The 72,089-nt window shown below is 36.8% G+C and overlaps 1 protein-coding gene and 1 long non-coding RNA gene across 3 annotated transcripts; both read left to right on the top strand.

Moving 5' to 3' along the window:
• The first annotated feature begins 6,684 nt into the window (after nucleotides 1–6,684).
• Nucleotides 6,685–7,310, top strand: LOC115430149 (uncharacterized). Its single transcript, XR_003936885.1, has 2 exons — nucleotides 6,685–7,042; nucleotides 7,095–7,310. It is a non-coding gene; the product is annotated as an uncharacterized LOC115430149 (long non-coding RNA).
• A 9,112-nt stretch (nucleotides 7,311–16,422) lies between these two features.
• On the top strand, nucleotides 16,423–54,235 carry LOC115430148 (microtubule organization protein AKNA-like). Of its 2 annotated transcripts, none has more exons than XM_030150047.1 (21): nucleotides 16,423–16,758; nucleotides 17,449–18,136; nucleotides 21,213–21,519; nucleotides 24,945–25,019; nucleotides 28,436–28,580; nucleotides 28,680–28,801; nucleotides 28,879–28,938; nucleotides 33,167–33,285; nucleotides 33,368–33,518; nucleotides 36,984–37,147; nucleotides 39,245–39,409; nucleotides 40,431–40,644; nucleotides 42,962–43,065; nucleotides 43,211–43,437; nucleotides 44,120–44,267; nucleotides 44,724–44,855; nucleotides 46,532–46,659; nucleotides 46,899–47,048; nucleotides 50,771–50,857; nucleotides 52,488–52,569; nucleotides 53,737–54,235. In XM_030150047.1, exons 1-21 carry the CDS (start codon nucleotides 16,449–16,451, stop codon nucleotides 54,026–54,028), a joined length of 3,870 nt encoding a protein of 1,289 aa, XP_030005907.1. In that variant the 5' UTR covers nucleotides 16,423–16,448; the 3' UTR covers nucleotides 54,029–54,235. The 2 variants fall into 2 exon arrangements, with proteins under 2 accessions (XP_030005907.1, XP_030005906.1); XM_030150046.1 differs by having other exon boundaries at nucleotides 46,532–46,662.
• The last annotated feature ends 17,854 nt before the right edge of the window (nucleotides 54,236–72,089 follow it).

The raw sequence follows: 72,089 nt of genomic DNA, 5'->3' as shown, positions 1-72,089 counted from the left end.
AAAAGACAACAGCCCAAAAAGTATCCACATAAGAAAAAAAAGACAACAGCCCAAAAAGTATCCACTATAAGAAAAAAAGACAACAGCCCAAAAAGTATCCACATAAGAAAAAAAGACAACAGCCCAAAAAGTATCCACTATAAGGAAAAAAGACAACAGCCCAAAAAGTATCCACATAAGAAAAAAAAGACAACAGCCCAAAAAGTATCCACTATAAGAAAAAAAGACAACAGCCCAAAAAGTATCCACATAAGAAAAAAAAGACAACAGCCCAAAAAGTATCCACTATAAGAAAAAAAGACAACAGCCCAAAAAGTATCCACATAAGAAAAAAAAGACAACAGCCCAAAAAGTATCCACTATAAGGAAAAAAGACAACAGCCCAAAAAGTATCCACATAAGAAAAAAAAGACAACAGCCCAAAAAGTATCCACTATAAGAAAAAAAGACAACAGCCTAAAAAGTATCCACTATAAGAAAAAAAGACAACAGCCTAAAAAGTATCCACATAAGAAAAAAAAGACAACAGCCCAAAAAGTATCCACTATAAGAAAAAAAGACAACAGCCTAAAAAGTATCCACTATAAGAAAAAAAGACAACAGCCTAAAAAGTATCCACATAAGAAAAAAAAGACAACAGCCCAAAAAGTATCCACTATAAGAAAAAAAAGACAACAGCCCAAAAAGTATCCACATAAGAAAAAAAAGACAACAGCCCAAAAAGTATCCACTATAAGAAAAAAGAGAACAGCCCAAAAAATTGTCCACTGTAAGAAAAAAAAGACAACAGCCCAAAAAATTATCCACTATAAGAAAAAAAGACAACAGCCCAAAAGTATCCACTATAAGAAAAAAAGACAACAGCCCAAAAAGTATCCACATAAGGAAAAAAAAGACAACAGCCCAAAAATTATCCACTATAAGAAAAAAGAGAACAGCCCAAAAAATTGTCCACTGTAAGAAAAAAAAGACAACAGCCCAGAAAATTATCCACTATAAGAAAAAAAGACAACAGCCTAAAAAGTATCCACATAAGAAAAAAAAGACAACAGCCCAAAAAGTATCCACTATAAGAAAAAAAAAGAGAACAGCCCAAAAATTATCCACTATAAGAAAAAAAAGACAACAGCCCAAAAAATTATCCACTATAAGAAAAAAAGACAACAGCCCAAAAAATTGTCCACTGTAAGAAAAAAAAAGACAACAGCCCAAAAAACTATCCACTATAAGAAAAAAAAGAGAACAGCCCAAAAAATTATCCACTATAAGAAAAAAAGACAACAGCCCAAAAAATTTTCCACTATAAGAAAAAAAGACAACAAGACAACAGCCCAAAAAATTATCCACTATAAGAAAAAAAGACAACAGCCCAAAAAATTTTCCACTATAAGAAAAAAAGACAACAGCCCAAAAAATTTTCCACTGTAAGAAAAAAAGACAACAGCCCAAAAAATTATCCACTGTAAGAAAAAAAAGACAACAGCCCAAAAAATTATCCACTATAAGAAAAAAATAAAATGGCCGAAAAAATTATCCACTGTAAGAAAAAAAGAGAACAGCCCAAAAAATTATCCACTATAAGAAAAAAAAAGACAACAGCCCAAAAAATTATCCACTATAAGAAAAAAAGAGAACAGTACAAGAAATTATCTACCATAAGAAAAAAAGAGAACAGTCCAAAAAATTATCCACTATAAGAAAAAAAAAGACAACAGCCCAAAAAATTATCCACTATAAGAAAAAAAGAGAACAGTACAAGAAATTATCTACTATAAGAAAAAAAGAGAACAGTCCAAAAAATTATCCACTATAAGAAAAAAAAAGACAACAGCCCAAAAAATTATCCACTATAAGAATAAAAGAGAACAGTACAAGAAATTATCTACTATAAGAAAAAAGAGAACAGTCCAAAAAATTATCCACTATAAGAAAAAAAGAGAACAGTACAAGAAATTATCTACTATAAGAAAAAAAGAGAACAGTCCAAAAATTATCCACTATAAGAAAAAAAAAGACAACAGCCCAAAAAATTATCCACTATAAGAAAAAAGAGAACAGTACAAGAAATTATCCACTATAAGAAAAAAAAAGAGAACAGCCCAAAAAATTATCCACTATAAGAAAAAAAGAGAACAGTACAAGAAAGTATCCACTATAAGAAAAAAAAGAGAACAGCCCAAAAAATTATCTACTGTAAGAAAAAAAGAGAACAGCCCAAAAAATTATCCACTATGAGAAAAAAAAACAAACATCATCCACCTTTTCAGTTAAGGGGGCGCTGTTTACCCTAAAGGTCTCTTGCTTTAAAATTAAGGCCACCACAAAAAAAAAAAAAAAAAGCATAGGCTGAAAAATTTTAAGGCCTTCTTCAGCTAATGTGGCTAATGCTAACGAAGTAACCCACCGGAAGTGGAGGTCGGTGCGCTAAAAATAAATTTATTCTAAAAATATATAGTGGATAATTTTTCAGGCTGTTCTCTTCTTTTTCTTATAGTGGATAATTTTTTGGGCTGTTGTCTTTTTTTCTTATAGTGGATAATTTTTGGGCTGCTCTCCTTTTTTTTCTTATAGTGGATAATTTTTTGGGCTGTTGCACCTCTGGGCCACCGTAGTTTTACTGGTGAATCAATGTTGTAGAAGATGACGGTGTTTCCACGGTAACTACGGAGCCTCTGAACGTCCAAATATGGTCATATCTGATGACCATGAAAAGATGAAGAACTGTATTTTACACCAGTTATCGACATGTATTGATAGGATTAGTGGATCTAATCTGGACTGGATTAGTTTAATAAAGTGTAATACCACTGACGGCCACTAGGTGCTGCTTCCATTTTCCTTATAAACACTGAGTCTGGAGTCCTTTTGGTCTCTGGTCTTTGGTGGTTTTTATTTCCAGCCTCTTCTGCGTGATCTGGTCCATCTTTAATTGTTCCTCCATTAATTAGATCTCAGGACAAATGGTTCGTCATATCGGGCTTTGATTGACAGGTGTGATTGACAGCTCAGTCGTCTGCTGAGACGAACTGAGATGAGTTTCTTTTTATTTAACAGAACATATTTTCCCCCAGACGCAGCTACAAAAAGGATCTAAAATGACTTTGTAACAATGATTGATGAAGTTTATTGTTTTATCAAGTAACGTTTAGCTCTGACCCCTCGCACTCCTGAAGCTCCACCCATTTTGTCCAAATATGGGCACTTCTGGGTCCAAAAAGCCAACATGGGGATAGTCAAAATGCAAATGACTGGCTTCAGTTCGTCTATGATTAGTACCACAACTGGAAATGTAAGGCATTCCAACCACAGACTGTATTCAACTGTTTTTATCTGATTAATTTGACATTTTGAAGACTGATGGTTTTCACAGAAGTGCAACAAAAAGGGGAAAGTTGAACTTTCTTCTTTATTTTCCATGTTATTCAGCTGATGTGAACAGAATTACTTGTTTGGATGATTAACCCATAAAGACCCAGGCAGCGACACGGTGGTGCAGTGGTTAGCACTCGTGCCTCACAGCAAGAAGGTCCTGGGTTCGATTCCAACACCAGTCGACGGGGGGTGGGACCTTTCTGTGTGGAGTTTGCATGTTCTCCCCGTGTCTGCGTGGGTTCTCTCCGGGTACTCCGGCTTCCTCCCACCATCCAAAGACATGCACTAATCTAAATTAAATTAATTAATTAAATCTAAATTAATCTAAATTGCCCATAGGTGTGAATGTGAGAGTGATTGTCTCTATATGTTCAGCCCTGCGATGAACTGGCGAAATGTCCAGGGTGTACCCCGCCTTCGCCCCTATGTAGCTGGGATAGGCTCCAAGCGACCCCCGTGACCCTAGTGAGGATAAAGCGGGTTCAGATAATGAATGAATGAAAGACCCAGGCAGCTCCCAAAGTAATGTTTCTGTCTATTTAACCTATTTATCACCATTTATTATAATTTTATCCTCTGTGTTTTTCTTTTTTTTTTCAGTGTAAATCTGGTATTTTCCTATATTTAACGTACTGATTATGTTGATTTTCTTAAAAGCTCAGATTAAAGTTGAAGGTTATTCCATCAGAAACAGAGAAAACTGAAGAAAGTGAACTTCTCACCAAATCTCTCATTAACTGAACATAACCCCAGTGTGTCCATCCACTGTCACTGATCCAACTCCATGGGTTTGACTGGAGAATCAATGTTGGAGAAGATGACGGTAGTTGCTTTTCCATTGGACATCTGTGCAAAACTTTACCCATATTTACTAAATGTGGAAAAAACAGAAATGTGTAATGTCGGTTTTTCCATTAAATCACAAATGCAATGATTTCTTTATTTATTATCACGAGTTTACACGAGAAGTCATTCCAGAAACATGGTGACGAACGTAAATATGGTGTTGAATTACAGATGTATTCATTATTATTACACTGGTCAACAACAAATTTATTGTTGAAGTTTTTTGAGCTGATTTAGGATCATTTTGGTGCTGAATCCAAAAATCCCATTCATTTTGCTCAATCAGGTCAACTTTCTGAACTATGCTACATATTGGCTTTTTAACATTTTTCTTACATTTATGGGCATTTTCACATCATATGATACAAAATTCTTTCGTATTTCTTGCAATAAACGACTTCTCACATATGGATCGGTTTCCTGAGAATCTGGGATCAATGAGTGATGAGCAGGGAGAGAGATTCCATCAGGACATAAAAGAGATGGAGGCCAGGTGTCAGGGACGCTGGGACGCAGTCATGATGGCCGATTACTGCTGGACTCTGAAGACAGACATCCCCGCTGCTGAGCATTTGAGGGGTTCGAAGAAACCAAAGTTCATGCCTTGAATTTTGCACAATGACAATTTAATGTTCAATTTACATGTACTTAACTTTATCAATATCTATTATTCAATTTACAGGAATTAAAGTATGTAACACTTAATAAATACATCCTGTTAGAAAATGATTTTTTTTCTCTTAAAACCTATTTTGGGTGAGAACTATATAAAAAATCAACTGATAAAGTCACAAAAATGTAATCAATTTTGTGAGAAGATCAAATTTTTCAAAATTAAATTAGCAAAAAAACCTGACCTGATTGAGAAAAACAGATGTCATTTTTGGATTTAGCGGTGCAAAATGGTCCTAATTCAGTTGAAAAAACCTAAACAACTTGCAAAAAACATTTTTTTTGTAACCCAGTGTAATATATTACCCCTCCATCTCCTACTAAATTTAAAAATGATTGGGTTTCCTGGTGTGTCCACATGTACTGCGATGTTTCTTTTAAAACTCTTCTTCGCTTGATGTATCATCCGTCAGCATCCTTTTTTTTTTTTTTAATTCACCTGACTCTAGTTACATAAAAAGTTCTTTCCATTGCAGTTTTGCGTAATATACTATTTGCGCTACGCCCAAAAAAACAGCAAAAACTTTGAATCAAAAACTGAGTTTTGGCGAAATGATCATTTTTCCATTACATTTACATTTATGCATTTGGCAGACGCTTTTTTCCAAAGCGACTTACAGGAGAAAACCAATCAAATCAATCAAATTTTATTTATATAGCGCCAGATCACAGCAGAAATTATCTCATGACACTTTTACATATAGAGTTGGTCAAAAACCATTAGGTACATTTTTATGCTCAAGTTACATTCATGCAATTTGAGGGTCAATGGAAAAGCGACTAGTGTTTCCACGGTAACTACGGAGCCTCTGAACGTCCAAATGGGTCACATCTGATGACTGTGAAAAGATGAAGAACTGTATTTTATATCATTTATTTACATGTATTGATAGGATTAGTGGATCAGCAGGTATGAAACTGTTTACTGCTGTTTGGGTCTTTATGTGTTAATGCGCAGGTGTCAAACATGCGGCCTACGGGCCAAAAGTGGCCCGCCAAAGGGTCCGGTCCGGTCCGGTCCAGCCTGTGGGAAGAATTTGTGAAATACAAAAATCACACTTAGATTTTAACAATCATTTTAGTTTGATTATAAATAATGACAACTCCAGGTTTTTCTCTTTATAACTGTAAACATTTTTATGGAATTTTACTGTATTTACACTAAAACAAACGATCATTTCTCAAAAAAAGAATAACCTGAACAAATATAAACATTTACGTTTCTGCATTTGGCAGATACTTTTTTCCAAAGCGACTTACAGGGGAAAACCAATCAAATCACTCAATCAATCAAATTTTATTTATATAGCACCAGATCACAACAAAAAAAGTTATCTCATGACACTTTATATATAGAGTTGGTCAAAACCAGACTCTAAGCCAGTTTACAGAAACCCAACAGAATAAACAACCTGAGCTGTCTTAAGAAGTGCAGCTTTAGTGATATTCTGCCTGTTCTTAAATATTTTGTGTATTTGTGGATCCACTATGATCTGTGAGTTGTAATGCACACGTGTAAATGATAAACTGACACATAATATTGTTAAAATTGCACTTATTTTTCTGAAGAAATGTCAGTTTGTTCATGTTATTCACATTGTTTTAAAGGATCGTTTGTAGATGTAAACATTGTCATCATGTAATTTTACTTTTTTCACCCTAAAACACAGAGAAAAGTTTGGAGTTGACATTATTTATATATTCTTATGTTATTATTTTACTGGTTCGGCGTACTGCAGACCAAATGTGGCTGAATGTGGAACTGAACTAGAATGAGTCTGACAGCCCTGTGTTAATGCAGTTCACGCCAAAGTTCCCTTGAGCAAAGCTTTCCCGCTGCCGGTTCCTCAGGTGAAATGTAGAGAAACGTGTCAGAAACAGTGATAAACCAGGCACGGATGTGAAGGCTCTGGGTTTGGGACGGTCTGGCGTCCTTAACGTCTCGTTGACACGTGTCGATGGCGCCTGGGCCTTCGCTCTGACCTCAGATTAAACGGCCGTCGAGGCGGAGACGGAGGGAAGCGACGGCGGCCGCTGACAGACTCATTAATCAGACGCCAGACGAGCGCAGGCCTTGAATCAGACATGAAACACCACGACTCCGACTCCGGCTCGTCCACAGTCCAACCCTGAACCCTCAGACCCCCCAGAGGTCACAAACCCCCACCTGTGACTCCAACCCTGAACCCTCAGACCCCCCAGAGGTCACAAACCCCCACCTGTGACTCCACACACGGCGTTCATCCACTCACTGATCCCACATCCGCCTTTATGAGCTGCACCAAATCCGTTTCCTCCCATTTTCCGTCACTCAGTCCTTCCGGATGCCTGCTGCTTTAACCAGGAGTGTTGTACAATAACATGCTATTTATACAGAAAGTGTGTTTAATTTTTCAATAAAGATGACCGCACAAAAACTACAAAACTGACTGATTTATTTGTCTTGAAAACTCTTCGTGTGTTTTAAAAAAAATATTGAAGAATTCTAGTTTGTTTTTTTTTGATGGAAAGGTTAATAAAGCCAATAAAAAAATTAGCATTCTCTAAAGATGCAAATATTGTTCCTGTGATGTGTATTTTTCAGTACTGCACTGTAAGTTCATCTGCAGGGATGAAAGTGAGAAAACCATCCACAGGCATCGTTCTACAGAGGAAAGGTTAAATAAATAAATACATTTTAAAAAATATTGAAAATGACTTGTTTTTTAGTGCAGGAGTTTAAGAGAGTGACCACACAAAAACTACAAAACTGATTTATTTGTCTTGAAAACTCCTCAGGTGTGTTTTAAGAAAAATATTGAAGAATTCTAGTTTGTTTTTTGATGGAAAGGTCAATAAACTGAAATCTGTTCTATTTTTAGTAAAAGAAAAAAAATAAGATTCTCTGAAGATGCAGATATTGTTCCTGTAATGTCTATTTTTCAGTACTGCACTGTAAGTTTATCTGCAGGGATGAAAGTGAGAAAACCATCCACAGGCATCGTTCTACAGAGGAAAGGTAAAAAAAAAAAAAAAAAAAATACAGTGAAAAAATATTGAAAATGACTTGTTTTTTAGTGCAGGAGTTTAAGAGAATGACCACACAAAAACTACAAAACTGATTTATTTGTCTTGAAAACTCCTCAGATGTGTTTTAAGAAAAATATTGAAGAATTCCAGTTTGTGTTTTTTTAATGGAAAGGTCAATAAGGTCAATAAACAGAAGTCTGTTCTACTTTCAGTAAAAGAAAAAAAAAAGAATTAAAGATGCAGATATTGTTCCTGTAATGTGTATTTTTTCAGTACTGCACTGTAAGTTCATCTGCAGGGATGAAAGTGAGAAAACCATCCACAGGCATCGTTCTACAGAGGAAAGGTTTAAAAAAAAAAAAAAAAAAAAAAAATATATATATATATATATATGTATATATGTGTGTGTGTGTGTGTGTGTATAATGAAAGAATATTAAAAATGATTTATTTTTTAGTTCAGGAGTTTAAGAGAGTTTATACAGAGATTTTGCATATCCTCCATCAACAAGTGTCTTTTTTTAAAATTATTTATTTATTGATGTTTTCTTCTAAACTTGTCTTCTGTGAATTCACAGTTTCTTGTGGATTTAATCCAGAAAATAATTTAATGTCAAAGCAAATTAAAATGACCTCAAGGCAAACACTTTCAACAGTACTTTCTTCAACATGAAATGTGTTAGGGAGGCAGGTGAAAACTGTAAAAAAAATAATAATAATAAAAGATGAAGATGAGAAGCCTCTACTTGCAGATGGCTGTACAGTTTTACAGAAAAGTTATAAAAGTGCGCCCTCTTGTGGCCATTTAAACGAAGAACATCCACCAACTTTACTCTAAACGTCAATCAAGATTACGTCCCACCTTTAAAAAGAAAAGTAACCAATCAGCAGTCAGAGTTCTGTCGTTTGTGTTTTGCCTTTCCCAGTATTTTTCCCTGAGCTTTGACTGTAAGGTGAAACGACCGCGAATAAAACCAAGCAAATTCATCTCTTTTGTACAGTTTGCGCTTGTTGTAGTGTAACACCAGGGTAGGACGCTATTTAGGAACGAACTGCTTGTTTTTATATGTCTTTTAGAGAGTTTAAGACAACCTGAAAGGCTAAAATCGGGTCAAATAAATTCCCAAACGTTTCGCCTCGAGTAACTGCCAGCGAAATCAGTGGCACACTCCTAAACACTGATAATTAGCCCGGTAATTAGCACAAACGACGGCTGCTGGAGAGGAAATTAGCCAGTTTGGCACATCTGAAATCAAGGTACACACATTACGTAAGGTGAAATGTGCTTTTTGCTGTTGTTAGCTTTATTTTTCTGGCCGTTTGTGCATTTTAAGTGATGGGTACCAACTTTTCTAACTGGCACCGTGTGTGTTTTTAGCTAACTTTAGCTAACACTACAGTTCAGTCCAACGGTAGCTCTGCTCAGGCTCATAAAGGGGAAATAAAAGTCCCTGTTTAGCATTTTAGTGAAAGTCTAGGCTTTAAAGTGGTTCTGGGAGCCTTAATAAGCTGTGTGTCGTGTGGTTTGTTGTGTTGTGCCATGGTGACACAGGGTGCGTCTGCTCTCTCTGAGTTTTGCGGTTGTCAAGGCAACGGACTGAAACCTGCTGCAGAGATTTGGAGGAAATAAATGAACGTCTCAGCAACATCAGGTAAATTTTCAGTCATATACTTAAATCAAAGTGTTGTTTAAGTTAGAGTCATACTCCATACATGTGCATGTGTGTGCATGTTGAACAAATGCAGATCTGCTCCAGTTGAAGGTTAGACTGGTTAGACTTGGTCCCACTTGGTTGTTGTTGTTGTCGTTGTTGTTGAACAAGTTTGTCCTCAGTTTATCTGGAGTTGAACCTACAGCAGTCTGTCCTCAATGCAGATATGGGACTCAAGCATATTTATACTACAGTTTAAAGCTGTGATTGAACAGATTTAACTGCTTGCAAAACTGTATTAACCCTTTAATGCATGAATTATGAAAACCTTAGTCAAGATTTTTTTCCTGTGTTTTTATTCCTCTAGGCATGAAAAAAACATTGAGATTGATTTTTTTTTTAACCCTTTCATGCACAAATTATGAGAACCTTAATTAAGATTTTTTTCCTGAGTGTTTTCATTTTTCTTTAAACATGAAAAAAACAATGTGATTGAAAAATGTCTTATGAAAAATAAATAATGTTTTAAAAAATACAGAAAAAATAGTAATAATAGTAATAATTTTTTTAAAAAAGTTATTAACCTATTTTTCATGAAGTTGCAAAAATATCCACTCAGCTGGACACCATGCGTTTAATTTTTGAAGCGAAGAAACATGTATTTACTGATAAATTGCGTGAAAACTATAACTATTACGCTCAGGGGAGATCAACACAATGTTGCCAATTCATCTCAGAAAAGATATGCAGTGTCTTAAAATTTTAATCAAGATATGTGCAAAAAAACAACATAACAAACTCCATGAATATACAAGAGAACAGCTGTAGAATAGCTATCCACTGTAGTGACCAGTATGCATGAAAGGGTTAATTAACCTATTTTTCATGGAGTTACAAAAATGTCCACTCATTTGGACACCATGTGTTTAACCCATTCATGCATGAATTATGAGACCCTTAATCCAGATTTTTTTCCTGAGTGTTTTTATTCCTCTTTAGGCATGAAGAAAACATGCCTAAAGAATTTTTTTTAATGAACCTATTTTTCAGGGAGTGTCAAAAATGTCCACTCAGCTGGACACCACACGTTTAATTTTTGAAGCAAAGAAACATGTATTTACTGATATACTGTGTGAAAACAATGAAATAAAAACATTTTTAATGCTTATTATAAGTAATTAATTTCTCAGACAGGGGTAGTTGTTCGTTTACATGCTTTACTAGTTTGTCTGATAAATTAATTACCTACAATAATTATATGTGGAAGACAGTATGAACCTTCACCAGACATTTTTAATGCAACTGATCTGAAGTTTTGTCACATTTTAACATGCTAATACCAGTCATTACTCACTTCATGGAGATAATATTGAGTTGGTTCGATAACATTTAAGTTTATTCAAGCTGACATGTTTGATATTATTCAGTTTTATGTGTCAGTTACCGAGCATCAAAAAGCCACGATACAAGCTTAAGAGTTCACAGTATACATTTAAATTATTTCAAATGTTGCCTCTACGTGTATAAACATTGCACTTGAATATTTATGGATGGATAATTAATTTGTAATGTGTTGCTTGGGGCCCACGGCACAGAAATTATTTACATGAAATCAGAGCACACAGGAAAATATTAAAGGGTTTTCATTCAGTTTCTGGGGCTTAAGTGCATGTATTTCTGTAGAGGTGGAGCATTTAAGCTTGTGTTCAGTTTCCCATTTTGCCAGATGATTACAGTGAATTTTAAAAGTCAAATTAGTGAAAGCCTGATGGATGGATGGATCCTCCTTTAAGAAAATCTGACATTTTTAATAAGAAATATATAATGTCATATAATTTTGGAACATTAATATTGCATAAATCTGATAAACCCAGGTCAGATACTCAGTGACAAACATTCAAGAAGCTAAACAACAAATGTATGAAATAAATTCAGCCACGAGATCTTGGAGACGTCATTCTGGTTTGTTCTGACGTTCTCCACATGGATTTTACTGAAATACTCAAATGAAGAAGCATCTACACCATGTGTTAGTCGAAGTTCTGACTAAAAGTTTGTGTAAAATACTGAATATTTCCAGGTTAGATCTCTGCTGAAGGGCTCCGTGTGCAGATTAATCAGCTCACACACGCGGAGCTTCAGTTTGTCGTGGCGTACGCTGCTCCTCTGCGCGTCCTCATCCCTCCTTCTGCTTCCTAAGAAGATAATCTGCCGTATCTCGGGTCAGTCTGTCATTTCAAAGGCCCGCTGCAGCCTCAGGTGCAGCCTCTGCTCAGCGTCGGGCTCTTGTGGTGTTCCTGGGCGCCGATCAGGCTGTGAATCAAAGGCAAGGCGAGTTTATTTGTATCGCACATTTCAGCAACAAGGCAATTCAAGGTGCTTCACACAGGACATTGAAATACAACGACAAGGGAAAAAGAAACACGTTTAAAACATTATAAAAGAAACATGTTAAAGGTGATTAAAAACAGCAAGTAAGAAAACAACACATCAAACCCAAAAATATAAAAACACACACATATTAAAGTAGGAGTTGCAGCGCAGAGCAAAGGATCTGTTGGCAGAAGTTACCGTTTCCTACCGTTTCCTTAAACCTCCACCTGTTCACGCCACAGTCAGCTGACAGTCATGTGATCAGGCATGTTGTGTGCGTGTGTGAGCAGCTCAGCTCGCTTTCTGTCCCGAACAAACGCTTATGATGATGATGATGATGATAGCCTGTAAACAATATGCGACCCCCTGTAAGGAGTTTAGAGCAGCTTAATCCCCCCACCCCCATCTGCTGCTGAGGTAAATCCTCCATCCCCCCCAGGACTGAAGGGGCGCGTCGACCACACGGCAACAGGTGAACCTTTTTCTAATTTATTCAACAAACCTGCTCTCGATTTAAAAAAAAAAAAAAAAAAAAAAAAAAAAAAAAAAAAAGACTGTAGTTTCAGCTTCGGGTTTATCATCGTGTCACATAGAATTAAAAGTGGAGATAAAAACACAAACCTTAACTCTTTAAGGAGCAGCTCATGTGACAGTCGTATAAACAGAACAGTTAAAGGGCTTTTTGGTACAGTTTGAAGATGCACTTTTATTCTGCTTCATCATAAACAGGTTCAGTCAACTTCTTTTTTAACCTTTTTTTTAATAATAGATGTTTTTCCTGAGAGTTGCAGCTATTTTTGATAAGTGATTGACAAGTTTTTTGGCTTTTTTTGGTTTTTTGTCTGATGTATTTTCCTGTATTTTCTTGTTGTATCTGAAGAAAAGAGAATAAGAAGTGTGTGTGTGTGTATATATATATATATATATATATATATATATATATATATATATATATATGCTCATTTCAACCCTGAAAAACAAGAAAGTTAAAGGTAGAATAATACTTCTGTACTGTAAATGTAAATTAATTCAATATTATTTTGTAAAATTCAGCAGGAGGGGAACATGCAGATGCTGAAAATGGAAATTAATATTGTAGGTGAATTTCTGGACAAAATGAGCAGTTAATATTTTAAACATCAAATCAGTTATGAAGATAATAAAGAAAATAACAGAGAAGGGAAATGACGTGGTTTCATGGATAATGGTGACTATTGATTCTGCGTACATGGTCTGTGCTTGATCAGTTCCTTTATTGATTTCTAATCAGTTTTATTAGCGCAGTTTATAAACTCAGAGGAATAGAGGAGAGGATGCAGAGGATAGGGTTAAATGGAGGAAGATGACTGGCTGCGGTGACCCCTGAAGGGAAGAGCCGAAACGAAAAGAAGAAAAAAACTCACAGGAATCAGATTCTGATGATCCAATACTTTGGACCCAACTCTCAATTCTCATTCCTAGAAAATAATAAAAGAATTAGTCATGAAAATAAACTTTACTCGCAGCCTTAGTTGTGCATTTATAACCTTGATTATATAACATTTGATCTCATGTTAAAGGCTTTCTGACTCACTCTGTATTTGGATCCAATCTGATAAATGTGAAGAATGAACAGCAGGAAAAACAAAAGTTTCAGGGAAAAAACAGCTTCTATAAACCAGACTGTTCATAGTTAGTTTTGACCTCCTTTTGTGTTTAACATGTCTTTAACCCTTTTGTTCAGACAATATGAGATTTATGGCATTAATTTTCTGGTGTTTTTATACCAGGTTTCATTCAACACGTCAGATGTTTCTAATTGGGGTCACACTAAGTGGTGACTTTAACCTTTACAACACATTTAGTTCAGTTGTTTTTGTGTCTTTTAAGGCTGTGCACATATTTGCTGTATTTTCTTGTTGTAGCTGAAGAAAAGAGAATGAGAAATAAATATGTATGATCATCCAGATAAAGGTGGCCTAAGACTTTTTTGTGCAGCACTGTGTTGAACTAGAAAAGCATTCAAAGACCGCAGACCTCCACCAAGTCAGATAAGCCCCCCGCACACACACACCCCACCAAAATTTAATCATTTGTTCCTTGTGCAAGTATCAATATTTACTGCAATTTTCATCAAAATTCATCCATAACATTTTGTGTTATCTTGCTAACAGACAAACAAACAGACAAATCTCCATGAAAACATAACCTCCTTGGCGGAGGTAATAAAGTAAGTGTCGTACTATTCAAAAGTCCACATCAACAAATGAATGAAAAAACAGGTAAAAAAAAAAAAAAAGAGAGAAATAAATATTAAAGCAAAAGAAGATTAAAAACCATAAATACCTAGTCATAAACTCTGATTACTTGCCACTCATTCTAAAGAAAATATCGGTTCTGCAATATATCGCAATATTTCATTTCACAATACTGTATCGATATTAAAAAGTACTGTATCGATATTTTTAGGTATTTGTTCAAATGCAGACTTTGTGAAGGTCTGTTTTTGTTTTTTTGTTTTTCTTTTTAAATAATGTTAGTTCCTTTGTTGGGATTGAACTCAAGTACTGTTCTGATGTTAGCTCTGAACTAATAGAACATGAACATTTGAACAGGATCTGAAACTAATGTCTGTAAAACAGAATTTCAGTTTGAACACAGGAACATTTTGTGATAGAACATTAGATCCTGTTGGGATCAATAAAAATGTGTTTAGTATTTGTACATATTTCTGGTGTAATTCAATTTTTCAAGGAAATAATTATTTTTTAAAAAGAAACAAACCAAAAATTGCCTTTTTAACAGTATCGTGATATATCGTGATGCTAGTATTGTGATTTGTATCGTATCGCCAGATTCTTGCCGATACACAGGCCTCGTTGTAATTTCCTGTATTTTCTTGTTGTATCTGAAGAAAAGAAGAGAATGAGAAATACATCTGTATGCTCAGCTAATTTCAACCCTGAAAAACAACAAAGTTAAAAGTCGAATACTACTTCTGTTCTGTAAATGTCCATTAAGTCGATGTTGTTTTGTAAAATTCAGCAGAAACAAAACATACAGATGCCGAAAACACAAACACTCAAAGAAAAAAACAAAACAAAACCAAAAAAATGCTGACAGTCTCAGATTTGTTTTAAAAGTTGTGTATGTGTGGAGTTGAACTTTTCCACCAGCAGTAACTGTCACTTTGAGGTCAGCGTCTTAAAATACAGTGAGACCACGTCCTAATTACAGCTGGAGCTGGGCCGTCTCCTTTTAAGCTGCCGCTGCTGCTGTTGTGTGTCGTTGCGTGTGTTGTTGTTGTTGTTTCGTTTGTCTGCTGCTGCTGCCGTAGCGGTGGACGTGTCCTCCTCGCTGCCTGCGGTCCGCTTCACACGCTGCCAGGGTTTTATCGTGTCGTCCAGACTCGCTGCTCATTTGTGTTTGAAAAGGATGTGACTGTTTTTTGACACTGGGCCGTGTTTGTTTGTCCTTTTAAAAGTCTGTGGATCCGTGTGAGTCTGATAAAACCACACCGCAGCGCTAAGAATCCGATCTGGGATATGGATGGAAGAAGCACTTTGTTAATGAGTCTGGCTTTGGTCTTCTACCTTCTGTTGACACTTGGGCTGTGTATCAGCAAGAATCTGCCAATACGATACAAATCACAATACTAGGATCACGACATGAGATATCAGGATATATCAAGATACTGTTAAAAGGTGATTTTTTTCTTTTGTTTCTTTGTTTTAAATGATTATTTCCTTGAAGAATTAAATTACACCAGAAATATGTACAAATACTAAACACATTTTTATTTATTTATTTATCTATTCTATTCTATTCTATTAAAAAAAAAAAAAAAACATTTGCCTCTTTCAGACAGTAAAAAGGGCTTTTAGGTTGCATGAATTATCCATTATTTATCCAAATAGCCTTATCAATTTCAAAAAAACTACATTTATGACCTGCAATATCACGATAGTACTTTCATAGTAAATAAACAACAGAACAAAATACCCATGTGAATATAGAAATAAAAGACCCTGAAAATCCAAAAACAAAAATTAACCTCTGCCATGTCCGCATTTGAATGAATACCTAAAAATATCGATACAGTATCAGGAAGTGAAATATTGTGATATATTGCAATACCGGTATTTTCTTACACCCCTGGTCATGATAATAAAAAATAAGACAGTAATAATTTGGATGACATGTCCCTGTTTTCCAGATAATCCTAATAACATTTTAACAGGATTTGAAGATTATGAACTTTTGTTGTAGTTTATTGGTAAACAGAGTAAATAGAAAGTTCACATCCTGCGGCTTTACTAAATGTAATCTATTTACCTTTTAGTACAGGTCAGTTTAATAAGGCATCGGTGCCGTTCACTAACTGCATCTGCTTCGTACTCTAACATACAGATATAAACGTATTGGTGATATTTGAGGTTTTTGTCGAGCGTTAAACCAGCTGTTTGTTTTCTAGTCTAAAAGCTCAGAGGGAACATGTATCCGGTCCTCGTCCCCGGCTGACACGGTCACACCGGACACCGACTGAATGGAGTCTGTGAAGAAGACCACAGCGGGGGTGGTGTTCTGGACCCCGGCGCCGACCTGCGCCTCCCCCGCCAGCTCCGTGGAGTCGGAGGGCCTGTGGGACGACGATGAGGAGGAGCAGGCGGAGACGGACGACGACTTTTCCCAGCAGGTGGATGACAGCGGCATCATCGGACTGGAGGAGGCGCTGGGGAGGGTGGGACTAGAGGGCGCCTACGGGCCTCTGACGCCACGGGGGGCGGAGCCTAAACGGTGGGAGAGAGAACCAGAACCAGAGTCACCAGGAGAGGATGAACACAACACGTCAAACCGTGAGTCTGGGTTTTAACCCTTAGGGGTCTGAGCCTATTTTGGCCGTTTTCAGTACTTTTGATTTTACCTTTATACACTATATAAACAAATGTTTACTATACACATGCTTGGTATCTGTTTTTTTCAGCACAACTTAATCTATCTCATCTGCCTATTATTTTTTCAGTTCAACCTACTATAAAAACATAAAAGGCCAAAAAACACACAAAAAATATAAAATCTGATTTGAGAAATGTTTATAATTTCTTGCATAAATAACACACAGATGCTTAATGAACCTTTTCAAAGACTTTAAAAGTGAATATTGGTTCCAAATGTTGGTATATAAAATTAAAATTGTAGTAAATTAAAACTATACTCAAATATTTGACATAAAAGCAGATCTTTAATAGGGTTTTTTTTCCCCTAAAAGTGCGGTAATCAAACACGGTTATCATGATAATTAGAATCTAAACGGTAATACTAACCGTCTGCAATTTTACCGCGGTTTATCATTGTACCGGTAATCGTTACATCCCTTCATGGAACCCAAAGTTCTTAAATATAGACCCAGTCAGATAAAACACATAAAAGTATGAGTTTTTTTTTATCCATCTCAGCCTCAGAACAGCATGAAAAACACAGAACTGTACAGCAAATACACACATAAACTGAAACTTATCAGTGGTTTGGATTCTCTGTCGTTGCAGTTGAGGAGATAAACAGCGGTTTCCGAGTAGTGAGTCAGAGGGAGGAGTATCTGGACGTGAGAGAGCAAGAGGAGGATGAAGACGAAGAGCAGAAGACTGAAAGAAACGGGATGAAAAATGAATCCTGTAGTGATTTCAGAACTACATATACACCTGAGAGCTTCATAACCCGAGGAGCCATCAGCGAGTCGATTCGTCGCCCGTCGTTGGTCCAGACTCCGTTGGGACGTCACCGGCCTGAATCCCCCCCTGCCCCGCCCACCAGAGCCCCCCTAACCCCCCACCTTCTCCACTTCACCACCAAGGAACTGGCAGCCGCTCCGGGCATCGAAGCCGAGACGCTCCCAGACGTCAGCCTCGGGGAAAGCCTCCTAGAATCCCCCAGCGTCTCTACGAGCCTCAAGTCCAGTCCACGGTGTCCACGGGGCCCGGAGTCCAGAACCTCAGCTCGGACCGCGGCCAATCATCCCGGCGCAAAGAGTAAGATCCCCACAAAGGTATCGGCAAAAAGCGATCCGTCACCGAGCAGGAAGAGGCAGCTGTTCCCTTCAGACACACATCTAAAGAGTCCAGGTGGGACCAAAACCGGGACCGGGTCTGTGAAAACCAGCGGTCAGAACCAGATCCCACAACAGGAGCAGAGGACCACCAGAGCAAAGACCAAAGCTGTTAAAGTCGCTCAGACCAGGTAAAATCCACCTGATCCTGAACCTTTACAGTCTTCTATTTGACACAGACCAGGATCATCTGAGACCTGAACACACACACTTTATTAACACCTTAATTATCTTTAATAATTAAGATTTTTGTCCATCCCATTTCTCAGACTCAGTTCACCTGATTCAGTTCAAATTTCACACACATGTTCTGCTCCCCCAGGACAGGTGCGGCCCACAGTTGGATGGCTGAACTTCAATATCTTGAATTTTTTTACACATTTAAAAAGATTGAAAGTTAAGGCTCGTAATGAATCCCTGGGCCGGCGGGGTATCAGAGAGAAGGAGGGGCAAATACTTCCACCAGGGTGGGGCTATTAGGAAGGTCTGCTTACTTTTTCACTTGTTTCTATTCAGGTTTTAATGTTTGAAGGTTTTTCAAAATCTCCAGTAGTTATGTGTGTGTGTCATGTACTTTATTAATGTTGATATCAGTGGTTTCCAGCCTTTTTTGGTTCGTGACCCCATTTTAACGTCACAAATTTCTGGCGACCCTAGACATTCAAAATGAAGATTTTTTTTTTTTTTTTTTTTTTTTTTTTTTTTGCTAAAACTAATTGGTTCTTGATCATGTAATAGTTTGCTATACTATGTTGTATGTAAACGTTAATTTTAGAGGACCTTTAGTCGATATAATGTATCTTATTATGGATGGGGGCAGAAAAGCCAGGTGTAGATTACTGCACAAAGAGAGAATTTTATCAGTCCAGCTGTGATTTACAAGGAGGACAATTAATACTGAACAAACAAGAACTGAAACTATGAATTATGAAAGAGCTGCAGCATCTGAAACTGACCACAATGAACATTTGACAGATAAACAGAACCCCAGTGCTGCATTTTCAGACTCACAGTTTGTCTTTTATGTGTTGGGATTGTCTCTGTCAACTCACCATATATTTTTTATTAGCAAGTTTTTATTTTATTTTTATCAATTACTAGAAATTTCAGGCGACCCCATGTGGGGTCCTGACCCCAAGGTTGAAAAACACTGGTTTATAGTCTTCGGATCTCATGCATTGTTTTTCATGATCAGATTCCTCAAACAGCCCAGTCAGAGTGTATTTACAACTCGTTCTCTGTTCATTTGAATTGGATGTACAAATTCATAAACCCGATAAACCTCTTTAGGGCCTGTAAATATCAGTTTTTTCTGGAACAGGAAATTAAAATCCAATGGTTTTACTCAAATGTTAAACTTAAAGTTCGGAAGGAGGGGCAAAGTTTAAGACGTGACTTAATTAAGTTTCAGCGGTGGGGTCCTCAGATCAGAAAAGCACAGGAGCTTAGCAGTTTAAAGGGGTCATATTTTGCTTTTTTAAATAGAATTATGCGTTTTCAAACATTTGTGGTCTCCATAAACTGTAAATGCTCTGCTTGGGCCTGAATTCTTCATTCATTCAACTCCACAGGTCCATCTTCAACCCTATTTCTAAGTAATGACGCCAGAAAGGTGGTTTTGGAGCGCTGGCCCTTTAAATGCACATGAGCCACTTCAGGCCCCGCCCCCTCCAGGTTGTTGACCGTGCTGCTCTGTCCCGTTTCTCCGTACTCTGAGAAATGTGTATCGGAAGTCTGGACCTTACATGTGCAAATGTCGTGACGTAACTAGTTATAGACGCAACAAATTAAGCAGGAATTCAAACAGGTTGTAGAAATCCACTCGATTTTTGCCCGAATGAATCTAAAGATAGTTTTGCAGCAGCTGGAGGGTTCAAATTCAAACTATATGATCTATTAGGGTCCAAATACACAAAGAAATGAACCAAAGACTAATAAACGTGGGTTTAGGTAAATATGAACCCTTTAATTAACCCTGTGGGCTGAAAAAAGAGGTCTTCGTGATCTGACTGTGTGCATCACGTGTTCTACGGGGGTTCACTGTGGAACTGTTTTGTGTTGACGGAACAGAAGTGAAGATGGACAATCACACACAATGACTGATCCAATAGTCGACAACATGAACATCACATCGAACACTGAGGAAAAACAATTTGCAAACATGTTCTCGCTGATTTCATAAAGTTCTTTTTCCTTATCATTATCATTCTTTTGCTCATGTTATCATTAGCGGTGTGTGTTGGCAAGAATGTGGCGATACGATACAAATCACGACACTAGGATCATGATGCGATATATCACAATATATTATAGTGATCCACATGATGACTAGGGTTGTGTATTGGCAAGAATCTGGCAATAGAATACAAATCACAATATCACAATCACAAATCACTAGATACTGTTAAAAGGCATTTTTTTTGTTTTGTTTCTTTTTTTTTAGTGGTTATTTCCTTGAAGAATTGAATTCCACCAGAAATCTACACAAATAATAAACACATTTTTATTTGATCCTAACAGGATCTAATGTTATATCACAAAATGTTCCTGTGTTCAAACTGGAATTCTGTTTTACAGACATTACAGTTTAAGATCCTGTTCAAATGTTCATATTCTGGTAGTTCAGAACTGACATCAGAACAGTATTTTAGTTCAATCCCAACAAAGGAACTAACATTATTTAATAAAACAGTGTTAAATAAGAATAAATAAAATATAAGAAAAAAAAAACAAAAACCAAAAATGAACCTCCACAATATCTGCATTTGAATAAATACCTAAAAATATCGATACAATACTTTTTAATATCGATACAGTATTGTGAAATGAAATATTGCGATATACTGCAGAACCGATATTTTCTTACACCCCTAGTTATCATATGTTTGGTCTTTAGCATTTTCTGGAGTAAATATTTCTTTTCCGTCAGAGCTGATTTGTCCAGTTTTCCCTGGACTCATGCTCTACATTGTTGAATCAGTGCTCTTTCACTGTTGAGTTTCATGGTGTCATCTTGTTAATAGCTTTTCTATATAGACACAGAATGTACAGTATAAACATAGAAACAAATAATAAACAAAGCACAGAAAATCCTCATTCATACAGTTGAATGAGTGATGGACTGTTGTGCAAAAAATGGTGACACATTCCGACCGACCTCAGCGATTCCCAGTCCTTCTGTTTTATTCTCTTCTGTTGTACTTTCAGGGAGGGGCCTCTGAGTTTCCACACCCCTGACTTCTCCAAGGTGGAGCCCAGAGTGCGATTCCCCAAAGCCGGTTACAAACCCCCGAAGAGCCAGCGTCCCGTCAAGAGGAAGTCCCTCTCGCCCGAGCCCCCCTTCATGTTCAAATCCCCCGCTGACATCGTCAAGGAGGTCCTGCTGAGCCCCTCCGACGGACCCCCAGATCCCCCGGATTCCAAGGGACCCCCGATCGCCTGCGAACCCACCTCCGTCGTACCTCAGGAGTTCAGATGCAAAGAGCACGCCATGACGCTGCTGGACGAGCTGCAGGTTCGGATCACACACAGATGAGGCTTGAACAGGCACAGAAACACTCAGACATGATTGGATGAAGTTTTTACACGGTCGTCACCTATTAATTCACTATTTTCCTTTGGGTCAGGTTATCGAAGTTCCACACCACCCTCCTCAATGAGCGGAAAGCAAGGTTATTATTGTTAACGAAAACTAATGAAATGACGAAAACTAGAATTGAAAAAACATTTTCATTAACTGAAATAAATAAAAACTAGAATTAAAAGAAAAAAACGATAACTAACTGAAACTGTATTGTGTGTTTACAAAACTAACTAAAACAGATAAAAATTCTGGCTAAAATTCCCTTCGTTTTCGTCTTTGTCAATGTTGGATTGATACGAAAGTGATTTATTTCGCTCTAGCAATTTTATCTAGCGGCACCATACGACACTTGACGGTCTGTCACTTGTGTTCACTTGTGGTTTCCAGTCGTCTTCTGGTCCCCACTCTACCTGGAAACATGGAGACTAAAGTTGGGAGAAAGCAGCAGAGTCCTGTCTGGGATTTATTTGAATACGACAACAGAGAAGAAGAGAAAAGAGACCACTAAACTAAAACTAAGCATTTAGAAAAAAAACAAAAACTAATAAAAACTATCAGAACTGCTCTAAAAATGAATTAAAACTAATTGAATTAGAGAAAAAAAGTCAAAACTAAATAAAACTAAACTATAATGAAAAATCCAAAACTATTAGAACCTTGGTGGAAAGCCCATTCAATTCAGTTTAACTCGGTTTTATATGTAGAGCCCTATATCACAACAAGGTTACCTCACAGGGCTTTACAGAATTAGTTGGATATGGAAACAAACAACAGTCAAATAAACAGCAGATGAAGGAAATGGATTAATGTCCCGGGCATCCCCCCGTCTTTAGACTCTCCTTCTTGGCAAAGAAAAAGTCCAGCAACCCAGTGGGAAAAGGGAAACCTCGGGGAGAACCACAGTGAAGGACAGAAAGTCCACATTTCCACAGATTCTAACAGGGTTCTCACAGGGTCTTAAAGGGCTCATATTTGTCTAAACCCACTTTTCTTAGTCTGTGGTTCATTTATTTGTGTATTTGGACCCTAATAGTTCATACAGTTTGAATTTGAACCCTCCAGCTGCTGCAAAACTTTCTTTATATTCAATTTGGCAAAAATCCAGTGGATTCCTACAACGTGTTTTAATTCCTGCTTAATTTGTTATGTTTTATAACTAGTTACATCACGACATTTGCACATATAAGGTCAAAACTTCCGACAAACATTTCTCCAGTACGACATACTGTAATTCTTTATCAGCAGCAGCAGTTGTAGTCCAGACTGAAAATCTGTCCAAACTTGGAGCCCATTACCTAAAATGTTCAGTTGTCGGTTGAACGGGACAGAGCAGCACAGCCAACAACCTGGAGGGGGCGGGGCCTGAAGTGGCTCATGTGCATTTAAAGGGCCAGCGCTCCAAACCACCTTTCTGGTGACATTACTCAGAAATATTATCTATATTATAATATTATATTAAAAATATAAACTCAGAAATAGGGTTGAAGATGGACCTGTGGAGTTGAATGAAGGAAGAATTCAGACCCAAGTAGAGCATTTACAGTTTATGGAGACCACAGGGAAATGTGGGAAAATGAAGAATTCTATTTAAAAAAATCAAAATATCACTCCTTTAAAAGTCTTGAATATACAAATCTGCATTTAATACCTTAAAAAGTCTTTAAAATGATAGGTGGTAGGTGTTAAGTTCTGTTGCCATAAACTTGTTGGCTGTATTGTGTTTAAATATGTCTGTTAAACATCCGAGCTGCAAAGAAAGGAACGTTAGCCTCTTCAGTTCCATCCATTCCAATCCCACACTCTATATTGAAATTTAGGAACCAATTATCACCAACTTTACAGAACATTCAGCCCAACACATTAGCAGCCCAAGGTTCTAATAGTTTTGGATTTTTCATTGTAGTTTAGTTTCATTTAGTTTTGACTTTTTTTTTCTCTAGTTCAGTTAGTTTTAATTAGTTTTTAGAGCAGGTTTGATAGTTTTTATTAGTTTTTGTTACTTCTAAATGCTTAGTTTTAGTATTAATTTTAGTTTAGTGGTCTCTTTTCTCTTCTTCTCTGTCGTCGTATTCAAATAAATCCCAGACAGGACTGCTGCTTTCTCCCAACTTTAGTCTCCATGTTTCCAGGTAGAGTGGGGACCAGAAGACGACTGGAAACCACAAGTGAACACAAGTGACGGACCCTTAAACATCATACGGTGCTGCTAGCTAAAATTTCTTGAGGGAAATAAATCGATTTCGTATCAATCCGACACTGACAAAGACAAAAACGAAGGGAATTTCATCTATACTTTTTATTCGTTTTAGTTAGTTTTGTAAGCACAAAATACAGTTTCAGTTAGTTATCGTTTTTTTCTTTTAATTATAGTTTTTATTTATTTAAGTTAAAGAAAACGTTTTTACAATTCTAGTTTTCGTTATTTCGTTAGTTTTCGTTAGTGATAATAACCTTAGTGCAGCCGTTAGTTGCACATGTCGCTTGAGAAAGCTGACTTTGGGAACTTAAGGGACAGTTCACAAGTGAAAAGAAACCATGGGGAAGTGCAAATTTAATAATGTCTGGTTGTGGAAAAGCTCATTCTGCACCTGGTTGACATGAGTGTAGGGGAACGGCTGTGAAATGAGCAGTAAATTCTGTTCTAAGTCCTAAAAGTTTCTTAAAAAGGTCTTAAATATAACTTCAGAAACTTGTAGGAACCCTGTTCTAAGCAACAGTGTTTTACAGTGATGAGTGATGGGATGTCATTCTGCTGATGTTTCTTACTGTTCTAATGCTGCCTTCAGGTGCTGTCGGGAAGAATTCGAAATTACGTGTGCATTGTGTTCAAGTGCTTTTGTTGTCATAGCGAAATGAAAAATGGCTGACACACAATTTATTATGACCTTCTTCTTGGGTAAAACCATTTTGGATGTGTTAATTTACTGATACAGCATTTTTTTTTTTTTGTAATTTTTTATTTATTTATTTTTGCAAATTGTGTACGCTATAAATGTACAAAATCATCAGCTAGTAGCAGCAGAACGTTAATAAAAGCATTGTTTATCATTTGCGATGAATCCCTCATTGCTCTCCGTCAGGTTGAAAAGGTCAAAGGTTATTTTCATCTCGGCAGCTTGTGGATTCAAAACTGTTTCCCAGTTCTCCAGTGGAAAATACAACACGAGGGGGCGTTCATGTGCAATTTTCCTGTTCGTACCTAGTATTTACCGAAAATTCCCATAGCACATGAAGGCACCATAAGAAGTAGATCTCAGCGTCATTAAATCTGCTCAGACTCGTCCTTCGTTTCTTCCCTCTGTGCCAGACTTTTTTCACTGTGTTTCGTCTCACTTCCTTCTCTGCTCTCGCCGTAGGAGGACAACTACAGACTGAAGATTAAATGTGCTGAGGCGGCCAACACCATTGATCAACTACGTCTGGAGGCAAAGGTACTCCATCTCATCAGGCTCCAATTTGTCACTATTTAAAGTTGTGCCAGGCTTCGAAAACACTCCATACTGTCGGTCTCCCACACATTTATCATACGCTCAGCTTTTAGTCACCACATCATCGTCTTATTATGAAACTTCAGAATGATCTGTATGGTTCATTTTCTCAGCTTTACTCATTTAATTTCCTGCTTGGCCACTGGCATATTTTGGATTCCCCAAACATATTAAACACTTGTGACAAAGACACGCAGTGGAAATAGATGAAAAATAAACTTATCTGTAATTAAACTGGGCAGTAAACTTCACTTATTGTATATAACTATTAATCAAAAAAATACACTACACACTCTCTCTCTCTCTCTCTCTCTCTCTCTATATATATATATATATATATATATATATATATATATATATATATGTATAATCATATAAAATCATTTAAAATGACGTTGAATGTATTTAAGTAGACCAGTTCCTTCAGTTCAATCTCCCTCTGTAGGTTGTTCCAGGCAGTGGAACCAGAACATTTAAAAGGTTTCTTTCCCGTTCAGTTCTGACTTTTGCAACATGCAGATATAACAGATCCTGGACCAGAGGCTGTAATTATTAACACTCAGTGTGTTTCAGAAAACATATAAATTAATACTAATCATAAGAGACTGCATCAGCTTCATCGATCAGATTTCAGCTCAAATATAAAGATGAGTTGGTTTTTATAAGATAATAAAACACTAGTGCACTGACCTGAAGGGACCCACAGGTTCTAGATCCTCTGATCCACTTCATTCTTTTACTTTCTTTACTTTCTTGGTAAATTCCTCTGGCATTTTCAGTTGAATAACCTCTCAGCTGGCATGTCTGTTTCTGCACATGAAGTTTGACACCATGGTAACCTGACCCTATTGTTGATCTGTTGCTAGGTAACCCACTTCAATGATGATTGTATGATCCTGGGCATAGCAACATGGTTGGCCATTGGGAGGTGATTGTATTCCAGAGTTACTAATGTCTCCCAAAATATCGTTGCTATCAACTTGCCATTTTCGTTAGTCTCTTCCTTGACCAAAAATACAAAAGTTTGACAAACTGCAGCAGTCAGCTCTGTACGGATTTAGTGTGATGCCCGAGATACACACACACAGAGTCCACCACTTCCCTTTTATAATATAGATGTTTGATTGGTCAGTTGGACACTTTGCAGAGAGTTTATAGACCATAAAACAAGCAGATGAAAATAATCAAATCGTCTAAAGCACAATATGAAATATTTGTTATAGTAATTGTCAGAAGTGGACATAAAATCCAGAAATGACTGAAAAAGCAGAAAGAGGATGAGAGGAAGGTTAGACAAACGATGTGAAGTGGCTCCTTAAATCACCAGTAATGGGTCTGTTCATCTGCACAATCAGCACCAATTAGAATCAGCTGATTAGACTGAACGGACCTGGATGTAACGGCAGACCTCCGTCTACTGAAACACCGTCTGCCTCCTGCACACGAATCAGAGGCAGAGCAGAGGTTTAAAGGGTACCAGAAGTGAATGTTCATTTGTAGCTATTTTCAAAGATAGTCTCATTTTAATCTAAACACTGTAAATATTTACTATTCTTCTCGTTTACTGTTTGAGTTTTCATTCATTGTAAGCGTCGGTCTTTAGATGCTGTGTTTCTGCTCAGGTCACTGTGATTTACTGTTCATCGGGTTGTTGAGGAAAGCAATCATTCACTCCCTGTGTGTGTGTGTATGTGTGTGTGTGTGCGTGTGTGTGTGTGTGTGTGTGTGTGTGTGTGTGGTTTAATCCCTGTATGACACACACTTCATTTTGATGAGGTATGTTTGAGCTCGGGTTTGTTCTGTCTTCACTATTTATGAGGAGAGTGAAAGCCTACTCTTAAACACTAGATGGGGATGTTGTTGCACCAGAACATTTATCATCAAACTCTTCCTCTGATACATGAACATATCTGAGATGATTTGATTAATAATTAGGAAAGCACTCGGAGAGCGCAGACCTCTGCCATGGCAGATCAGTCACACCCCCCAAAATTTCACCACCAAAATTTAATCATGTGTTCCTTGTGCCAGTATCAACATTTCCTCAAAATTTCATCCAAATCTGTCCATAACTTTTTCAGTTATCTTGCTAACAGACAGACAGACAGACAGACAAACCTCTGGTGAAAACCTAACCTCTTTGGCGGACGTAACTAGTTATAAACCGCAGAGAAGCATCATGGGAAATGCTGTCAACCATCAGACGACACTGAGCAGAAGCATCCATGTATACTCAAGGAAAAAAGAAACGCACCATTTTCATTTCTTCGATTTTTTTTCAGAAATATGACAGTTATTGCAAAATTACAAACTACAGTGAGTTCAGTACTATTCTGAGTCCAAATTAAATGATTGTTTTCCTGGTTCCAGTTGATTGATTTTGATTAGCAATAAGAACTGTATTTGTGTATTCCTCACCCATGTCTGCTCAGGAGTGAAACTCACAGATGAATTGGACCTCTCCTCACTTGTGCACAACCATTCCCTATAAAAGACACCAACATGGAGCAGAAACACATTTGTCCACAATGACACCACTACTGCAGCTGGACAGAGATGGGGCCACTGGCATGTTTCAGCTGGACGGAGCAGACAGGCCGTAGCCAGGCTGTTTGGACTCCACCACTCTACCGTTGGACGCCTTGCTGAGCGTTACCACACCACCGGCTCCTCCAACCACCGTCCCAGCTCTGGTCAACCGCCTGTTACAACCGCTGCACAGAACCGTGTCAATCGGCTGGCACACATAATAATAATAATAATAATAGTAATAATAATAATAATTTATTTGTAAAGCGCTTTCAATCAAAGTGCTGTACCGATATAAAATCAATCACAATAAAACATAAAAACTAAAAACATTAACCGTAAAAACAAATCAAGACATATAACACAGAGTGAACAAGTGGGTCTTTGAGCTTCCGTGACAGGTTTCGGCCCGATGTGGCCCCATCTCTCTCTGGTTGCAGTAGTGGTGTCATTGTGGACAAATGTGTTCTTGCTCCATTTTGGTGTCTTTTTATAGGGAATGGTTGTGCACAAGTGAGGAGAGGTCCAATTCATCTGTGAGTTTGACTCCTGAGCAGACATGGGTGAGGAATACACAAATACAGTTCTGATTGCTAATCAAAATCCATCAACTGGAACCAGGAAAACAATCATTTCATTTGGACTCAGAATAGAACTGAACTCACTGTAGTTTGTAATTTTGCAGTAACTGTCATATTTCTGAAAAAATCGAGGAAATGAAAATGGTGCGTTTCTTTTTCCCTTAGTGTATCAAACCTCTCCATAATCCAACAGTATTTGTGCACCTGCTGGGCCTGTCTTTGACCGGGTCTCCCTGGTGTCTCCTCCAGGTGAACCTGTACTCGGACCCTCCGAGGCCGGGCCCGTCTGTGCGTTCTGGACTGAACCCGCAGCCGCTGAAGCTCATGACGCTGGAGTTTCCTCAGGCTCAGAGATCGGACGTCACCTCGGCCTCCGCTCCTTCAGACACACACAGTACAGTCACTGAAACACCCACCACACATCTGCCTTCAAAGAAACGCCACTCAAGTATTAAGATGAAAACATCCTGGTCTCATTGTGTCAAATAAACAGGAAGTCCCGCTGCCCGTGGTTCTCCTGCCGCCTCCGTCTCCTCCACCACAGGCCTGAACCCGTCGACGGGGAGGCGGATCACTGAGCTCCTCAGCCGACAGTCCGACGGCTTCCTCCAGCAGGTAAAAGCTCTGCCCCACCAGAGCAGAAATATGGGACGTTATGTAGAGACGTTAAGATGTTCATGTTCTTCACTCAGCTGCAGGGCTTCGATGAGCTCCGAAAGAGTGGAAAACTGCAACCACAGGAGCAGATGAAGGTAAAAACAGAACCAACAGTTAACCCACCGGTGTCCCACCCACAGAGGCCTGTCCAAAACGCCAAAAGAACAGAACCTGTGCAGTGCCGGAGTAAAGTCAGAATATTTTAACATTTTTTTTGTATTTATCAACTTGAGCCACAAAACAAAAATACCAAATGCTCAATAACTGATATTTTAACCCAGGGCTGTCAAACTCCTGTTAGTTCAGGGGCCACATAAAGCCCAATATGACCTGCAGTGGCCGGATCATTAAAATAATAACATAATAGTACATAAATAATATCAATTCCAAACTTAGTATGTCTAATTTCTATGTTTTAGAGTGAAAAAAGTAAAATTATATTATTAAAATTTTTACATCTACAAACTATCCTTTAAAAAAATGTGGAAAAACATGAAAAAACCATGACCAAAATGAAATTTATGAAGAAAAAAAGTGTAATTTTAACAATTTATGCCATTATTTGGCCTCAGCTTCTCATTTTTACATGTTCATTGCAACGCACAGATCAGTGGATCTACAAATACACAAAACATTTAATAACAGAATATTGGTACAATTACTCTTAAATCTCTTAAGACACTTCAGGTTGTTCATATTTGTTCACGTTTTTCATTTTTTGTAAAAAGCTAGTCTGTAAATGTTAACATTTTTGTGTAATTTTACTTTTTTTACACTGAAACAAAGAGAAAAATATGTGGTTTTCATTATTTATAGTTTATTATGATAGTATTTTACTGGTCTGACCCACTTAAGATGGAATTGAACTAAATTTATTTTAACATCCTTGATTGTTCATATCTTCAGTGTAATTTTTTTATTTCAGTAATTCATCCCACAGGCCGGATTGGACCCTTTAGCGGGCTGGTTTTGGCCCCCGAGCCGCATGTTTGACACCCCTGTTTTGACCCTTTGAATGCCATGTTTGTAAAGTAAATAAACCATATTTTTGATATAAAACTTTTTTTTTTTATACACTACTGTTCTTCCTTGGCCCATGCTGCACCCCTCCAACCAAAGAACCAGAAAATCAGCGAAGTAGTTCTTGTGAAAATCTGCACAAACAAACAGTCCTGAAAAAATAATCTTCAGCAAAACCTGAAAGACAAAACTCTGGAAAAATTCATCCCATGTAACTCTGCTTAGTCTTTGCTTTTTACTGAGGCTCAAGGAAACGGAGAGAAGCATTTTACACTTTTTATAAACTCTGATCATCAGTGTTCTCTAATTTATGATAACTCTACAATATGACACTTTAGTAAAACATGAAAGTGTTGGTTTAATCCTCCAGTATTCCACCCAGAGGTCCTTCTAACCACCAAAAGTGTATAATCTGCACAGTGGTAGCGTCCAGATGTTTTTCATATAGTTAGTTTTTAACTTTTTTTTTCTATTTCATCAACTTGAGCCATAAACAAAAATACCAAATACTTGATAACTGTCATTTTTTTTTACACCTTCAATGCCATGTTTGTAAAAAAAACAACATATTTTTAAATTTAAAAAAACACAAAACTTATTTCTTTTTTTCAATATACTTCATAAAAACTGGATTACTTGATATTTGCAGCCTGTCACTGGTCAGTGATTTACACCAACATTGGTTAATATGCATTTTTTGTGCTAGGTCAAATGTTAAATGCTAAAATGTGTCGATGCACATTTTGTACTCACTTGGGAGAAGGGTGTTATTGTAGGAATTTTCTATTGTTTATAATGTGCTAATTTTAGTGGCTGTGACCTAAAACAAACTGTGAAAAACAATATGACCCTTTACAGTCGTGGAAAAAATTATTAGACCACCCCTTGTTTTCTTCAATTTCTTGTTCATTTTAATGCCTGGTCCAACTAAAGGTCCATTTGTTTGGACTAATATAATGACACCAACAAAAGTATCTCATAGTAGTTTAATGTCAGAGCTGATATCTATCCATTTAACATGTTTTCTTGATAAAAACCAAAATCACTTCAGTTCTTCCATCAGTATCTATGTTACTGTACTGACAAAAACAGTGCTTTTATTCATTCCATGTTTTCTTTTCTGTCTGTTTTAGTCACATGACACATACAGGAGTTAGGACTGGATTGCATAACCACTGTTTTTGATGACTTTTTTTGTAATTATCTTTTTTTATTATTTTTTTCAGTCAGCATCATCTTAGCATTTGACATTGTGTACATGACTTCTATGTACGTAAAAAAAAAAAAAAAAAAAAATAGATAAAATAAAACAGACTCAAACAGGGGAGCATTGACAGAAATAGTAAAAATATACAAAGCAACCCAAAATATAGTTAAAGGGAAATAACAGGTGTATTTCACATTCCATTCTTTTCCCCTGTATAAGATGAACACTGAACATTTAAAGTGTGTAGCATGAGCCAAGGGTTTACATGGATCTATATGCACGTTACTCTTATCAAGTATAATCGGCTCTTAATAGTGTTATAAAATCAACCCAGTTTTTCCAATACTTGGTGAATTTGTCTGAATCCAGTCTGACTGAGAAAATCCACTTCTCCATCCTATAGACGTCATGTATAACCTCTGTCCAGTCCTCCATTTTTGGTGCATCCTTTTTTAGCCACTTCCTAGTGACGGTTTGTTTTTGATGACTTTTGATGGTCTAATAATTTTTTCCGCGGCTGTTTAACATGAGGTGCCAAGTGTGCAGGATATGCTCACCCAGATACCAGAGGGTTAAGCCTGTAACTACAGAGTAAAACAAGTGTTCAGAGAACGCAAACCTCCGCCAAGCACCCCGAACAGTGTGCAATTTAACACTGATAAATGTAAATGTCCACAGAGTCCACATCCCACAGTGGATGTGGGCAATTTTGGGCCAGATACAAGATATTGTTCTAAGCTACGGGTGGATCAAACTGGAGGCTAATCGGAGTTGTTTTGAATTTTTTATGAATTTTGGAAAATTGCTCAATGATGACAGATGGAAAATTGTAGATTTTGTGACCTTGAACTTTGGCCTACTTGGTCCAAAATGTAATGGGTTGGTCCCAGGGCCTAGGCCTATCTGTGGGGAAGATTTGGGAAAGATGGGTGGAAGAGTTTTCCCGTAAAGTTGCTAAAAAACTGTGATTTGGATCGTATTAAATGGTAGTTGAATGTGACTTTAAATTTTGCTCTACAATGTCAGGTGAATATCATACATCATGAACCAAAATGGAGAAGACAAAAAGTAATGTTGCAGGTTGTTTTGCTTGAAGAATCTTCTATTTTCGCAGATGCATCCTCCTTTGTACTGAACAGTCAGTGTCGGGTCAGGTTCATGTGTGCTGAACTCAGAGAAAAGGTCAGAAAAAGATCTTGTCTTGCAGCTTTGTGGTAAAAGCGAGCTGAGTTCATCTTGATTATGAACTTAGGGACTTTCTGTGGTCAAGAATTGCTCAAGTGTTAGAACTAGACATACTTACAGAAACTCTTTGTGGTTTAACTCTGCAGTGTTAGCTAAATCATTGGTGCAAATGTCAAACCAAGGTGTGATTAACTCAGGTGAACTTTCTAATGTGTTTTTTGTTAGAATTAGCTAATGTGGAGTTATTGACGTAAGCTGTGACATGTTTTACCCAGCAACAAGTGTTCGACCAATCATTGAGATTATGAACCAAATATGGAAGTCTTCCAAGTGACTGAAGACTATAAAATGTGATGACGAGATGAGACAAGGGGGAGACGAATAGTGTGTTTGATGCTAGACTAAATGATCACTGACTTCTTTCCTTTTTTTGACCTTTTCCCTGTTTTTGCCTGAAGCAATAAACCAAACTATTATTTTAACTTTTTAAAACCTCAGACCTTCTCTTTGGTGAGTTCTTCCATTTCTCCTGGTTTGGTCCTTCCATCCGAAACATAACTGGTGAGTTAATTTAAATTACGCGACCCCCCTCTGGGGCAGCCCGGATTTAACCGGACAGCCGTTTTTACGGAAGTATTGGAGTAAGGTGGAGAAACACCGGCGGTCATGTGTTCCGCATGGGCACGCAGTTTAAGTCAGAGCAAAGCGGAAAGAGTACCCGGTGTATAAAATATAAAGATGTCTGACGCGGTAAATTCATTAACCGAAATTTAATTGTGGTTTTTGAGATTTACTGTTACTGGCGTGTTCAAGAAAACAAACAAACACACAAAGCAAAGTGATCACAGTACCTCCTGGAGGAGGTCATCAACACATCTTCATCTTCATATGGGAGTTTTCCTCTCTTTCAGGGTCTCTCTCAGCTCCTGCAGGTCCTCGACTCCTTAGAAAGATCCTACCTGTTGGCGAAGGACGAGCACAAAGTCCTGCAGCAGCACGGAGCAGAAAGCAGCCGCTTCGACCCCGAACGGTGAAACAAACGACGGCGCCGTCTTACATTTACGGTGACGCGTCTACACTGCGGTTCTGATGTGTCTCCTGTGGACTTTCAGGGACCTGGAGGCTCTGATCTTCCAGTTTGGACTCCAGATGGACGAGCTGAAGGAGCAGGTGGAGCAGTCACAGCCCACCCAGGAGGCTCCGCCCACACCTCCTCCTCAGCCCACACCGTCACCTGCTGTCTCTGAAGGGGAGGAGCTACAGGTACTGTGTTCTCTTCTGATTTTTACCACATCAGCTCCTGAAAACCTGAAAAGAAATGCAGCACAATCGTCTTTACATGTTCCAGATCATCTTTAAAGTATATTTCCAAAAACAGTAATAACAGAAATTCATATTTGGGGTTTATGATACAGTGACGACAGGAGTTTGAACATTTCACAGATCACTTTAGAGAAGGCTTTTAAGGGTTCATATTTGTCTAAACCCACTTTTATTAGTCTGTGGTTCATTTCTTTGTGTATTTGGATCCTAATAGTTCAGACAGTTTAAATTTGAACCCTCCAGCTGCTGCAAAGCTATCTTTATATTCATTCTGGCAAAAATCCAGTGGATTTCTACACCTGTTTGAATTCCTGTTTAATTTGTTAAGTTTTATTACTAGTTCCGTCTCCACATTTGCACATATCAGGTCCAGACTTCAGACGAACATTTCTCCAGTTCGACATAATTGTTTATCAGCAGCAGTGGTTGTAGTCCAGACTGAAAATCTGTCCAAACTTGGAGCCCATTACCTCAAATGTTCAGCTGTTGGTTGAACAGGACAGAGCAGCACAGCCAATAACCTGGAGGGGGCGGGGCCTGAAGTGGCTCATGTGCATTTAAAGGGCCAGCGCTCCAAACGACCTTTCTGCTGTCATTACTCAGAAATATGATCTATATTATAATATTATATTAAAAATATACACCTTTTCACTCATGTTTAATATAGAAATCCAAACTGTATGTACGTATACATCATGTTTTGTTAAATGGATGAAGAAATTACTTACTTACTAAATAGGGTTGAAGATGGACCTGTGGAGTTGAATTAATGAAGAATTCAGATCCAAGCAGAGCATTTACAGTTTATGGAAACCACAGGGAAATGTTTGAAAATGAAGAATTCCATTTAAAAAAAAAAAAAAACATCAGTCCTTTAAGAGTGTTTTTTAATCCTTACTCAATGCTGTAAAGTGTTTAGAAAAGGTGTATATTTTTATCCACCCATGGGAAAAGTGGCAGAGCAGTGGGATGGATGTCTGTTGAACATTTTCAGGTAGATGGATCGGACAAGAACAAACTGTCATTTCTCCAAGTAGCATTACATACAGAGGTTTGCATCAAAAAAAGAGACTACACCAGCATTTCTATGAAAATGTTCAACTGGAAGCACTTCAGAGTCTGAAACAGGACCCAGGACGCAGCACTTTGTGTCTGAGCAGAACAACGACTCAACAGACAATGATAGTTATTTTAAATAAATAAATAAATAAATAAATGTGGAAATATCTTACATTTGAGAAACAATTACACAATCTCTGGCTTTAATGAAGCATATCATTAGCCTCATAGCATAATTGCATAAGTCATATTTTTGGCCAAATTGTGAAATCTGCATAACTTTACTCTCCTAACACTGCTGATTCATTTTATGCAGAAATCACAATGTGGGCAAAAATATGACTTAGGCTATTATTATGAGGCTAACGATATATATATATATATATATATATATATATATATATATATATATATATATAAAATTATGTGGTGATAACTATTAATTGTAAGAAAAAAAAAAATAGACTAAAATAAAATTAACGTTATGGTTTAAGCCTTTCTTTTACTGTTGAAAAAATATATTAAATTGTTGATTGTTCAGGTTTTTTCCAAATGGGTTCAGATACAACAGAATGTCTTTAATGCACATAATAACACCTGTTTCAATCCCCACTGTACATTTAACCCTTTCATGCATACTGGTCACTCCAGTGGACAGTTATTCTTCAGCTGTTCTCTTGTTATTTCATGGGTTTTGTTGTTTTAGTTCCATATCAATTAACACAGTGGACACTCATGCATACACTGACATTCATCCCATTACTGTAACTTTCCTGTTCTTGATAAACCTGATCTGCACTAACATATTTGAGTATAAATCAATTGCTAATTGTTATTAGACTGTAATTAAGTTTGTTTTAAAAAACAAAAACATGTTTATTTTGCATATTAACTGAGTGTGTAATGGCTAGTAGGCCTGTAACGGTACACGTACCGAACCGAACCGTTTCGGTACACACCTGTTCGGTTCGGTACACAGCTATACCGAAACGGCACAGTATGATGAGAAAAAGAAAAAGGAACGAAAGACGTCGTTTGATGCGGAACTTTAAATCCGCGCAAGTTTCACACGGACATATGGAACTAGCGCACAACGACTCGAAATATGAAATAGCTGCTTCTGTAAGGTTAAAAAAACAAAAATCTGATGTGAACCTGAAGGGAACAGACTGAAGACCCTCCACCATCATTACAGTCCAGTTTGGATCAGTTCAGGTGAAAGACAACAACGAGGAAAGAGGCGGTGATAAGACAGACGTTGTTTGGCCCCAAGGAACTACGGTATTTCTAGCTGACTAGCTCTCTCTCTCTCTCTCACACACACACGCTGTATATAATAGAGGAAAAGAACCCGGAAGTTGTAAAGGAGTTGAAAGGATGTAAAGTTTCACTTTCGTTTCATGCCAGCGTTACTCATTACGTTAGTTATGGACCGAACCCCCACGTATAACCCCCCCCCAAACAGAAATCCCCCCGTGTTTTTGACAAGTCGCGCGCGCACACACGCACAAGTACACAAAGTGGCCTAAACAGTTTATCTGTCCTAAAATAAATAATAATTAGGTTAATTTATTTGTCAGTGTTGCTCTTCAGTTTGTTTACACAGAATACCAGTTTGCTCTCTTGTTGCAATTCATGTGGAATTTTTTTTTTTTTTTTTGTTATTTTAGAGCAGAATGTGAACTGACAGAAATGTGATTAGATTTTTGATGTTTGTTCAAAACTTCCTTTCAGGGAAAAGTGCAATACTAATGTTTAGAATACATTTAGTAATATTTTATTTTCTATTTGATTTATAGCAGCAGAATTATATTATTCCTCTTTTTCTATATTCTATTGGCTCCAAAAATTGGTAGAAGAATGTTCAAAAATTCATAAATGCATTAAAGACATTTTGAGGGGTTTTCTTTCTTCCCATACCGAACCGAAAAAAACCGAACCGTGGCTTTCAAAACCGAAAACGTACCGAACCGAAAATTTTGTGTACCGTTACAGGCCTAATAGCTAGTATTATAGTATGTTAAAATGTGAGAGAATATCAGACCAGCAGCATTAAAAATGTTTTTATTTCATAGTTTTCACACAGTATGTCACTTCAAAAATGAAACACATGGTGTCCGGCTGAGTGGACATTTTTGTAACTTCATGAAAAACAGGTTCATAAAAAAATTTCACATTGTTTTTTTCATGCCTAAAGAGGAATAAAAACAGTCAGAAAAAAATCTCATAATTCATGCATGAAAGGGTTAATATTTGTGCAGCTGATTCCACGATGCTTTCACTCCATTCAAAGCCACGGGTCATATGTCATATTTCAGATAATATTTCATACGTTTCTCTCCTCAGAGTCCACCTTTGCTCTTCACAGCCGGTCCAGGATCTGGAGCCGAGGTGGAGGACTCGACTTCAGCCGGAGACGAGGACGGCGAAGAAACTCTGAAATCTGTTTTCTTTGAACCTCTGAACAAACCCAGACGTGTGGAGCCGGGCTTTACCGCACTGTTAAACCGGTGAGTAAAAACCTAATCATTACCGTTAGATCTACAGAAACACTGGTTGTATTTTTAACCCATAAAGACCCAAACGTCCACTGTCAACCAAAGTCCTCTACTGATCTAAACGGTGAACCACTGATTCTATCAGTACATGTCAATAATTGGTGTAAAATACAGTTTGTCATCTTTTCATGGTCATCAGATGACCATATTTGGACGTTCAGAGGCTCCGTAGTTACCATGGAAACACCATCATCTTCTCCAACATTGATTCACCAGTCAAACCCATGGAGTTGGATCAGTGACAGTGGACGGACACACTGGGTTTATGTTCAGATAATGAGAAATTTGACTGAAAAAGCCACCTTAGGATCAGTACCTAATTAAAATATTGTTATCTGCAAATAAAAAGTCCATCACAAGACTGTGGTCCAAACTAAAACCCCCGACCATGGACCAGTGGGCGTGCACTGTGGAGGAGGTCTATGTTCTGGAGAGACTGACACACAGACTGAGACCGCAAGAGTCACAGTTTGAAAACCAGTGGGAAAAATGGACCAATTATAGAAGGCAGCAAGAGGACGCCACCACCACTTCTGCTACTACCAGACATTCATTCATTCATTCGTTTGTTTATTTCAAGCATTTACAGAATACAAGCAAATTCAAAATTTAAAAAAAAAAAATCATTCATCTGTACTCGAAAAGGAGTGGGAAGAAGAAAAACGTATTTAATCCCACCCCCATTCTCATCATCAAATAACTGAACATAAGAACATTTTAAATCCTCACTCCTGTCCTTTGACTTCAAACCAGAACAATGAACAAAATAGAACAAAAATAGGCCTAAACCGAATTAGAATGAACTCATGTGGCAGTATTTACATCATAGAACCAAAATGTGTGTGAAAAATAGAAACAAAGTACATTCCCGGTGGTGTTACCATGGTAACAGTTAACAGTCAACTTACATTATAATAATTACAGACCAACAATGGTAAAAACAAAAAACTACAATAGCACAAGTGGTAAAGAACAGCAATAATTACAGACCAATAATGGCAAGAAAAAAAAAATCTACAACAGCACTAATGGTAAAAGGCAGCGCATCCCAGCGATGGTCAGAACGACAGCAGACGGTAAAGGACAACACAGAGCAACTAAATGACATGAACATTTAAGACAGAATAGTGATGGAACATCAGTTTTAAGACCCTCCATCTTTATACTGGGACCAGACCATCTGTTTATGTAATAGTTTAAATCAGTGGATATTTTGCCGTTGCTTGTGTTGGATGTCCAGACTGTTCCACAGTTTCACTCCACATTCAGACAAACAAAAACATTTACCAGTGGTCCCATATTTGGGTAATGCCAAATCTCCCAAACCTCTTAAATTATGAGTACTCTCCCTAATTGTGAAGTTTTTTTGTACATTACTTGGTAGTAATTTGTTGAATGCTTTAAATAAGATTATTGCTGTATAATATTTTACAAGATCATGGATTTTCAATAGTTTTGACTGAATAAAGAGATTATGAGTGTGTTCTGAACGTCCAACCTTATCAAGGACATGATTCATCATCACAAGGTTGAATACTCAACAACGTATATGTGTTTCACCTTTCCACTGTAACAGTTCAAGAAAACTTTAATAGAAAATAAATTTAAAAAAAGAAAAATTCTCCTTTTCTTCAGTTTTTTTTCTGTTTTGATATAATAACCTTTGAATTTACTCTGCGCTTTTATGAACATCTACATGATCAGTAAATTAAAAATAGGAAAATAGATGATTTTCACTGGAAAAATGCAAAATTCAGAGGATAATATAATAAATGGCGATAAATCCCTTAGGAAAGGTTAAATAGAGAGAAAAATTCACCTGGGAAGTGCCACAAAACTCACACTGGATCCTCATGGGTTAAACACTGAAGCCGCCATTTTGTGACAAGCAACATAACGGAATGAAACAGCTTTTTGAAATTCTGATGTCAAAATTGAATACTAAAAAAAATAAACTAAAACCTCTGGCCTGACTTCATTCTGCATGTCTTCAGTTGTTGGATGTACTGTCTGGTGCTGATCCTGTAAACGTTCGGCCTTTGTGTTCAGGCGTCAAAGCTTCGAAGAGCTTCCCAGACGATCAAACATCTTCCTGCTGGAGGCGGCGCCCGCATCTACGGGTTCAAGAGCCAGAATCCAGACCAGAAACGAGGACAACGCAGGACTGAGACGAACAACAGGAAACGCAGAACCACAGAGAGGAACTCCCAACAGGTGAGTGTGCAGAAAATACACGAGAGGGTTTTTATCCTCGAAACCAGGGGTGTCAAACCCCAGTCCTGGAGGGCCGGTATCCTGCATGTTTTAGATAGTTCCCTCTCCCAGCACACCTGGTTCAATTAATGATCAGCTCATCATCAAGTTCTGCAGAAGCCTGATAATGATGGAATGGATTCCAGGTGTGATGGAAGAGGGAAACATCTAAAACATGCAGGATACTGGAGTTTGACACCCCTGCTCTAAACCTTGAACAGTAACATATTAAACACATTCTGGAAACAGACGTGTGAGTACAGCTGCACGGTTTACTGGAGATGGAACTAATGTTTTGTTTTTGTTTTTTTTTTCCCCACAATACTTTTTTATTTTAGTTTTACAGAGAATATACAAAATAAGATCAACAACATAGCTTCTCTTTTACATTATAAAAAAAAGTAATCTATTACAACAAGTACATTGTGTACAGTGAAATAAAATATCAAGTTTTAAATTAAGGAACTATCTTAACAAAATGGATGGAATGTAAAAATAAATAAATAAATAAATATCTTTAAAAAATATTTACATAATATTTTAAGATAAAAGTTCAGATAAAATTAAAAAAAAATAAATAAAAAACAAAAAAACAAAGACTCCCAGGCATGGTAACTACATGGTCCCTAAAAATCCTTATTCTTCTTCAAGTGTAATATTTAAGTTTTGGACAAAATCGATGAAACGTTTCCATCTTTTCAAACTTTTTTTTTCAATTTAAGTTATTTTGTAGAGAGGAAGGTTTGTTCACAGCAATTCACTGATCTTCTTTCCAGGCATTTTGTTTGTTTTGTGAATTTTCCGATGAAAGAGGGTAAAAAAAAAAATGACAGAACTCTGAAATAATCCCTTTTTTTTTATCATAATCTTGTCTAAAGGGGAATAATTCAGTCGAGTCAGAACATTGTTTTGATTTGATAACATTTCTAAGCTGCAGATACTTAAAGAAGCTGGAGCTGATTCTGTTCTTCTTCACTGACAGTAAATCCGATCCCAGTCCTGTTCGTGGCAGCAGGTCCAGTCCTCCTCCACCTGGACCCTCCAGACACCCGTCCAGTTTACCCAGTGTTCCTGTGGGGGTGGGTCGCTCCCACAGCAGCAGCATGAGCAGCCTGGGGGAGATCACTGCTTCAGAGAGGAGGAGGAGGGACAACAAATCCAAAACCACGAGCGTCAGACGGACGGTGATGTGTCAGGTCAGACCTTAACGTGGATCGAACATTTAGGACTGGGAAAAGCAGGAGGAGGGTTTTTAGATTTTATTTGTACAGTAAAACAAAGAATGACAATGATCAAAATGCAACAAAATCAGCATATGAAAAAAGATGTAAAAAAAAAACAGTAGCGGATAATTTTCGTGTCCTTTTGACTGTGTTACATGCAGATTTTTGTATAAATTATAATGTAAATTAATCTAAAAATGTGTTTTATCTGAAAAATAGTTTCTCTTTTATCTCAGTAAGTATTTATTTTTAAAACAGACCCAAAGTGCTTCCAAACCTGCTTCAGAACATTAGTCTACATCTGGTTTGAACGTTTAGCCCCCGTGTCCTGTTTTTCGGACCAGTTTCATAGAAGCACCCGCTGCATGTGACCCCCTGTAGTGGCTTTACCTTCAGCCACTACTACGGTGCAAGCTTCGAATAGTTTTGGATTTTTCATTCTAGTTTAGTTTTATTTAGTTTTGGCTTTTTTTCTCTAATTCAGTTCGTTTTAATTAGAGCAGGTTTGCTAGTTTTTGTTAGTTTTCATTTTTTTTCTAAATGCTTAGTTTAGTTGTAGTTCAGTCGTCTCTTTTCTCTTCTTCTCTGTCGTCGTATTCAGATAAATCCCAGACAGGACTCTGCTGCTTTCTCCCAACTTTAGTCTCCATGTTTCCAGGTAGAGTGGGGACCAGACGACGACTGGAAACCACAAGTGAACACAAGTGACGGACCCTTAAATATCATATGGTGCCACTAGATAAAATTGCTAGAGCAAAATAAATCGCTTTCATATCAATCCGACATTGAAAAAGACAAAAACGAAGGGAATTTTATCCATAATTTTTATACGTTTTAGTTAGTTTTATAAGCACACAATACAGTTTCAGTTAGTTCTCGTTTTTTCTTTTAATTATAGTTTTTATGTATTTCAGTTAACGAAAATGTTTTTTACAATTCTAGTTTTCGTCATTTTATTAGTTTTTGTTAACGATAATAACCTTGTTATGGTGTGGAAGGGTCCAACCTGTTGTATTTTTTGACGCGTGCATGAATGAATGTCCGGCTGGTTTTCTTTGTCTTTGGATATGCCGATCCATTTATTCACTGATATCAAGTCCAAGTGTTCAGTTTAGGTCACAGTCGTTGTTCCACGTACTTTCTATAAATAAACAAAATTGGCTCCTTAACATAAAAAACAGTGAAAACGCCGACCAACTAAATTTATTCTGTGTCTCACGGTCAGAAAATTGTTTGGGGCGGTCCTCACACACGCCCCGCCCACCTCACACAGCAGGTCTATGGAACCTACCAACACCCATGATGAACTGCACATGTGGCGATCATCACAGCCACACCCACTAAACAACTATTAACCCTTTCATGCATAGCGGTCACTGCAGAGGACACTTCTTCTCCAGCTGTTCTCTTGTGTGTCCTGGTGCATCTATAGCCCGTCCGTCCATGGGAGTGGATCCCTCCTTCACTGTGGTTCTTCCCGAGGTTTCTCCCTTTTCCCACGGGGTTTGAGTTTTTCCTTGCCAAGAAGGAGGGTCTAAGGACGGGGGATGCCCTGGACATTACTCATTTTCTTGCTGTTTATTTGACTGTTGTTGTTTACATCCAACTGACTCTGTAAAGCCCTTTGAGATAACCTTGTTGTGATATTGGGCTACACAAATAAAATTGAATTGAATTGAATTGAATATCAACCAACACAGTGGACACTTATGCACCATCCCATAATACACTGCAATTCATACTGTTACTGTAACTTTGCAGTTCTTGAGAAACCTGATCTGTAGCAACATATTTGAATGTAAATCAATTGCTAATTGTCATTAGACTGTAATTAACAGTTTTTGGGGGTTTTTTTTTAAACAAGAAGTTGTTGTTTTGTTTTTTGCATATTATTTGAGTCTGTAATAACTACTATTATAGTATGTTAAAAGGTGAGAAAACATCAGATTAGCAACATTTAAAAAAAATTATTTTTGTCAGTTTTCACACAGTATGACAGTAAACACATGTTTCTTTGCTTCAAAAATTAAACACATGGTGTCCAGCTGAGTGGACATTTTTGTAACTCCATGAAAAACTACGTTCATAAAAAAAATTCAATCACATTGTTTTTTTTTCAAGCCTAAAGAGGAATAAAAACAGTCAGGAAAAAATATTAAGATTCTCATAATTCATGCATGAAAGGGTTAAATTAAGGTCAAAATAAAGAGGAATAAACAAACAAAACTGTATTTTGGCTCCAACACCCATCACTCAGGCCGACACACTTCTACCGTCTGTTCTGTAACAGGACGGTGTCATTTCCCCGGAGACCGACAGCGGCTTCATTGGCTCCGAGAGCAGCCGTCTGACTCCTGCAGCTGCCAGTCCACTCCACCAGAGGGCGCCACACAGGTACAAACACTGTCACTGCACCATAACCCCCACCACCACCACCACCCGGCTGCAGTCAAACACCTGACGGCCTTTATCGTTGTGATTTTTCTCTGTTTTAATTAAATCCTGTGTGTTTTCCATCTCTGTGTTTCCGTTGCGACAGCGTTTCGGTCAAACCTCAGACGGTCACAGACTCGGCTCTGCGTCCCGCTCCGTCACCTCCCATCAGACGCAAAGGAGGAGACGCTCCTGTCAGGCCTCAGCCGGCGAGGACGGACCGAGCAGAGAGGAGGCGCATCTCCTCCTCCTCCTCCTCCTGCTGCTCCTCCACACAGCATCCACCCAGAACCCACAGTGAAAGCAGTGAGTCTGGACTGGACAGCGACCCCCGTGAGTCCATGTTTTATCAGGAGTTTCAGCATTCAGCTCCTGAACTCACTCACATGTTACAGCCTGACACTTTTATTCACCACGTCTGGTTTATTAACCACACTGATCTGCCTTGGCGGAGGTCTGCGCTCTCCAGGTGCTTTTCTAGTTTAACACTGTTTAGTTAAATAATGGTTCTTTCAATCATCCTAAAAGCACTTTGTTCTGTCTGAGAGATGGATGTTAGCTCCTCTGCTGGGTTTGCACAAAAATAATGTATGATGTTGGATGATTCAAGGACTGTCCACTATTCATTTTATCCACAACTAATAGAAAATGAACATTTGAGCAGGATCTTAAACTGTAATGTCCCTGAAACATGACTGAAGTTTTTAGATATGAAAGTTTTGTGATATAGCCTTAGATCCTGTTCTGATCAAATAAAAATTTGTTTAGTGTTTGTGCAGATTTCTGGTGTAATTAGAAATATTGCCTTGTTAACAGTATTGTGATATATCATATTGTGATTCTAGTATTGTGATTTGTATCGTACCTCCAGATTCTTGCCGATACACACCTCTAATAAGAACTGGCGTGACCAACGACATGATTCCATAAGCTCAGTCTCATTAGTTTTGTATCTTCTCATATTAAAACTACATCTGAGCCCAGGTTCTTTAACAGTTTATGCGTCTCTCTGCAGCGCCCTCTGTGTCTGAAAACGACAGTGACCACTTCGCTGATTCCACAGGCTCCGCCCACAGCTCCCACTTGAGCCCCTCCGCTGCTGCGCCGCGTCACCATGGCGATCGCCTCCGAGCTGTGAGCTCCAGTCAGACGGCAAAACACAGGTGAGCGTACGTGTGGACGCAGCTGTTGACCACCCCCCCTGCATCCAGGTCTACGCCCCACTGTTGAGCCGAATGTGGCCTCAGACCCAAACCCAGACCACTCAGGGTTTTCCAGCAGGTCCCACTCAGACCAGGACCTGCAGAGTCCACCACCAGAACCACGTGTGTCATCTGTATCGTTTTAACTCCAGATTCTCATGTATTTTATTCCAGAGGCGGGCGATAGGGAGGTTATGATGCGTGAGTAACGAGGCTGCATGTTGTGTGTTTGTGCACGGTGTGTGTGTGTGTGTGTGTACACATACATTTGGATGCTTTTGCGGTGCAGGACTTCACCCTTCACATCAGGACTTATGACTTTTCAGGACCACATACCATGGTTCAGATGTGCCATAAGATGTAAAGTTTTGTGGTGTGTGTGTGTGTGTGTGTGTGTGTGTGTGTGTGTGTTTTCAGTGAGGCTCAGCGTCTGCAGGCTGAAGTGAACAGACTGAAGGAGTGGTTCGAAGGTTATATGAAGAACACAGTGGGAGGATCAGCTTCAGCTGAACACAACGCTCCCCAAAACACACCAGCACCTCACACCAGGTCAGTGGGATCCAAACCAGTGTCAGTGTTAGGGCTGTTAGAAAATATCGGTTCTAAAATATATCGCAATGTTTCATTTCACAATACTGTATCGATATTAAAAAGTACTGTATCGATATTTTTAGGTATTTATTCAGATGCAGGTATTGTGGAGGTTCATTTTTGTTTTTCTTTTTTGTTTATATTTTCTTTATTATTACTTAACACTTTTATTAAATAATGTTCGTTCCTTTGTTGGGTTTGAACTCAAATCCTGTTCTGATGTTAGTTCTGAACTAATAGAATCTGAACATTTGAACAGAATCTGAAACTGTAATGTCTGTAAAATATAATTTAAGTTTGAACACAGGAACATTTTGTGATACAACATTAGATCCTGTTGGGATCAAATAAAAATGTGTTTAGTATTTGTACAGATTTCTGATGTAATTCAACTCTTCAAGGAAATAATCATTTTTAAAAAAGAAACAAACAAAAAATTGGTTTTGTAACAGTATCACGATATATCCAATCCAATCCGACTTTATTTGTAAAGCACTTTAAAACAACCACAGTGGACCAAAGCGCTGTACAGAAAAATAAATAAAAACCAAAATAACAGTAAAATACAAGAATAGATTAAAAACGTAAAAAGTTGTACAATTTAAAAACAACAACAAATATCGTGATATATCGTATTGTGAACCTAGTATTGTGATTTGTATCGTATCGCCACATTCTTGCCGGTACACAGCCCTACTCATTATACTCTGTTTGTGGTCCTTATTCTGAAAAAGACAGTAGTTCTGTCAAACTGTCTACGTCACAGTTGTCAAACATACGTGGGATGAATTTGTGAAAAGCAAAAATGACACTGAAGATATTAATCATTTTAGTTCAGGTTCCACATACAGACCAAATATGATCACCAGTGGGTCAGATCAGTAAAATACTGTCATAATAACATAGAAATAGTGTCAACTCCAAATTCTTCTTGTTTTAGTGTGAAAAAAAAAGTTAAATTACATGAAAATGTTTACAAAAAAATATGAACTTGAATATGAACAAATTGAATTAGAGGAAAAAGAGTCAAAACTAAATAAAACTAAACTATAATGAAAAATCCAAAACTATTAGAATGTTGCTCTGTTCATAATAATAATAATATGAACCTGGACTTATAGCGCCTTTCATGGTACCTAAGGTTGTTTGACAGAAAAAAAAAAGGGTGGGGGGTAGAAATGTGGGCTTTTCTTTTGGTTGTGCATCTCGACTCCAGTCTGAACAACTATGATAATTATAACTAATACACATATCATAATCAGAATAATTCCCACAAAACAGAACGTACTGTTTCCAATACCAGTACTAGTTCAAAGTCCTGTTGTACACTGAATCACACATGTAAACAAGAAAAGCACTCGGAGAGCGCAGACCTCCGCCAAGACAGATCTGCCCTCCCCCCCAGATCACCACCAACATTTCATCATTTCTTCCTTGTGCCAGTATCAACATTTCCTGAAAATTTTATGAAAATCTGTCCATAACTTTTTGAGTTATCTTGCTAACAAACAAACACACACACACGCAAACATACAAAGCAAAGTGATCACAATACCTAATAATTATACCTAATAAGGTAATAATTCACTGATGTGTTTAGCTCTGCTCATCTTCATCTTCATCATCATCATCAGGTCTGAGAAACAAAGGAGTGAAATCAGAAAAGGAAGCACAGAGAGACGGACTGATGACGTGGACAATTCAGCACTGAGACGAACGATCCAGCCCAGATCCAGATCTGCACACAGACCACCGACTAACAGCAGTAAGTCCTCCAACAGAACGTACTTCACTGTGTTAACTAATACTTTGACTTCTAACCAAGATAAATCTACTGTACATTAAATCCAAACACTCAACATGTGGATTTAAGTCTGATCGTATTCACACACATGTGGAACCATAAATCAGCATTTTTAAGAATGAATGTAATATTTAAAAATCATTAAATAATGGCACATTATTAATTAACAACGCAAAATGTGCATTTTTTCCCCCCAGTTTCAGAGCCACAGACGTCCACTCACAGAGTGTCCAGATCTACTCAGACACCCTCACAACGACCACCTCAAACAGCAGATGAACCCGACGGCAGACCAAGCACAGCTCCTGTTTGTCCTCAGTGTTTGACAGGACCAGGACAAACCAAACGTAAGAATAAATAATTACAAAGAAGACAAGATGCTGTCGTGTGTCTTTCCATTCATACCTTTACAGAGCTCTGGATTCATTTCTAGTTATTTCCAAAGACCACAGATAATACTAGTGGTTCCCTCAGGTAACTTACATTATAGTCCAGTGGTTTCCAACCTCTTTTGGCTCGTGACCCCATTTTAACATCACACATTTCTGGTGACCCCAAAACAAAGACATTTTTTACTAAAATTAATTTGTTTTTGATCATGTAATAGTTTGCTATGCCATGTTGCAAATAAATGTTAATTTTAGAGGACATTTAGTCTATATAATGTCTATTATTGTGGACAGAGGCAGTAAATCCAGGTGTAGATTACTGCACAAAGGGAGAATTGAATTCTCCTTGGTCAGGATCTGTCCAGTCAGTCCAGCTGTGATTTACAAGGAGGACAATTAATACTGAACAAACAAGAACTGAAACTATGAATTATGAAAGAGCTGCAGCATCTGAAACTGACCACAGTGAACATTTGACACAGAAACAGAACCACAGTGCTGCAGTTTCACAACCACAGTTTGTCATGTCTGTTATGGACTGGGATTGTCTCTGTCAACTCAACATGTTTTTTTTTTTTTTATTAGTAAGTTTTTCTTAATTTTTATCCATTACTATAAATTTCAGGTGACTTCATTTGAGTCACAGGCAACCCCACATGGCGTCCCGACCCCAAGATTGAAAAACACTGTTACGGCTCATTTTCAAATGACATTTCCAGACGACTCGTGTTAATATTAGAATTTTGCAAGACGACCTACTCACAGAAATCTGCTGTCATTGGTTGGAGCCGGACACAGAGCCCAGCTGTGCACCGAGCACAGCCGGCCAGAGCACCTAGTGTACCATATAGTGTTTTTCAACCTTGGGGCCGGGACTGAAATTTCTAGTACTTGATAAAAAAAATTCGAAAAACGTACTAAAAAAAAAATCTATGGTGAGTTGACAGAGACAATCCCAATCCATAAAAGACAAACTGTGAGTGTGAAACTGCAGCACTGTGGTTCTGTTTATCTGTCAAATGTTCAGTGTGGTCAGTTTCAGATGCTGCAGCTCTTTCATAATTCATAGTTTCAGTTCTTGTTTGTTCAGTATTAATTGTCCTCCTTGTAAATCACAGCTGGACTGACTGGACAGATCCTGACCAAGGAAAATCAAATTCTCCCTTTGTGCAGTAATCTACACCTGGATTTACTGCCTCTGTCCATAATAATATACATTATATAGACTAAATGACATGACAAGCTGTGGAGTGACTTTGTGGAACAATCTAGAACAGGAGATAAAGGAAAGTATAAACATAAATGTATTTAAAAAGAGGTATAAAGAATTGTTTCTAAATAGGTATAGGGAACATGAAGGATGAAAATAGTATTGTTACAAAGTTCAGGTGTGGTTTCTTGGAATTAAGAGCGAGTAATTTGAATTTCAGAGATTTTGATATGTGTGAGTGGATTAGAGTGGGGGCAGATGTGAAGTCTAAATGAATTGGGACTGTGGGTGTAAAATTGTGGAATGCATTTAAGTTATCTACTCCTTTGGCAAAGTTTAAAAAAAAAAAAAAGAGTACTTTAAGTTTAAATTATTCAGAAATATTGAATTGAGATGGTAGATGTGTTTCTGTTGTTGACTTTTTTTTTTTTTTTAAATTTGTTATTATGGTGTGAATGCTCGATGCTGTACACATTTAAGTTGACGTAAGCAGTGTATTAGTTGAAAAGGATAGGCAAAAAAATAAGCTTTTGCTTGTAGCCTATTCCTTTTTTGGTTTTTATGTTTATTACAATTGATGTACTAGTACAATGACTGATGTAAAACCAAAAATAAATTTATTCATTCATTCATTCATTCATTCATTCATTCAGATGTCCTCTAAAATTAACATTTATTTGCAATATAGTATAGCAAACTATTACATGATCAAAAACAAATTACTTTTAGCAAAAACATGTCTCAGTTCTGGGGTCACCAGAAATTTGTGATGTAAAAATGGGGTCATGAGCCAAAAAAGGATGGAAACCACTGACCTAGTGTGACCGGCCATCCGCCTTTCTGGAGGAGAAATCCGTCTGGAATGGCAGGGCTTGAATCCAAAAATGAAGGCGGGACTAACAGGTGCTGAGTGAAGCAATCACAGACAAGACGGACAAGGCGCTTTTGTTAGAAAAACTTAAGAAAACAGGGTGTAATCAATTCAGTCCTTATTTTTGAATCAAACAAACAAACAACAGTCATAAAGAGATTTGTGGACTTAGAACTGACTTTGACTCATGACAAAAAGAAGTCTGTGCTTATGACGCATTGCGAAACACCCGCCCCCCCAGACTTGTGACTGGTCCAGTATAAAATATATCAGGCATATTTCACAGGACTGCGACTGGCCCAATTCCAGACTGTTTGGTTATTGTCGAATACACTGAGGAAACCGGACGGCTGGCCAGGCTACAGAGCCCCCCCGGCTGTGCACTGCACCCAGCCTGTTTAACTTAAACAGAACCCAGATCCAGTTCCAACTAAGGGCTCATTTATGCTTTACGTTAAACACGCAGACGGATGCAGACGGAGCGTTCTGTCCGTCCCCTGTGTACATTACATACATAATTCTGCCTGTTTTCCGGGGGAGCTTGCAGATCTGTACCCAGATGGAGAATACAGAGCAGCACTAGCAGGAACCGTGGAGGCAGCGTTGACATTTGAACAGAATAATTTCAATTATGCACAAACAACCAATTTTATTATCGTTAACGAAAACTAACGAAATGACGAAAACTAGAATTGTAAAAATATTTTCGTTAACTGAAATAAATAAAAACTACAATTAAAGAAAAAAACAATAACTAACTGAAACTGTATTGTGTGCTTATAAAAGTAACTTTAACGTATAAAAATTATGGATAAAATTCCCTTCGTTTTTGTCTTTGTCAATGTCAGATTGATTTAAAATCTCTTTATTTTGCTCTAGCAATTTTCTGTGCTGTCACCATACGACACTTTTTGGTCCGTCACTTGTGTTCACTTGTGGTTTCCAGTCGTCTTCTGGTCCCCACTCTACCCGGAAACATGGAGACTAAAGTTGGGAGAAAGCAGCAGAGTCCTGTCTGGGATTTATTTGAATACGACAACAGAGAAGGAGAGAAAAGAGACCACTAAACTACAATTAATACTAAAACTAAACTAAAACTAAGCATTTAGAAAAAAAAACGAAAACTAATAAAAACTAGCAAACCTGCTCTAAAAAGGAATTAAAACTAACTGAATTAGAGAAAAAAAGTCAAAACTAAATAAAACTAAACGATAATGAAAAATCCAAAACTGTTAGAACCTTGCAAACAAGTGCAAACACGTACTTAAACTCAATCTCACTCACTGACTGCTGCTTGTTTACTTACACTCATTGCCCGGAATCAATGATGGTAATCAATCAGTCAATGATGATGGACGTCACTTGTGGTCGGTAATGGCTGCCCCCCCAGCTGCCATAGGTTCTTCCCCTGCCTGTAATTCACATAATGTAAAGGTCCAGTGTGGTGCATTTATGGTGAATTTTTCACTGAATTTGTGCCTCTCTTGCTTGTGAGTAAAACACCAAACACAATTAATGCCATAAACATGACCAGTACAGGTTCACTTTAAAGCAGAGTCTGATCTGTAATGGATAAGTGATGTGTTTCTTTTCCGTCAGAGTCTGTTGGAGCTGCAGTACTGAACCACTCGCCTCATCACTGTCTGATCTGTGGACGCCCTGAACCGTTCACCAGCCCTGGACCAGGTCAGTACCATCTAGGGATTTAACGATTACCGGTATAACGATAAACTGCGGTAAAAATGCAGACGGTTAGTATTACCATTTAAATTCTAATTCTCATGATAACCGTGTTTGATTACTGCACTTTTCCGGAGAAAACGCCAACGTAAAGATCTGCTTTTATGTCAAATATTTGAGTATAGTTTTAATTTATTACAATTTTAATTGTCTATACCTAATATTTGGAACGAATATTCACTTTCAAAGTCTTTGAAAAGGTTCGTTAAGCATCTGTGTGTTATTTATGCAATAAAGTATATACATTTTTCAAATCGGATTTTATATACTTTTTTTGTGTGCGTGTGTTTTCTGGCCTTTTAATAATAGGCAGTTGACATAAATGAAGTTGTGCTGAAAAAAAACAGATCCCAAACATGGGTATAGGAAACATTTGTTTATATAGTATATAAGGGCAAAATCAAAAGGACTGAAAAAAAACCCAGACAAAATAGGCTCAGACCTCTAAGGGTTAATATTTGAATGTTTCTGCAACAGAAGGGACATTGTGCCAATTATTTTATTAGTTTTTTTGTGTTTTTTTTTTTTAATACAGCTTGGTTAAATTATTTCAGTGTGCATCAGTACTTTTTGAACATTTTGAGCACAATTTCAACAATACCGTGATAATAATGGTAATCGTCATAATTTTGGTCACAGTAACCATAATATGAAATTTTCATATCGTCACATCCCTAGTACCATCAGATCAGCGGCTCCTTTAAGAAGGCTGAACTACAGGTTTAAGATATTAGGTCTGAAACACTAAACATTTAATGGAATTTCATTTTTACAATCTTGAAGGTCCATAAATCTTTAGTCACTGAACTCATACTAATACTAGTTTCACTGCATTTAACCTGTTGCCAAAATTGTAGGTTTAAACATCACTGTTAGACCCTTTTCACTCATCTTTGCAACTGAATTTCATTGGTTAGTTTTGTTATCTTTTTATCTTATATTAATTATCTTTGCTTCCAAAATGCCTCAGAGATGGTTTTTACTTAGATTTATATGTCAAATCATCATGAACAGGATATTTTACAGCTGTAGACATGATGTGTCTACAGCTGCTCCCAATATTTGTGTCCATATAGTTTATAAATATCAATATTTCCTTAAAGTTTAATGGGAGAGTTTTCTTCCTCAGTGAGATGTGATTAAAGTAGATGGTTAGTTGTGGTAGAAAATTATTTACAGTCAGAACATGAGAAATATTTTAGAAATTTAGAGGAAGAACATTTAAAATTGATTTAAAAAAAAAATCAATGTTCAGAGAAATTAAGTAAAAACCATCTCTGAGGAAACTAACCAAAGCAATAATATGTATCCCATAATATGAAACTATATTATAACATTAGTCATTATTGTTTTGTATCCCAGAGCCCTGTTAGAAAAGAAACACCTGAATTCAACGTGTCCACATACTTTTGTCCATGTAGTGTAGATTGTAAAGCACTTACAGCACAGTGTGTGACATCACTGGAGTCAGTAGCTGACTCTCCTCCACAGTCTGAGCCTGAGAACATAAATTAGTGCCGCGGTTTAATTATTCAGAGTGTTTAACGGAGCTCTTGACCTGCTGTGTCATTCACAGACTATCGCAGAAACTCCAACAGTCGACCTGACGCAAACACACACTGGACTCAGCACAACACACCAGTGTATCCACCACTGCTGTAAGTAACACACACACACACGCACACACACACACTTCACTTATTATGGTCATTTCCTCCACAGCTCAAACACTGATGAATGCAGAGACTGAAAAACACTGAACAGACCTTCATTTCATTCTGTACTGGAATCTAGAAAGAAAATATGACTCCTATCACTGGGGCTGTTAGAAAGTATCGGTTCTGCAATGTATCGCGATATTTCATTTCACAATATTATATCGATATTAAAAAGTACTGTATTGATATTTTTAGGTATTTATTCAAATGCCGATTTGGCAGAGGTTCATTTTTGGGGTTTTTTTTGTTTATATTTTATGTTGTGACAATAGTTGTGAACTAATAGAATATGAACATTTGAACAGGATCTGAAACTGTAATGACTATAAAACATGATTTAAGTTTTCAAAGAGGAATATTTTGTGATTAGGGCTGTGTATTGGCAAGAATGTGGCGATACGATATATCACGATATGACATTGTTAAAAAGGCATTTTTGTATTGGTTTTGTTTCTTTTTTTGAAAGATTATCTCCTGGAAGAATTAAATTACATCAGAAACATACACAAGCACTAAATACATTTTTATTTGATCACAACAGGATCTAATGTTATGTCAAAAATATTCGTCCGTGAAAACTTAGATCATGTTTTACAGTCATTACAGTTTCAGATCCTGTTCAAATGTTCATATTCTATTAGTTCACAACTATTGTCACAACATAAAATATAAACAAAAACAAAAACAAAAAAACTACTATGAACCTCTGCAATATCTGCATTTGAATAAATACCTAAAAATATCCATACAGTAGTTTTTAATATCGATAAAGTATTGTGAAATGAAATATCGCGATATATTGCAGAACCGATATCTTCTAACAGCCCTATTTGTGATATAACATTAGATCCTGTTGTGATCAAACAAAAATGTATTTAGTGTTTGTGCAGATTTCTGATGTAATTCAATTCTTCCAGGAGATAATCTTTCAAAAAAAAAAAAAAACAATAAAAAAAAAAAGCCTTTTTAACAGTATCATGATATATTGTGATATACCATATCATGATCCTAGTATTGTCATTTGTATCGTATCGCCACATTCTTAGCTCTCACTGTTAGAGACACTTTACCACTGATAACATCAGTAACAGCTCCATGTTTCCACAGGCTCTACTACCCACCACCACTCTTTGTGTCTCCAAGCAAAAGCATGAGCGCTCCCTCAGAGGTCAGAGGTCATGGGGAGGGGAGGTGGAGACGCTCGTCATCATCAGAGAGGCGGGACTCCGTGGACCGGTCTCTGGACAGAGCCATCCGAGCCGCTCAGACTATGAAACACACCTCCAGACACATGGCCTGGGCTCTGGCCTCAGGACTGAGATACCACCAGGGTCTGCAGCAGACCACATGGACGTCAAGGGGACGGTCCTCACACACCCCCCACAGCTCCACATACTGAGGATTAAAAAAGCAACCACGACGAGACTGATGGGTTTTAATTAGAAGTGCAGCCATGTTTATATTTTAGTCTTTGTCAACAGTGAGCTCATCCTGCAGACAGTGGAATCTGTCCGCTGATCGTCTAAAGGCCCGTTCATGCTCTACGTCAGGCTGTCAAACTCATTCTGGTTCAGTTCCATATTCAGCCCAATTTGATCTGAAGCGGGCCAGACCAGTCAAATAATGACTTAATAACCTATAAATAATGACAACTCCAAGTTTTCTTTTTGTTTTAGTACAAAAAACCCCAATTAAATTATGAAAATATTTACATTTTACAAAAAAAAAATGTGAATAACCTGAAAAAACTGAAATTTCATTTGAAAAATTTGTGCAATTTTAACAAAATTATACCTCGATTTATTATTTCTACATGTACATTTACACACAGTGTTCCATAAACATTTGGGAACAGGCAGAATATTGTTCAAATTTTGGAGTTTGGAACTAAAATTTGAACAGTTTCTCCAATATTCCATCTGTTATTATGAACACAACTGCAGATCCCAGTGGATCCATAAATGCACCAAACATTTAGGAACAGGCAGAATATTGTTCAAATTGCACATTTCAGGTTGTTCATCTTTGTTTTCATTTATGTATTTATTTGCATTTTATTGTGAAAGAATAGTTTTGTAAATCTAAATATTTCCACAGAGTAATGTTATTTTCTTCACTTCAATTTTTTCCACATAATTTTTCACAAAGAACATTTGTGGTTGTCATTATTTCTGCGTTATTGTGTTGTTATTTTTGCTGCAGATCACATTGGTCTGTATGTGGAACCTGAACCAAAAGGATTTGGACAACCTGGACTGTTCAGGTTCTTTTTTGCACTTTCATCCTGCAGGGCCGGAATGGAACCTTTGGCGTGGCGGGGGGGGCCAGATTTGGCCCCTGGGACGCATGTTTGACACCTGTGCTCTACGTTAAAGACACATACATACACAGACACACGTGTTCTGTCTGTCCTCTGCCTTCATCACGTCTGTATTTCTGTCTGTCTTCTGGGAGTTTGCGGATGCGAATCCAAACAGAGAATACGCAGCAGTACCACCACTAACCACAGGGGGCAGTGCTGAGATTTGAAGAAAATAATCTCCAGAAATGGCAGAACTTTTCAAAGAGCGATTTTGTGTTAGTGAAAAATTACCAACATATTTAAGACAACTAGCCTTCTCAATATTAACATTAGTATCTACATGAGTAAAACCTCCGTCGTTGCTATATTTGTTGTTTTTGACCGTCTTCTTCATCTCAAAAATCGTTACTCTTCTTCGCGGTATTTGAACAGTACGTTAACTGAAATTGGCGCCCTCTGGTGGATGGATTGACAAACACTCATTCTAATGCAATGGACGCATCAATTAGTGTTTTATGAGGCGTTTCAGAGCGTTTCAAACCACTTGTCGGGGTCGTCAGCGCCCCCCACTGGTCAAGTATAAGGCTATACTACATACTTGAAAAAGTTCAATTTTGGTCAGATTTTAAATTAACTTAAAACCAGGTCTAAATAATCCCAAAGGCATCAATTAATGACTTTTGAGTATTTCATTGTGTTTCAAACCATTTGTCAAGGGGTCACCAGCGCCCCCCGGTGGTTGAGCATAAGGCTAAGTATGAACGCAGTGATGCTTGACGCCATCGGAAACTGTCTGACCTATTTACGAATGTAAAGTGAGCATGAACGGGCCTTTAGTCGACCACACCGTGGAGCTTCACCGTTTCAGAAAACCATTCAAAACATGTTCATTTTGTACGAAAATTTGTACAAATTAATCCCCGGGGCCAGATTGGACCCTTTGTGGGGGGGGGGGGTTTGGCCCATGGGCCGAATGTTTGACACCCATGCTTTAAAGACTGGACTAAACAGCTGCAAGAACCACAGTTATCAGGGAAAACGTCTCCACTGCCAGAAGAGAAATGATGACATGGAACGACTGTTTTCATGCACGAATGGTGAAGCATCTGATTCTATTACAGAACAGCTGAAGAATCAACAAACTATGAGAGAAGGTTTTATGACGTTAATATTTGTCTCAGATGGCTCCATATTCATTATTTATTTTTAAGATTATGCTGGCATATACATGTAAATAGTAAAAGTATAGATCGGTTAGATTGAAAATGTAGATCATATTGATTATCGAACACAGACTCAAAACACGTTTAAGGAACAGAAATGTGGAAAATATCTTATTCAGATAATTTATTATGAAGACAGACTCAGCCAGGAAATCTACATGTTCTACGTTCACTCATTCATGTACCAGGTTTTCAGCTGGTTAACCTGAGTCCAGTCTGTTTGGATCTATTTATTGATCAAGCCACTGTTTGTACGTGTACTTCTGTTCGTATGTGTTTGTTTGGTTTGTGAGTTTCAGTGTTACATCAGCAGAGCCTTTATCTTTATTAATGCCGGAGTTTGTTCAACCATCATGACGGAACAAACCACCAAGGACGTGAAATGCTGGAAATCTTTAAAAATGACTATGTTTCTATTTTGTCTTGATGGTTTTACAGATGTGTTGCGTATAAGCTGTATGAGCCAAACCCATGACTGCACTGAGCTGCTAAGACTGAAAAAAAAACACATTTTACTTATTTTTACTTTGAATGATGTCGGTTCAAACGTACCAAACATCTGTGGACTTTTGAGTTTAGTGCATTTTTCATCTTTTCTTTTTTACTTTTGTACCTTTTTTACTTAACCTTGTTTTTTCATAGATTCTAAAGAAAATGTTTTGTTTTTAAAAAGCAAAATAAAAGTGAAATTAAACCTACCACTGAGTTGAGTGTTCTGACACTTTACAAAGTAACAACTACATTCAGTCAGGTTTTCTTAAGTATTTGCCAAAGACCTTAGATAGTAGAGTACCAAAGTTTTACTATTAACCAAAAAAAATACAAAAAACAGTTCGAAATGATCCGGAAAAAAAAAAAAAAAAACATGTTTAATGAGGTATTTCAGAATGTTTGGAACCATTTTTGGTGGGGTCATCAGCGCCTCCTGGTGGTAAAAACATAAGACTAAAGTATGTCGTTTGAAAAGTTGAATTTTGGTCTGATTTTTTATCAACTTAAAACCAGTTCTAAATAATCCAAAAGGTATCAATTAGTGTTTTATGAGGTATTTAAGAGTGTTTCAGACCATTTTTTGGTGGGGTCATCAGCGCCACCTGGTGGTCAATACATAAGACTATAGTGTGTTGTTTGAAAAGTTGAATTTTGGTCAAAATTTTTATTGACTTAAAACCAGTTCTAAATGATCAAAAAAGCATCAAAAGATGTTTAATAAGGTATTTCACTGTGTTTCAAACCAATTTTTGGTGGGGTCATCAGCGCCACCTGGTGATCAAAAAATAAGACTATAGTATGTTCTTTGAAAAGTTGAATTTTGGTCAAATTTTTTTTCAACTTAAGACCAGTTATAAATGATCACAAAAGCATCAAAAGATGTTTAATAAGGTATTTCAGAGTGTTTCAGATCAGTTTTTGGTGGGGTCTTTAGCGCCACCTGGTGGTAAAAACAAGACTGTTGTATGTTGTTTGAAAAGTTAAATTTTGGACAAACTTTTTATCAATTTAAAAACAGTTCTAAATAATCCAAAAGGCATCCATTAGTGTTTTATGAGGTATTTAGGAGTGTTTCAGATCAGTCTTTGGTGGGGTCTTCAGCGCCACCTGGTGGTCAAAACATAAGACTATAGTATGTTGTTTGAAAAGTTGAATTTTGGTAAGAATTTTTATCAACTTAAAACCAGTTCTAAATAATCGCAAGAGAATCAATAGATGCTTAATGAGGTATTTCAGAGCGTTTCAAACCATTTTTTGGTGGGGTCATCAGTGCCACCTGGTGGTCAAAACATAAGACTATAGTGTGTTGTTTGAAAAGTTGAATTTTGGTCAGATTTTTTATCAACTTAAAATCAGTTCTACGTAATCCCAAAGGCATCATTTAGTGTTTTAGAAGGTATTTCAGAGTGTTTCAAACCAATTTTTGGTGGGGTCATCAGCGCCACCTGGTGGTTAAAACATAAGACTACAGTATATTCATTGAAAAGTTGAATTTTGGTCAAATTTTTATCAACTTAAAACCAGTTCTAAATGATCCCAAAAGCATCAAAAGATGTTTAATGAGGTATTTCAGAGTGTTTAGAACCATTTTTTGGTGGGGTCATCAGGGCCACCTGGTGATCAAAACATAAGACTATAGTATGTTCTTTGAAAAGTTGAATTTTGGTAAGATTTTTTTATCAACTTAAAACCAGTTCTAAATAATCCAAAAGGTATCAATTAGTGTTTTAAAAGGTATTTCACAGTGTTTCAAACCAATTTTTGGTGGGGTCATCAGCGCCACCTGGTGGTCAAAACATAAGACTATACTATGTTCTTTGAAAAGTTGAATTTTAGTAAGATTTTTTATCAATTTAAAACCAGTTCAAAGTAATCCCAAAGGCATCATTTAGTATTTTAGAAGGTATTTCAGAGTGTTTCAAACCAACTTTTGGTGGGGTCATCAGCGCCACCTGGTGGTCAAAACATAAGACTAGAGTATGTTCTGTGAAAACTTGAATTTTGGTCAAAATTTTTACTGACTTAAAACCAGTTCTAAATGATCCCAAAAGCATCAAAAGATGTTTTATGAGGTATTTCACAGTGTTTCAGATTAGTTTTTGGTGGGGTCATCAGCGCCACCTGGTGGTCAAAACACAGGACTAAGGTATGTTCTTTGAAAAGTTGAATTTTGGTCAAAATTTTTATCAACTTAAAACCAGCTCTAAATAATCGCAAAAGCATCAATAGATGCTTAATGAGGTATTTCAAAGTGTTTCAAACCATTTTTTGGTGGAGTCATCAGCGCCACCTGGTGGTCAAAACATAAGACTACAGTGTGTTGTTTGAAAAGTTGAATTTTGGAAAAAATTTTTATCAATCTAAAACCAGATCTAAATGATAACAAAAGGTGTTTAATAAGGCATTTCAGAGTGTTTCAGACCATTTTTTGGTGGGGTCATCAGCGCCACCTGGTGGTCAAAACATAAGACTATAGTATGTTCTTTGAAAAGTTGAATTTTGGTCAGATTTTTATTAATTTAAAACAAGTTCAAAGTAATCCCAAAGGCATCATTTAGTATTTTAGAAGGTATTTCAGAGTGTGTCAAACCAATTTTTGGTGGGGTCATCAGCGCCACCTTGTGGTCAAAACATAAAACTATATTATGTTGTTTGAAAACTTGAATTTTGGTCAGATTTTTTATCAACTTAAAACCAGTTCTAAATGATCCCAAAAGCATCAAAAGATGTTTAATGAGATATTTCAGAGTGTTTCAGACCATTTTTTGGTGGGGTCATCAGCGCCACCTGGTGATCAAAACATAAGACGATAGTATGTTCTTTGAAAAGTTGAATTTTGGTCAGATTTTTTTATCAACTTAAAACCAGTTCTAAATAATCCAAAAGGTATCAATTAGTGTTTTATGAGGTATTTAAGAGTGTTTCAAGCAAATTTGTGGTGGGGTCATCAGCGCCACCTGGTGGTCAAAACATAAGACTATACTATGTTCTTTGAAAAGTTGAATTTTTGGTCAGATTTTTTATCAATTTAAAACCAGTTCAAAGTAATCCCAAAGGCATCATTTAGTATTTTAGAAGGTCAAAATTTTGGTCAGAATTTTTATCAACTTAAAACCAATTCTAAATAATCGCAAAAGCATCAATAGATGCTTCATGAGGTATTTCAGAGCGTTTCAAACCATTTTTTGGTGGGGTCATCAGCGCCACCTGGTGGTCAAAACATAAGACTATAGTATGTTCTTTGAAAAGTTGAATTTTGGTCAGATTTTTTATCAACTTAAAACCAGTTCTAAGTAATCCCAAAAGCATCAAAAGATGTTTAATGAGGTATTTCAGAGTGTTTCACACAATTTATTGGTGGGGTCATCAGCGCCACCTGGTGGTCAAAACATAAGACCATAGTATGTTCTTTGAAAAGTTGAATTTTGGTCAAAATTTTTTTCAACTTAAAACCAGTTATAAATGATCACAAAAGCATCAAAACATGTTTAATAAGGTATTTCAGAGTGTTTCAGACCATTTTTTGGTGGGGTCATCAGCGCCACCTGGTGGTCAAGACATAAGACTACAGTATGTTGTTTGAAAAGTTGAATTTTGGTCAGAAATTTTATCAGCTTAAAACCAATTCTAAATAATCGCAAAAGCATCAACAGATGCTTAATGAGGTATTTCAGAGCGTTTCAAACCATTATTTGGTGGGGTCATCAGCGCCACCTGGTGGTCAAAACATAAGACTATAGTATGTTCTTTAAAAAGTTGAATTTTGGTCAGATTTTTTTATCAACTTAAAACCAGTTCTAAGTAATCCCAAAGGCATCATTTAGTGTTTTAGAAGGTATTTCACAGTGTTTCAAACCAATTTTTGGTGGGGTCATCAGCGCCACCTGGTGGTCAAGACATAAGACTATAGTATGTTGTTTGAAAAGTTGAATTTTGGTCAAAATTTTTATCAACTTAAAACCAGTTCTAAATGATCCAAAAGGCATCAATTAGTGTTTCATGAGGTATTTCAGAGTGTTTCACATTAGTTTTTGGTGGGGTCATCAGCGCCACCTGGTGGTCAAAACATAAGACCACCATAAGTATGTTGTTTGAAAAGTTGAATTTTGGTCAGAATTTTTTATCAACTTTAAACCAGTTCTAAATAATCGCAAAAGCATCAATAGATGCTTAATGAGGTATTTCAGAGCGTTTCAAACCATTTTTTGGTGGGGTCATCAGCGCCATTTGGTGGTCAAAACATAAAACTATACCATGTTGTTTGAAAAGTTGCATTTTGGTCAGAATTTTTTATCAACTTTAAACCAGTTCTAAATAATCGCAAAAGCATCAATAGATGCTTAATGAGGTATTTCAGAGCGTTTCAAACCATTTTTTGGTGGGGTCATCAGCGCCATTTGGTGGTCAAAACATAAGACGATAGTATGTTGTTTGAAAAGTTGAATTTTGGTCAGATTTTTTATCAATTTAAAACCAGTTCTAAATAATCCAAAAGGTATCAATTCATGTTTTATCAGGTATTTCAGAGTGTTTCAGACCATTTTTTGGTGAGGTCATCAGCGCCACCTGGTGGTCAAAACATAAGACTATAGTGTGTTGTTTGAAAAGTTGAATTTTGGTCAGATTTTTTATCAACTTAAAACCAACTCTAAATCATCCAAAAGGCATCAATTAGTGTTTTATGAGGTATTTCAGAGTGTTTCAGATTAGTTTTTGGTGGGGTCATCAGCGCCACCTGGTGGTCAAAACATAAGACCACCATAAGTATGTTGTTTGAAAAGTTGAATTTTGGTCAGAATTTTTTATCAACTTTAAACCAATTCTAAATAATCGCAAAAGCATCAATAGATGCTTCATGAGGTATTTCAGAGCGTTTCAAACCATTTTTTGGTGGGGTCATCAGCGCCACCTGGTGGTCAAAACATAAGACTATAGTATGTTCTTTGAAAAGTTGAATTTTGGTCAAAATTTTTTTCAACTTAAAACCAGTTATAAATGATCACAAAAGCATCAAAACATGTTTAATAAGGTATTTCAGAGTGTTTCAGACCATTTTTTGGTGGGGTCATCAGCACCACCTGGTGGTCAATACATAAGACTATAGTATGTTCTTTGAAAAGTTGAATTTTGGTCGGAATTTTTATCAACTTAAAACCAATTCTAAATCATCCAAAAGGCATCAATTAGTGTTTTATGAGGTATTTCAGAGTGTTTCAGATTAGTTTTTGGTGGGGTCATCAGCGCCACCTGGTGGTCAAAACATAAGACTATAGTATGTTGTTTGAAAAGTTGAATTTTGGTCAGAATTTTTATCAGCTTAAAACCAATTCTAAATAATCGCAAAAGCATCAACAGATGCTTAATGAGGTATTTCAGAGCGTTTCAAACCATTATTTGGTGGGGTCATCAGCGCCACCTGGTGGTCAAAACATAAGACTATAGTATGTTCTTTAAAAAGTTGAATTTTGGTCAGATTTTTTTATCAACTTAAAACCAGTTCTAAGTAATCCCAAAGGCATCATTTAGTGTTTTAGAAGGTATTTCACAGTGTTTCAAACCAATTTTTGGTGGGGTCATCAGCGCCACCTGGTGGTCAAGACATAACACTATAGTATGTTGTTTGAAAAGTTGAATTTTGGTCAAAATTTTTATCAACTTAAAACCAGTTCTAAATGATCCAAAAGGCATCAATTAGTGTTTCATGAGGTATTTCAGAGTGTTTCACATTAGTTTTTGGTGGGGTCATCAGCGCCACCTGGTGGTCAAAACATAAGACCACCATAAGTATGTTGTTTGAAAAGTTGAATTTTGGTCAGAATTTTTTATCAACTTTAAACCAGTTCTAAATAATCGCAAAAGCATCAATAGATGCTTAATGAGGTATTTCAGAGCGTTTCAAACCATTTTTTGGTGGGGTCATCAGCGCCATTTGGTGGTCAAAACATAAAACTATACCATGTTGTTTGAAAAGTTGCATTTTGGTCAGAATTTTTTATCAACTTTAAACCAGTTCTAAATAATCGCAAAAGCATCAATAGATGCTTAATGAGGTATTTCAGAGCGTTTCAAACCATTTTTTGGTGGGGTCATCAGCGCCATTTGGTGGTCAAAACATAAGACGATAGTATGTTGTTTGAAAAGTTGAATTTTGGTCAGATTTTTTATCAATTTAAAACCAGTTCTAAGTAATCCAAAAGGTATCAATTCATGTTTTATCAGGTATTTCAGAGTGTTTCAGACCATTTTTTGGTGAGGTCATCAGCGCCACCTGGTGGTCAAAACATAAGACTATAGTGTGTTGTTTGAAAACTTGAATTTTGGTCAGATTTTTTATCAACTTAAAACCAATTCTAAATCATCCAAAAGGCATCAATTAGTGTTTTATGAGGTATTTCAGAGTGTTTCAGATTAGTTTTTGGTGGGGTCATCAGCGCCACCTGGTGGACAAAACATAAGACTATAGTATGTTGTTTGAAAAGTTGAATTTTGGTCAGAATTTTTATCAACTTAAAACCAATTCTAAATAATCGCAAAAGCATCAATAGATGCTTCATGAGGTATTTCAGAGCGTTTCAAACCATTTTTTGGTGGGGTCATCAGCGCCACCTGGTGGTCAAAACATAAGACTATAGTATGTTCTTTGAAAAGTTGAATTTTGGTCAAAATTTTTTTTCAACTTAAAACCAGTTATAAATGATCACAAAAGCATCAAAACATGTTTAATAAGGTATTTCAGAGTGTTTCAGACCATTTTTTGGTGGGGTCATCAGCACCACCTGGTGGTCAAAACATAAGACTATAGTATGTTCTTTGAAAAGTTGAATTTTGGTCGGAATTTTTATCAATTTAAAACCAATTCTAAATCATCCAAAAGGCATCAATTAGTGTTTTATGAGGTATTTCAGAGTGTTTCAGATTAGTTTTTGGTGGGGTCATCAGCGCCACCTGGTGGTCAAAACATAAGACTATAGTATGTTGTTTGAAAAGTTGAATTTTGGTCAGAATTTTTATCAGCTTAAAACCAATTCTAAATAATCGCAAAAGCATCAACAGATGCTTAATGAGGTATTTCAGAACGTTTCAAACCATTATTTGGTGGGGTCATCAGCGCCACCTGGTGGTCAAAACATAAGACTATAGTATGTTCTTTAAAAGTTGAATTTTGGTCAGATTTTTTTATCAACTTAAAACCAGTTCTAAGTAATCCCAAAGGCATCATTTAGTGTTTTAGAAGGTATTTCACAGTGTTTCAAACCAATTTTTGGTGGGGTCATCAGCGCCACCTGGTGGTCAAGACATAAGACGATAGTATGTTGTTTGAAAAGTTGAATTTTGGTCAGAATTTTTTATCAACTTTAAACCAGTTCTAAATAATCGCAAAAGCATCAATAGATGCTTAATGAGGTATTTCAGAGCGTTTCAAACCATTTTTTGGTGGGGTCATCAGCACCATTTGGTGGTCAAAACATAAGACGATAGTATGTTGTTTGAAAAGTTGAATTTTGGTCAGATTTTTTATCAATTTAAAACCAGTTCTAAATAATCCAAAAGGTATCAATTCATGTTTTATCAGGTATTTCAGAGTGTTTCAGACCATTTTTTGGTGAGGTCATCAGCGCCACCTGGTGGTCAAAACATAAGACTATAGTGTGTTGTTTGAAAACTTGAATTTTGGTCAGATTTTTTTATCAACTTAAAACCAGTTATAAATGATCACAAAAGCATCAAAAGATTTTTAATGAGGTATTTCAGAGTGTTTCAAACCAATTTTTGGTGGGGTCATCAGCGCCACCTGGTGGTCAAAACATAAGACTAAGGTATGTTCTTTGAAAAGTTGAATTTTGGTCAAAATTTTTATCAACTTAAAACCAGCTCTAAATAATCGCAAAAGCATCAATAGATGCTTCATGAGGTATTTCAGAGTGTTTCAAACCATTTTTTGGTGGGGTCATCAGCGCCACCTGTTGGTCAAAACATAAGACTATAGTATGTTGTTTGAAAAGTTGAATTTTGGTCAGATTTTTTATCAACTTAAAACCAGCTCTAAATAATCCAAAAGGCATCAATAGATGCTTCATGAGGTATTTCAGAGTGTTTCAGACCATTTTTTAGTGGGGTCATCAGCGCCACCTGGTGGTCAAAACATAAGACTATAGTATGTTGTTTGAAAAGTTGAATTTTTGAATTTTTTTTTTATCAATTTAAAACCAGATCTAAATGATCACAAAAGCATCAAAAGATTTTTAATAAGGTATTTCAGAGATTTTCAGACCATTTTTTGGTGGGGTCATCAGGGCCACCTGGTGGTCAAAACATAAGACTACAGTATGTTCTTTGAAAAGCTGAATTTTGGTCAGATTTTTTGTCAACTTAAAACCAGTTCTAAGTAATCCAAAAGGTATCAATTAGTGTTTTATGAGGTATTTCACAGTGTTTCAGATTAGTTTTTGGAAGGGTCTTCAGCGCCACCTGGTGGTAAAAACATAAGACTATAGTATGTTGTTTGAAAAGTTTAATTCTGGTCAGAATTTTTATCAACTTAAAACCAGTTCTAAATAATCGCAAAAGTATCAATAGAAGCTTAATGAGGTATTTAGGAGTGTTTCAAACCATTTTTTGGTGGGGTCATTAGCGCCACCTGGTGGTCAAAACATAAGACTATAGTGTGTTGTTTGAAAAGTAGAATTTTGGAAAAATTTTTTATCAATTTAAAACCAGATCTAAATGATCACAAAAGCATCAAAAGATGTTTAATAAGGTATTTCAGAATGTTTCAGACCATTTTTTGGTGGGGTCATCAGCGCCACCTGGTGGTCAAAACATAAGACTACAGTATGTTCTTTGAAAAGTTGAATTTTGGTCAGATTTTTTATCAACTTAAAACCAGTTCTAAGTAATCCAAAAGGTATCAATTAGTGTTTTATGAGGTATTTCACAGTGTTTCAGATTAGTTTTTGGAAGGGTCTTCAGCGCCACCTGGTGGTCAAAACATAAGACTATAGTATGTTGTTTGAAAAGTTTAATTCTGGTCAGAATTTTTATCAACTTAAAACCAGTTCTAAATAATCGCAAAAGTATCAATAGATGCTTAATGAGGTATTTAGGAGTGTTTCAAACCATTTTTTGGTGGGGTCATTAGCGCCACCTGGTGGTCAAAACATAAGACGATAGTATGTTCTGTGAAAAGTTGAATTTTGGTCAAAATTTTTATCAACTTAAAACCAGTTCTATATAAACCAAAAGGCATCAATTAGTGTTTTATCAGGTATTTCAGAGTGTTTCAAACCATTTTTTGGTGGGGTCATCAGCGCCACCTGGTGGTCAAAACATAAGACGATAGTATGTTCTGTGAAAAGTTGAATTTTGGTCAAAATTTTTATCAACTTAAAACCAATTCTAAATCATCCAAAAGGCATCAATTAGTGTTTTATGAGGTATTTCAGAGTGTTTCAGATTAGTTTTTGGAGGGGTCTTCAGCGCCACCTGGTGGTCAAAACATAAGACGTATGTTCTTTGAAAAGCTGAATTTTGGTCAGATTTTTTATCAACTTAAAACCAGTTCTAAGTAATCCCAAAGGCATCATTTAGTGTTTTAGAAGGTATTTCACAGTGTTTCAAACCAATTTTGGGTGGGGTCATCAGCGCCACCTGGTGGTCAAGACATATGACTGTTGTATGTGTTTGAAAAGTTGAATTTTGGTCAAAGTTTTTATCAACTTAAAACCAGTTCTAAATGATCCCAAAAGCATCAAAAGATGTTTAATGAGGTATTTCAGAGTGTTTCAAACCATTTTTTGGTGGGGTCATCAGCGCCACCTGGTGGTCAAAACATAAGACTACAGTATATTCTTTGAAAACTTGAATTTTGGTCAGATTTTTTATCAACTTAAAACCAGTTCTAAATGATCACAATAGCATCAAAAGATGTTTAATAAGGTATTTCAGAGTGTTTCAGACCATTTTTTGGTGGGGTCATCAGGGCCACCTGGTGGTCAAAACATAAGACTAAGGTATGTTCTTTGAAAAGTTGAATTTTGGTCAGGTTTTTTATCATCTTAAAACCAGTTCAAAGTAATCCCAAAGGCATCATTTAGTGTTTTAGAAGGTATTTCAGAGTGTTTCAAACCAATTTTTGGCGGGGTTATAAGCGCCACCTGGTGGTTAAAACATAAGACTACAGTATATTCGTTGAAAACTTGAATTTTGGTCAAAATTTTTACTGACTTAAAACCAGTTCTAAATGATCCCAAAAGCATCAAAAGAAGTTTAATGAGGTATTTCAGAGTGTTTCAAACCAATTTTTGGTGGGGTCATCAGCGCCACCTGGTGATCAAAACATAAGACTATATTATGTTGTTTGAAAATTTGAATTTTGGTCAGATTTTTTATCAACTTAAAACTAGTTCTAAATAATCCAAAACGTATCAATTAGTGTTTTATGAGGTATTTCAGAGTGTTTCAAACCATTTTTTGGTGGGGTCATCAGCGCCACCTGGTGGTTAAAACATAAGACTATAGTATGTTCTTTGAAAAGTTGAATTTTGGTCAGAATTTTTATCAACTTAAAACCAATTCTAAATCATCCAAAAGGCATCAATTAGTGTTTCATGAGGTATTTCAGAGTGTTTCACATTAGTTTTTGGTGGGGTCATCAGCGCCACCTGGTGGTCAAAACATAAGACCTCCATAAGTATGTTGTTTGAAAAGTTGAATTTTGGTCAGAATTTTTTATCAACTTTAAACCAGTTCTAAATAATCGCAAAAGCATCAATAGATGCTTAATGAGGTATTTCAGAGCGTTTCAAACCATTTTTTGGTGGGGTCATCAGCGCCATTTGGTGGTCAAAACATAAGACTATAGTATGTTGTTTGAAAAGTTGAATTTTGGTCAGATTTGTTATCAATTTAAAACCAGTTCCAAGTAATCCAAAAGGTATCAATTAGTGTTTTATCAGGTATTTCAGAGTGTTTCAGACCATTTTTGGTGGGGTCATCAGCGCCACCTGGTGGTCAAAACATAAGACCATAGTGTGTTGTTTGAAAACTTGAATTTTGGTCAGATTTTTTATCAACTTAAAACCAGTTGTTGAATTTTGGTCAGATTTTTTATCAACTTAAAACCAGTTATAAATGATCACAAAAGCATCAAAAGATTTTTAATGAGGTATTTCAGAGTGTTTCAAACCAATTTTTGGTGGGGTCATCAGCGCCACCTGGTGGTCAAAACATAAGACTAAGGTATGTTCTTTGAAAAGTTGAATTTTGGTCAAAATTTTTATCAACTTAAAACCAGCTCTAAATAATCGCAAAAGCATCAATAGATGCTTCATGAGGTATTTCAGAGTGTTTCAAACCATTTTTTGGTGGGGTCATCAGCGCCACCTGGTGGTCAAAACATAAGACTATAGTATGTTGTTTGAAAAGTTGAATTTTGGTCAGATTTTTTATCAACTTAAAACCAGTTCTAAATAATCCAAAAGGCATCAATAGATGCTTCATGAGGTATTTCAGAGTGTTTCAGACCATTTTTAGTGGGGTCATCAGTGCCACCTGGTGGTCAAAACATAAGACTATAGTATGTTGTTTGAAAAGTTTAATTCTGGTCAGAATTTTTATCAACTTAAAACCAATTCTAAATCATCCAAAAGGCATCAATTAGTGTTTTATGAGGTATTTCAGAGTGTTTCAGATTAGTTTTTGGTGGGGTCATCAGCGCCACCTGGTGGACAAAACATAAGACTATAGTGTGTTGTTTGAAAACTTGAATTTTGGTCAGATTTTTTATCAACTTAAAACCAATTCTAAATCATCCAAAAGGCATCAATTAGTGTTTTATGAGGTATTTCAGAGTGTTTCAGATTAGTTTTTGGTGGGGTCATCAGCGCCACCTGGTGGACAAAACATAAGACTATAGTATGTTGTTTGAAAAGTTGAATTTTGGTCAGAATTTTTATCAACTTAAAACCAATTCTAAATAATCGCAAAAGCATCAATAGATGCTTCATGAGGTATTTCAGAGCGTTTCAAACCATTTTTTGGTGGGGTCATCAGCGCCACCTGGTGGTCAAAACATAAGACTATAGTATGTTCTTTGAAAAGTTGAATTTTGGTCAAAATTTTTTTCAACTTAAAACCAGTTATAAATGATCACAAAAGCATCAAAACATGTTTAATAAGGTATTTCAGAGTGTTTCAGACCATTTTTTGGTGGGGTCATCAGCACCACCTGGTGGTCAATACATAAGACTATAGTATGTTCTTTGAAAAGTTGAATTTTGGTCGGAATTTTTATCAATTTAAAACCAATTCTAAATCATCCAAAAGGCATCAATTAGTGTTTTATGAGGTATTTCAGAGTGTTTCAGATTAGTTTTTGGTGGGGTCATCAGCGCCACCTGGTGGTCAAAACATAAGACTATAGTATGTTGTTTGAAAAGTTGAATTTTGGTCAGAATTTTTATCAGCTTAAAACCAATTCTAAATAATCGCAAAAGCATCAACAGATGCTTAATGAGGTATTTCAGAACGTTTCAAACCATTATTTGGTGGGGTCATCAGCGCCACCTGGTGGTCAAAACATAAGACTATAGTATGTTCTTTAAAAAGTTGAATTTTGGTCAGATTTTTTTATCAACTTAAAACCAGTTCTAAGTAATCCCAAAGGCATCATTTAGTGTTTTAGAAGGTATTTCACAGTGTTTCAAACCAATTTTTGGTGGGGTCATCAGCGCCACCTGGTGGTCAAGACATAAGACGATAGTATGTTGTTTGAAAAGTTGAATTTTGGTCAGAATTTTTTATCAACTTTAAACCAGTTCTAAATAATCGCAAAAGCATCAATAGATGCTTAATGAGGTATTTCAGAGCGTTTCAAACCATTTTTTGGTGGGGTCATCAGCACCATTTGGTGGTCAAAACATAAGACGATAGTATGTTGTTTGAAAAGTTGAATTTTGGTCAGATTTTTTATCAATTTAAAACCAGTTCTAAATAATCCAAAAGGTATCAATTCATGTTTTATCAGGTATTTCAGAGTGTTTCAGACCATTTTTTGGTGAGGTCATCAGCGCCACCTGGTGGTCAAAACATAAGACTATAGTGTGTTGTTTGAAAACTTGAATTTTGGTCAGATTTTTTTATCAACTTAAAACCAGTTATAAATGATCACAAAAGCATCAAAAGATTTTTAATGAGGTATTTCAGAGTGTTTCAAACCAATTTTGGTGGGGTCATCAGCGCCACCTGGTGGTCAAAACATAAGACTAAGGTATGTTCTTTGAAAAGTTGAATTTTGGTCAAAATTTTTATCAACTTAAAACCAGCTCTAAATAATCGCAAAAGCATCAATAGATGCTTCATGAGGTATTTCAGAGTGTTTCAAACCATTTTTTGGTGGGGTCATCAGCGCCACCTGTTGGTCAAAACATAAGACTATAGTATGTTGTTTGAAAAGTTGAATTTTGGTCAGATTTTTTATCAACTTAAAACCAGCTCTAAATAATCCAAAAGGCATCAATAGATGCTTCATGAGGTATTTCAGAGTGTTTCAGACCATTTTTTAGTGGGGTCATCAGCGCCACCTGGTGGTCAAAACATAAGACTATAGTATGTTGTTTGAAAAGTTGAATTTTTGAAATTTTTTTTTATCAATTTAAAACCAGATCTAAATGATCACAAAAGCATCAAAAGATGTTTAATAAGGTATTTCAGAATGTTTCAGACCATTTTTTGGTGGGGTCATCAGGGCCACCTGGTGGTCAAAACATAAGACTACAGTATGTTCTTTGAAAAGCTGAATTTTGGTCAGATTTTTTGTCAACTTAAAACCAGTTCTAAGTAATCCAAAAGGTATCAATTAGTGTTTTATGAGGTATTTCACAGTGTTTCAGATTAGTTTTTGGAAGGGTCTTCAGCGCCACCTGGTGGTCAAAACATAAGACTATAGTATGTTGTTTGAAAAGTTTAATTCTGGTCAGAATTTTTATCAACTTAAAACCAGTTCTAAATAATCGCAAAAGTATCAATAGATGCTTAATGAGGTATTTAGGAGTGTTTCAAACCATTTTTTGGTGGGGTCATTAGCGCCACCTGGTGGTCAAAACATAAGACTATAGTGTGTTGTTTGAAAAGTAGAATTTTGGAAAAATTTTTTATCAATTTAAAACCAGATCTAAATGATCACAAAAGCATCAAAAGATGTTTAATAAGGTATTTCAGAATGTTTCAGACCATTTTTTGGTGGGGTCATCAGCGCCACCTGGTGGTCAAAACATAAGACTACAGTATGTTCTTTGAAAAGTTGAATTTTGGTCAGATTTTTTATCAACTTAAAACCAGTTCTAAGTAATCCAAAAGGTATCAATTAGTGTTTTATGAGGTATTTCACAGTGTTTCAGATTAGTTTTTGGAAGGGTCTTCAGCGCCACCTGGTGGTCAAAACATAAGACTATAGTATGTTGTTTGAAAAGTTTAATTCTGGTCAGAATTTTTATCAACTTAAAACCAGTTCTAAATAATCGCAAAAGTATCAATAGATGCTTAATGAGGTATTTAGGAGTGTTTCAAACCATTTTTTGGTGGGGTCATTAGCGCCACCTGGTGGTCAAAACATAAGACGATAGTATGTTCTGTGAAAAGTTGAATTTTGGTCAAAATTTTTATCAACTTAAAACCAGTTCTATATAAACCAAAAGGCATCAATTAGTGTTTTATCAGGTATTTCAGAGTGTTTCAAACCATTTTTTGGTGGGGTCATCAGCGCCACCTGGTGGTCAAAACATAAGACGATAGTATGTTCTGTGAAAAGTTGAATTTTGGTCAAAATTTTTATCAACTTAAAACCAATTCTAAATCATCCAAAAGGCATCAATTAGTGTTTTATGAGGTATTTCAGAGTGTTTCAGATTAGTTTTTGGAGGGGTCTTCAGCGCCACCTGGTGGTCAAAACATAAGACGTATGTTCTTTGAAAAGCTGAATTTTGGTCAGATTTTTTATCAACTTAAAACCAGTTCTAAGTAATCCCAAAGGCATCATTTAGTGTTTTAGAAGGTATTTCACAGTGTTTCAAACCAATTTTGGGTGGGGTCATCAGCGCCACCTGGTGGTCAAGACATATGACTGTTGTATGTGTTTGAAAAGTTGAATTTTGGTCAAAGTTTTTATCAACTTAAAACCAGTTCTAAATGATCCCAAAAGCATCAAAAGATGTTTAATGAGGTATTTCAGAGTGTTTCAAACCATTTTTTGGTGGGGTCATCAGCGCCACCTGGTGGTCAAAACATAAGACTACAGTATATTCTTTGAAAACTTGAATTTTGGTCAGATTTTTTATCAACTTAAAACCAGTTCTAAATGATCACAATAGCATCAAAAGATGTTTAATAAGGTATTTCAGAGTGTTTCAGACCATTTTTTGGTGGGGTCATCAGGGCCACCTGGTGGT

This window comes from Sphaeramia orbicularis, chromosome 12 (genome assembly GCF_902148855.1).
Source record: "Sphaeramia orbicularis chromosome 12, fSphaOr1.1, whole genome shotgun sequence".
NCBI classification, from domain to species: domain Eukaryota; kingdom Metazoa; phylum Chordata; class Actinopteri; order Kurtiformes; family Apogonidae; genus Sphaeramia; species Sphaeramia orbicularis.
Note: the sequence above shows the minus strand (reverse complement) of the source record. Positions and strands in the feature narration are given on the sequence as shown.

Excerpts from the sequence above, each read along its gene's own strand:
- LOC115430148 (XM_030150046.1), top strand. The coding sequence starts at position 16,449 with ATGGAGTCTGTGAAGAAGACCACAGCGGGGGTGGTGTTCTGGACCCCG. Across the intron at positions 16,759-17,448 it reads TGAACACAACACGTCAAACC|TTGAGGAGATAAACAGCGGT; the intron begins GTGAGTCTGGGT and ends CTGTCGTTGCAG. Across the intron at positions 39,410-40,430 it reads CAGAGAGGAACTCCCAACAG|TAAATCCGATCCCAGTCCTG; the intron begins GTGAGTGTGCAG and ends CTTCACTGACAG.